This window comes from Archocentrus centrarchus, chromosome 3, assembly GCF_007364275.1.
Source record: "Archocentrus centrarchus isolate MPI-CPG fArcCen1 chromosome 3, fArcCen1, whole genome shotgun sequence".
NCBI lineage: Eukaryota > Metazoa > Chordata > Actinopteri > Cichliformes > Cichlidae > Archocentrus > Archocentrus centrarchus.
The window spans coordinates 30,573,425-30,645,513 of NC_044348.1; the positions used below are offsets into that span (position 1 = coordinate 30,573,425).

General features: G+C 40.1%; 2 protein-coding genes across 2 annotated transcripts; both read right to left on the reverse strand.

The window, feature by feature from the left end:
* Positions 1 to 15,182: 15,182 nt before the first annotated feature.
* Positions 15,183 to 27,298, reverse strand: LOC115778056 (synaptotagmin-5). The gene is made up of 5 exons (XM_030726076.1): positions 27,177 to 27,298; positions 24,560 to 25,563; positions 19,738 to 19,909; positions 17,514 to 17,680; positions 15,183 to 17,430 (listed from the first exon to the last, which is right to left on the reverse strand). The coding sequence occupies exons 1-5, from the start codon at positions 27,196 to 27,198 to the stop codon at positions 17,281 to 17,283; spliced, it is 1,515 nt and encodes a 504-aa protein (XP_030581936.1). The 5' UTR covers positions 27,199 to 27,298; the 3' UTR covers positions 15,183 to 17,280.
* Positions 27,299 to 63,338: 36,040 nt separating this feature from the next.
* Positions 63,339 to 67,398, reverse strand: LOC115775069 (putative gonadotropin-releasing hormone II receptor). The gene is made up of 4 exons (XM_030722520.1): positions 67,335 to 67,398; positions 66,195 to 66,797; positions 64,781 to 64,985; positions 63,339 to 63,787 (listed from the first exon to the last, which is right to left on the reverse strand). Exons 2-4 carry the CDS (start codon positions 66,741 to 66,743, stop codon positions 63,339 to 63,341), a joined length of 1,203 nt encoding a protein of 400 aa, XP_030578380.1. The 5' UTR covers positions 66,744 to 66,797; positions 67,335 to 67,398.
* Between the last annotated feature and the right edge of the window lie 4,691 nt (positions 67,399 to 72,089).

Genomic DNA, 72,089 nt, shown 5'->3' on the forward strand with positions numbered 1-72,089 from the left:
AGCTTTAGAGGTGATAGGGTGCAGAAGCAGGTAGTTGTTTGTCCTTCAACAGCAAACTTTAGCATTGATAAAGCCCCATTCTTTAATAAAATCAGGTTTTTATATTTATTCCAATCTGCTGTTACACCTGCTGGCAATATGCAACAATGACAACCTTTATTTCAGAGGCCAGACAGCAACTGTGCAGCATTTTCTGATATTCTATTTTAACTGAACTGTTTGAGGCTATTTCAAAACATCAAAACCAGCCATCTGAGGTTATCTCACCTATTAAAGTCACTATTTGTCCCCAGAATAAACCTTTCTTTCATTGTTGTGCAGGCTACTTTATCCATCATCTGGAACGCCAAGTCAGACGCATAACAGTTGACAGTTTGAGTGCATCGCCGCTGTGCTGCACGGGGTGACATGTTGCGGTTTGAGTTATGTCAAAGCCAGATTTTGCTTGTAAGAGTGTGTTTTCAGCTGCTGACTGCTGGGTGCACCTGTGAGAGCAAAAGAAAGTCTCCAGCTTTCTACAAAACTATAAATCATGGCAGAACTCAAAGGGGCAAAATGCTAGTATATGAATTCACAACCGTGAACAATTGTTTTAGCTGGACCCCGACTTTTGATGACGGCAATTTATTTTGAAAGACGAGATGATTGCGTAAAGGTTAGGGCAACAGCCGAGCGCTCTTGTATAATTTCTCCACCATTACTGTTATAAATGAACAGTTCCTTGTTTGGCCAGGGTTGTATTACACACTGAAAGAAAAAATACAGGAATATTATTTTGTATGTTTTACAGAGAGGTTTCCTCTTTGCATGAGAGGAGGAAAAGCTTGTCTATCAACAATTCATTAGTTGCATTTAGAAATTCAACAACTCACTGGAAAACCACCAAATATTTTAAGAGCTCATTTTTTATGCAGCATTTCCAAAGTTTTTTCATTTTCACTCGCAGACTGTCATGGACTTTGTGATTTTGTTTTGAAAGCTAATTTTCATATATTTCTGTGTTGTTGCTTCCTTCCTTTGTCCCTTATTCTGCCCTCTTAATAATCTTAAGTTCACCTGTACCTTATTATCCCTCTTCCTGGTTGAGTGTATTCCTCCTCAGCCTTCAGCTGTGTTTGCATTGCCCACTTTTTCACTCACTCTCACACTGTTAAAGAGTATTTTCTATGTGGCAGACTAACTGGTGAACAATTGCAGACAGCTGTTGTTACATTACATGGGTGTACCATTCTTACATAATCATGAACCTCATATTCATAATTATCTTTGATGCCAAAACAAGGGCAAAACATCTGCACCACATTTGAGGCCTTGGATGTATCAACTTTGGTTTTTTTTTTTTTAATAAATGCATATTGTAAGTCACATATCTCTGCACAGCATTTAAATAAAGATGTAGGCCACAAATCTGTGCACACATAATTTTTTTACAACATAAATTAGCTGAACTGTGTCCACTTACAATACTACGACAAAACTGCATCTGTGGTTTAATGTCAGACGATTTAAAACTACATTTTCCTTTTAAAATAACAGCATCCTCACACACTCATGGGACTATTTTAAAAGAGAGCTACTTAACAACATATTACTAACATATTTATAGTTTAGAGTGAGGAACTAAAGTCTATCAAATGTGGTTCTGTTTTCTTTTGTTTTAAAATCATTCTGCTCAGGCACAGGAAGACATGAGCCACTGCATAATGAAGAGACTCAAAAAAGGTGCTCCAGTGCAAAATGGTCAATGGATGTAGTATCCTCTTTGTTATATTAGGTCATGCTTTTGTAGTAACGGCCTTAAGAGTAGATTTTGAATGACATTAGGAAATGACTTCCCCACAAGATAGTGTGCTTTATAGGGAATTAATGCATAATTCAAAAACATTTTTTCTATGTATGTGTTTTGTTCTTCAGTTAGTTGCTGGATGTTTTATTTTCTGTACATTTAGCCTTTAAGTGCCTTTTCATTTAAATACCTGCCCATCTTTCATTTTATATTGTATGCATTTGGGTCAGCTTCATATGCTTATTGCAAATGTGACAACAGACTGAATGCTGATGGACATTTGTCCACATTAGCTTGTTGATTTGATTCAATTCTATTGACAAGAAGACGCTACTGGCAATAAAGTTAACCAAGTGTAAAGTAAACAAGGTTAGTTTGACAGATGCTGAAAAATGATCAATGCCAAGCAGTAATCAATTACTCATTACACATTAATCACTGGAAAAACACACGAGATCGTATTAATTACTCATCAGCAAAAGAAACATATTACATTATTCAAACCATCACATCTGATCTCATGTTAAACATGTGAAAATAGAAAGCAGAACATTTTGGTTTATTAAGGAGTCTCACAGTTCGGACCTGCAGCAACTGATTCTCTTGTAGCTTCCTTGTAATGACTTCACCGCTATTAAGCACATTTAATAATTTTAATAATTTTCAGTTGTCACAATCTAGAAAACTCCAAGTCGGTTTACTCCAGGCCATAATAAATGAAAGTGATCACAGAGCTCTAAACTCTTCAACCAGCAACCACAGACATGGAGGAATAGTTTGAGCAGTATTAAAGTTCAAGACATTTATATCCACCATTCTGACCAGACAAATAGATGCTAATAAAAACAGCTCTGCACTCAGAGTTAATCTTCTGAACTTTCTGCCTTTGCTGAACAGCTGATTGTTTTATTGTTTCTTCACAAAGTAATCTTTTCAGTGTTTCATTTTCTAATTTGCATCACCAGAGGAGTTTCGAATAAACTCAATTCATACAAATAATTTTTATGCTTTTTTTTTTTTTTTAATCATTTGAGCTGAGGAGACACTAAAATGATTTGGTCATTGTAATAAAAAACAAACAAACAAACAACAAATTTAACTGCTGGACACAAACTCCAGAATCAATACTGGCACTGTGAGCTTCACCCGCTGCAAGATTTTACAGCATTATAACAACATAATAACTTTGCTTCTGAGAAAGAACAATTATGCTCATGCAAAATCACGAGTTGGAAAAAAATTAAAGTGCAAATGAAAGTAAGAGTTATTAGTTTTTCTGCCTACACATCAATTTATCAGTTAACTCTAATCACAACAGGGTGGTGGATCAAAATAAGCATTTACTATCCACACTAAAACCAAGGTTTCCCACTCACCACAAGACTCGACATGTTGTTTATAAAGCAGCATTAGCTTTGTTCACGAGGCATTAATATTATGACTGGAACATGTCTTTGGCCAATCAGACTCTCTGGTTAAAGTTGCCTGTTGTTTTATAGTTTCCTTTTGCTTGCTTTGCAAACAGAATACATGCTGGAAAAAAAAGAGAGAGACCTGCAGTGTTCCCGTGGTCACTGACCCAAATAAAAGCCCCCTCCCATGATTTCATTTATGAGCATGAATATGCACACACCCCTGCAGACCCACAGGTCAAACCTTATAGAGCCAATGTAGATATATGAGATGCAATGTAAATAAATACCAAACAAACTGGACTCCGGTTTTTTTACAAGCTGGGCATTGTTCTACAAAGCAGGCAGTCTGGAAATGGGTCTGAAGTGGTAATGTTAAAACTTTAAAGGTACCAGTAAGCAGGAGCAGATGGGGACAGCGGGCGAGTCTTTTGTGGTGCAGCCCTCAAATTGCTCTGTGCAAATGTTTGGTTTTATTATTTGGCTGTCTTTACTGTTCCCTGTAAAATTTGGATTTTGTGAACATCGTCATCACGATAAAATGCAGAACCAAGAAAGTTGTGTCATTAAGAGCTGATGATTTGCAGATAAATTAAAACCATTTTGTTTAGCTAACCATACAATAATGAACAAGAGTTTGGTCTTGTTAGTCCCCTTTATAGAAAAAGCATGCTGAAGAGATCAGCTGCCGAACGCTGACAGCAGACATCTGTACCTCAGTGCAACTGTCATCTGAACTCTGAAATCTGTGAAAGAAAAGGATGAAAAGAAAACACAAACGCTTCCCTGAGAGCTTACACATCAACAAGTTATATTTCATAAATTCCCCAACTGATATTTGTTGTACTTCCACTATACCCACCTGTCTTTTATAGTGCACAGAACAACAGCCCACAGTGCAGCGAACAGATGGGCAAACCTTTTTTTTTTTACACGCCTGTGAAGCATTTCCATTGAAGAAAGCTGAGAAGAAAAACATCCTTGCAGCTGGAACGCATTCTGGTTATGACCACTGAACTAGCAGGGCTTGTTATTCATCAGTTAATTAGTGCCGAATGCACCACATGAAGGTTGCATCACTATTTGCTTGAGCGATCAATATGCTTTCACTGATTTTTGGTGAATTTTTCATTTGAGGAGGGATAGTGGAAATATCAGACCTGTCAGGCAGGAGGAGAAGAAGAAGAAGACAGAGGAGATTCATAGATGTAGTGACGGAGGACATGCAGAGGGTTGGTGTGACAGAGGAGAATGCTGGGGACAGGGTGAGATGGAGGCAGATGATCCACTGTGGTGACCTCCTAAAGGAAGCACCCAAAAGAAGAAAATGATAATGCAAACTACTTTGTGTGTTTACGAATATTCTATATATGGAGCATGGTGTTAATTGAGACAGAGCACAAACTCAAGCTGATCTCAGTGCCAACCCACATCTCTGGATGGCAAAGTTATTTTCCTTCTACTCATCCAAGTCTCAAATCTGTTTAAGTTGCTTCACAATTGCAAGTCGTTTTGTAACCCACCTCCACCGCTGCACCTCGTTATTCATGTTACCCGTGCTGTGTCTACTCCAGTGGTTCTGAATGAAGTGTATTTGTTTGCCTGTATGCATATGCATGACTTTTTCAGGCACAAAAACTGAGAAGCGAGACTGTTCCATGAGGTCATTTTTTTTTTTTTTAATTAAGACACTACACAAAGGCCTATGAAGTAAATTTCATTGTTTTGAAATTTGTTTTTGGTCTGGGAACCAGGCGCTGTACATGACTTCCTCTCTAATCATCAGGCTGTTGCCAGTTTCTTATTTTGTTTGCAGCGTAGCATTTAAACAAGAAGGTTCTTTGTGTCAGACAGCAGAGATTTCTAGCTCTGTTAAATGAAGGTATTCTCATGTGTAGGTTGGTTAATTAGATAAACATCACAGAGGGTTGTTTTTGAGAGTTAAGCACCTCTTGTGAAATGCAAGCTCGCGCGCGTGTTTGTGTGTGTGTGCACGCAGCTTATGTCTTGGTGTGTGTGGTGCAGGACTGTGACTGAATAGGCACATCTGTGCGGTCTGTATTCAGATTTTCACCTCCTGCTGGATTACAGGGCAAAGGCACAGAAGAAAGTGACAGGGAACAAAAGTGCCTGCAGGGTTAGGGGCAAACTCAGTCATGACAACAGATAGAAAGGTGGTCACATTTGGTTTTGCGAAAAAAAAAAAATCGACTTCCTTATTTATTTATTTAATTTTAGCTTTGCCTATTAGTCTCTCTGTGATTCCCATTACTGCCAAACACAGGAACATTTGTCTCGTCCTCGTTGATCTTGGCGCCATCAGCCCGACACTCCCAGTTAAGAACTGACTGGCTGAAATATCATGAGCTATGATTTGAATTCAGAATAACATACAGTGATGATAGTCAGCAATAAAAAATAAAGCACTTACAACATGTAACTGTACAGTAAAATACAGTAAAATGTAACTCTTGGTTTCTTTTTCTTTTTTCAAATCACTACAGTAGAAAACACGTTTGAAACTTTCAGCTGACCTCCTGCACATCACATGTTGAGCCCAAAACATTTCCCGTAACATCATTGTCACATAATCATCTGACTCGCATTATTGGTTTACTCTTATTTATTTATTTTCCCTGGCAGGCGAACAGAGCAGAGGTGACGCAGAGTCGACACAGTCTGCTGCCTGGAAGTGCTGTGTGAGTATGTGGAGCCTTCGGACAGCAGCTCACAAATTAAACCAAGGCTCATAATGACTGAATTAAAAATACGTACAGCACACATCCATCAATATGTGGAAGAAAGATGTGTGATTCTTTGTAGCCTTGTTTGTCTTTTATCCATGTTTTATTTGTGCAACATTCTTGATACCTGATAACTATGGATGTGAGAATAGGAAATGATATCCCTTTATAGTGATTTGGTTCTTATTTCTCACAATGTTGTGTAATTGTCCCATTAAACAGAAGAACTTTTTTAATATATTAATAATGTAATTTGTATTGAACTCTTTTAATGTGTATTTACAAAAAGGGACAAAAATTGTGGAGGTTTCACAATATATCAAATGACAACGTGTATAAACCTGCTAGGATTATCCAAGGAAAATCATAGAATTTTGACATTAATCTAGTTTGAATGTGGTAAATTCTATTGTTTTCAGTTGTATTTCTCCCACAACAAAGTATTTAGAAAATAAGGCTCATGAGAGATGCTGAATTGGATTGACATTCTTCAGAATTAAAACCACAAATGGCATCCTTTAACGGCATTCCTAGACTGCCTCAACGTTTTGTGGAGTTCAAAAAATTTCATTTCGTGCAGATAGGCCTGACAGCAAACACAACAATGTAGATAGTCTAAGTAGAAACAAATCTCATCTGTTTTTACTTAAACTGGCCCATTGTTTACACAGAGAAGAGAGAGGCACACTGAGTCCAGCTGCTCTGGAATATTTGAGCTTCGGCGTCTTCAACACATCTTCATTGTAGTGCTCACCAGCCCTCCGTGCAGCTGCAGCCGTGCACCATGCTGTTCCACTGAATGCACAGCAAACACTCGTTAGGGTAGAGTAGATCTGTGTTAAGATGCAATGTATTTTCAGATGCTGACACTCTGATTTCTTTCATTTGCTGTCATCGCCTTCAGTCCAAGCGTGTTGGAAAATAGTGGCAAGTGAATCCTATTTGTCAGTGTTTAGTTCAAGAAAAAACAGAAATAAATGATGCAATTTGTGAGGATACATTTTAAAAAGAAGAAAAGTCATAAAGGGACTGAAAGAAAATTATGACATGCGGGACACAGGGTGAGACGATCAAATTAAATTATTTACACAGCACGATAAATAACAAAATAAGAAGTAAGACAGAGACTCGGGATATAAATTTAAGAACAAGATGAAAATTATAAGATTATTCTGCAAATAAAATAATTGTGTTAAAAATCAAGCCAGAGCAAGACAAAAAAATAATAAAATCAACATGCAAATAAAGCAAAAACATGATACCCAGCTGCAATAAATAACAGGATCAACGTGCAAATAAATGATGATGAAATGTAAACAAAAAACATGCAAAAACTGTCAAAACATGTGTATCCTGAGATTCCTGAGAGTGAGTAGATGCCTGCTGTTTGATTGTGACAGAACTGCCATTCCAGAGCTTTGCAGCTGCCCCCTGCAAGAGCACGAGTACTTTTACCTTCTAACTGTGAAAATGCATCAGTGCTATAAAAACAGAAGCAGTACTTTATGTTTATCATTACTTGAGGCAAAAGTAGTTATTCTGAGGCACATCAGTCCATCATAAATACAGTCCAGTTGTTCTTCGTAAATGGTTAAACAATGTGAGCCAAATGAGTAACGGTTTGCTGTGGGTGTTGGTGCTGATTAGCTGGTTTGAGCCCCCAGCCAAAGTTTTTAGACAGTTCCTTGTGTTCTCAAATGGTTCCTCAAGACCTCTAAGCATGCCAATATGTTTACATGTTTTTTTCCGCCACACCCTCAGGAACGTGAATGGTGTTCGTGTCGAATTCAATCCACCGGGCATTTGATCCAGTGCAGTTGGACTTGAGACCTCTGACCGTGCTGTGATTTCAGGGTCCAGAACAACCTTAGCCAGAGGGGTTAAAGTTCTGAGCTGGCACAAAAGGGCGTGAAGGCTGGTCTAATCGTGACATGCTGTTCATTAATCATGGTCACAGACACTTCTAATAAAGAAAGGGAGGCGGATCTGATCCTAGCTCTGGTTCTCTGATCCTCTACCAGGTTCGCAGTGGGCTCCAGATGTGAGGGTGGACTGTGAAGTCACTCACACACCCATCTACAAGCACGCAACAATGCCTTGTGCATAACATGATGTGCAACGAGGCATGTGTTTGCGCTGAAACAATGTAGGCCAAATGTGGCTCTCTTGTGTTATCAAGATGGAGGCAAAAGTTATCACCTGGAAACACTGGTGCTGCTGCTGACTTCATGATCACCTTTACAGAGTTTTTTCTTCTGTCTGATGAATCAATTTAGTGTTCATTGCATGAATACAAGGGCACACACCCAAACTCTGCAGCTGAGCTTGATTCATGTTGATGGGACCTCGCTGACAAACGCCCTGTTTCACAGGTTTTCAGTTTTAGTTTCAGCCTGCACATGTTTTGCCTCAGATTTCCACTAGATGGCGATATTCACACAGTTGTATTAATGTTCATGATAAGTGGAAGAGAATGGATGGATGGGGGTTGTTCGTGGTTTTCTCTCTCAGACGAAAACTGATTTCAAAACATCTCCATCTCCTTCCTCTATATAAACTCCTTTGGGGAATATATGCATCAACTGTAATGCACATACTGTATGTGTGTGTTTCATTATTTGCATATTATTGTAAAATCTGTTTTAATATGCACTAAAGACACTAATGGGCCTTTTTTTAACAGAATACTTTACTTACCTTCAGCAAAGCACATGTGACATTGACAACGATGAAGCAGCTAAATGGGCCGTCTGTAATTTTGTTTATACCTGTGTTTTTCTCCCCAGCGTGATGTCAAATCTTTGCAGTGATCCTGAATTTCCTGGCAATCATGCTTGTGTGATTCTAATTAGTGTCAACAAACAAATAACAAAGTTTAATTTGTGTAGTGAAAACATCTATCGGAAACTGAAATTGTTGTTGCAACTATTGTTCACCAGTAATTGCTTCACAATTACGTTGTTATTAGAGGCACGTGTTTTCTTCATCACATTAGAAAATGTGAAACTTTTTTACTTGATCCAGCTGGTGCGTGCAGGGCTGAGTCACTGCTGGAGGCGCTGCAGCTGCACTGCGCATACATCTTTCACAGCAAGCATCTTGACTTGTCACAGTGGGGAAAGCACAGGTGTAATAGTAATGATGGCTGCTTCTGTGCATGCTTGTTTACTGCAATGGTTTAATGGAAGTGAACCACCTTTATTACATGTTTGCCTCCCATAATTCAGCCAGTCAAAATTCCTGCCTCATCTGCTCCTGTCTGCCATATATGACAAGTGTTTTCTGTTTCTACATTTCACTTTGTTGCCAGGTCTGTTTTTTCTGTTTTGAGATACAATAAGAAAAGAACTATGGTCAATGCAGCTGTACGTTTTACACAGCCTAATATTCATACATCCAAATGTGTCATTAACTACATTACCCCACCCCCGTCATGTATCTTCAGGTCATGTTGTTTTCCTAATTTTATCTTGTCTAGAATAAGTAGAATTAATCTGGCCTATGTTTTAACACAACGAGTCAATTATTTGTTTTTTCTATTTTCATAGCTTTATCATATGCTTGCATGTGAAAAAAAAATCACTTTATGTGTCAACCAAAAGCCTTGTGATCAGGTCATTACTCAGTGTCTCCAGTAAATTAAAGTTCTTGTGCAAAACATAAATTTTTCAGTAGCAGGAAAAATCAGAAGTTAGCCAAACTTTTCACGAGTTCCTCGTGCATTTTGTTCATTTTATATTCATATATTTTATGGTTTGCTCAGTGGCTGTCTTCCATGTCTGTTCCTGTGCAGAGTTGGGCTCACCTCTGCACTGTTTCAAGAGAAAGAAGAACAATATGTTATATGATATTTTGACTTTACTGATGGATAAACCTGAAACTCTGGGCTTACTTGCGCATTTGATGAACCAAAGATGTTCTAATATTATTCTCCACCTGTATTTAGTACCTGTTGTGAAATGGCCAAGTCTATCTGACAGAAGACCTGCTGTGTTACCTGCTGTGCCTTATTTTGCCTTTACTAGGAGGCAAAGAAAGGAGATGGAAACCATAAAGTTGGAATTTTAACGTCATTGTGGGAGCTTGTCGTTAAAGACTGCTGATAAAATCTGCAATAAACCTCTGAAAGACAACTGCTTCCTTGGAACAACATTAATTTACTGCCCTCCGCATGCATCATTAAAAAGTTTTGGTCAGAATTTTATCATTAGAGCTCAGGGACCAAAGAAACTCAGCAGTCAGTACATGTGGAGAGACAGTGTGTGGGAAGCTGTTTTGTTCACCCCCGATGGACTTTTCCTTTGTTCCTGACACAAACTTTTTAATCTTGCTTGTCATGAAGGTGCAGCAAAACAGTTGGTTTCAGAATGTAGGCGGCACGCCTCAACGTTCAATTTAGTCTAATAAAAAAGATGAAGGGGGACACGTCACCTCCATCCCAAATCTAAAAGGCCCCGCTGTCTCTTCAGGTGAAGGCAGGTGCTCGGTGACAGGCAGTAAATGTCAGAACGTGGGTCTAGTGAAGGCAACCAAGCGAAGCAGTGAGTCATGGATGTGTCCTGCAGTGCTGTGATGTTCAAACTCCGTGAGGCTAGGGATCATTACTGTCTAAATCACTGAGGGGCTATATTTTATCTATGTAAAACCACACAGACCATCAATGAGGCTTTTACCATCACATAAATAAATAAATCTTTGCAGTACGTTCTGTTTCAGAGGGGAATTATTAATAATATCTACCCAGAGATCATTCAGAGAGATGAACAGAAAGGTAGACACGTGGACACACTGTGGATCAATACAGTATATTAGACCAATGGAAGGTTGTTCAGGGACTTTGAGTTTGGGAAAGTGGCTCACTGGTCTCTGCAGTGGTTTGAGAACACAAAGTCCAGGTCAGTCAGAGTGCAGGTAGCTTATTTTAGACAACTAAGTTCTCACAGTAGAGAAGCTACAACATTTCTCTTGTGGTTCATTGTGTAGCACTGCACCACAATATAAGACAATGACAGACAAACCAAAATTTCAAACCAGTTTCACATAAGAAACTCTTCATTGTTTATTGGTTCTAACTGGTGTTTAATAATTTACTGTTTCCATCAGATCATTTATTAAAGGCAACTTTTGTTCTACCAAGATAGGGGAACTAGCTGAGTTTATTAATAGTTAAATCATTACACAAAATTCCAATTAGTATTTCATGAAAAGAAAAACCCAGCCATGGGGGACCACAAGCCAGTGTCTTAAACAACACCTGCAAACCAGTCACCCAGATCTCCATGCAAAGGTAAGTATTTTAATGTCATGCAGGGTAAAGAGTTTTTCCCAGTTTAGAGTTTGTGTTTAGAGAAAATCTCCACACCGCGGTGGATTAGCCTTTCCTAATCTTAGTCCTGAACACTGAAGAAAAAGCATTTACATTTTACACCCTTTATATTTTAGTCGACTAAATCGACTGTAGATTTAGTCGACTATATTCTTACGCTATTTCGTCGACTAAAACTAAACTAAATCTATTCAATGACGAAATTATGACTAAAACTAAATTACATTTTCGTCAAAAGACTATGACTAAAACTAAATCAAAATTTGCTGTCAAAATTAACACTGCATGTGATATGAAATATTAAAATATTTAATGCTTCTAAATTTATAGAAGAAAAAAGGCTCATTTGTGTGATTTAAACATGTTTTGTTTCTGTCTTTGATTCTCATGCATCATGGTTAGTTTTACATTTGCTCCTTGTTCTGTTTTGTCACCAGTTTTGTGCACCACCTGTAACAAATTATCCAGTCAGCCATTTGTGTATATATACTCCCCTTCTTCTTTTTCTGTAACATTTTACATTATCATTAAGTTTAGTTGCAGTGTATTTTTGGGTTTTATTTTTTGTACTTGTATTCAACCATTTTGAGGTTCTTTGTCTTTTTGCCTACCCGTTATTTACATTGCTTGTCAACCGTCTCACTAACATTAAAGACTGCATTTTGGAGTTTTGATGTTGTGTGTTTTGGTCATTTCCCCAGGTGACGATTACACAAGTTCAAAAGAAAAAAAAAAGAAAAAAAAGAATGACTATTAGTGGTCCAGAAATGGATTCTTCTAGTTTGTTTAAAGTGTCACTAAAAATGAACGCTTTCCATTTTAAATATGCTGTTTCTAACATCTTCATAGGGAGCCAGGCTTTAACAGGCTCATGCGCTGGATATGTCTCCCCAGACCATCACTGACCCATCACCAAACAGGTCATGCTGAACAATGTTACAGGCAGCATAACATTCTCCACAGCTTCTCCAGACCCTTTCATGTCTGTCACATGTGCTCAGGGTGAACCTGCTCTTATCTGTGAAAAGCACAATGGTGGACCTGCCAGTTCTGATATTATGTGGCAAATGCCAATCGGGCTCCACGGTGCCGGGCAATGAGCACAGGGCCCACTAGAGGACGTCAGACCCTCAGGCCACCTTCATGCAGCTGTTTCTGATTGTTTGGTCAGAAACATTCACACCAGTAGCCTGCTGGAGGTCATTTTGTAGCTCTGCCAGTGCTCATCCTGTTCCTCTTTGCACAAAGGAACAGATAACACTCCTGCTGATGGGTTAAGGATCTTCTACCCTGTCCAGCTCTCCTAGAGTAACTGTCTGTCTCCTGGAATCTCCTCCATGCTCTTGAGACTGTGCTGGGAGACACAGCAAACCATCTTTCAGTGGCACATATTGATGTGCCATCTTGGAGGAGTTGGACTACCTGTGCAACTTCTGTAGGTTCTAGATATCACCTCATGCTACCAGTAGTGACACTGACCCTAGCCAAATGCAAAATTAGTGAAATAACAGTCAGAAAAGATGAGGGGAAAATGTCAGCGGCCTCCACCTGTTAAACCATTCCTGTTTTGGAGGTTAGATCTCATTGTTGTCCCTCCAGTGCACCTGCTGCTAATTTCATTAACACCAAAGCAGCTGAAGCTGATTAACAACCCCCTCTGCTACTTAAATTACCAGATCAGTATCCCAGAAGTTTAATTGACTTGATCCTATACGCTGATTAAAAAGTGTTCCTCTATTTATTGATTTATTTAGACCAGTGTATTAATGAAAAAAAAATTTTTTATCTGATCAGAATGAGTGTCTGATTATATCAGAATAATCCAGTCACATTTGCTTATTATCAAGTTTGCAGTTGAAAATATGAACATAATGCATTTTATGATTGTCATTTGGTCTTATCGTTTACACTCACCAAAATTAATAGTTTAAGTAAAAGTGATAAATGTCTCTCAGCAACAGATTCAGGGAACCTGAGTTGCAGAGTTGCTGCAGGCCCACACAGAGAGAAAACTGCAAACAGATCAGCAAAATCTCATTTGCTTACTGCAGCCTCCCTCGGGAGAGTGGGCAGATCAGAGGAATGAAGAAAGAGAAGCATGTCTGCATCGAATGCGTTACAGCCTCACACGGACAGGTTTTATTTCATGTCCTTTTCACTAAACAGGTTTTTGCACTTTCATGTTCAGCTGATTTATTTCCATTACAGCACCACAGAAGCACTTTTGGGGGGAAAAAAATTGTCCAAAGTCAAATGAATAAGTGCATACTGAGACACACAGGGTACAAATAGTCTACTAGAAGACTTACTTTATTTACCAGTTGCATTTAGCCATCTTATATATATTTTTTTTATATCACAGATACAAAAAGGCTCTAGTGTTGTGCTTACCTAAAAAGAAATGCACTGAATAAAAATAGCAAATAAAGGTTTAACAGGGGACCACCTCTATAAAATTGGCATTCGAAGCAATTCTGGAGCTTTTTTGGGCCCTCCTTTATGGACAGAAGCGATGGCTCAAGCGAGCAGATGGTGCAAAATACAGAGTGAGGAAAGAAATTTGTTTTGAAAGATGAGGAAAAACTGCATAATAGGAAGCCCAACACGATGTAAGTGTAATTAGTAGTTTTCCATCCAGCTGGGCTCATAGTTCCACATTTTACATATTGTGATTGTTTTACAAGTCACAAGCACTTAAGACATGACTCTTTGTGTGGGTGTGTAGTAGTAGTCACATTCAGCTGGTGAGCTGATATGACATAAGATCACCCCAGGAGCTAGATTACACCACCTTTTGATTGCACATCCTTTGGATATTTATAACTCTTTGGAAGGGCATCACACACTGGCAACAGGAAGCAGTGACTGAAAGATTTTGTCATGAAGAATGCATTTACCACAACGTCTCTGTCAACAGTAAATAATTTGAATGCAGGCAGGTTTAGTCCAGAGGGCAGGTTTCAATGGCTATCATTTAAAAACTGTCTGTGTGGCGTCTCAGTTAGAAAAATTACATCTAAGTGAATTTTATTGACTTCTGTTATTGAGCGCAGAGCCTTCAGCTGTGAAGTGAAAAAAATGTTCCTATAAATTCACAATAATGGCTGCAGACATCAGTCAGTTATTCATTGTATCTGGAGCTGCTCCAGAATTTATCTTAGGGACGTCATTCACCACAGTCAGCTTCACATTAAATCAATCCATCCATCCATTTTCTTCCGCTTATCCGATTCAAGGTTGCGAGGTTGGGGAGAGGGCTATCCCAGCTGTCATTGGGTAAAATTATCCATCCATCAACTTGTGTATTTCATATCGTCCAGTTAAATGTAAATAGTGAATACCTTTTTAATAAATGCTGACCAGTTTTGAAAGACTTCTTTAAGGTACATATCTCAGCTACCAATGCATGGATTTTCATGAAATTTTGAACAAGCATTCATGTTTCGCAGGTGATTAAGCCACAGTATCTGGACTGGCATCAATATGAGGCAACAAAGGGGTGTGACATCATCTGTGATTTGACAAATTAACCTGAGAACCTACAATGCTATCTGAACTGTGATATCATCTCTTCATGTCATGCATTTGCCTTTGTCGATGATGCCTACAATATATTCATTTCTAATCTTGTCCATCCTGGTCACTTTATTTTTGACTTTTATCAAACACGTCCCAACACAACAATACATGCACATAATGGTAAACATAATAGAAAATAACAAATAAGTAAATAGGTAAATAAATACTACAAAAAAGAAAAAAAAATCATCCTGACACCACATTCAAGAATGCAGCTTGGTCGAAGCACAAAAATGTTGTTAATTTAGCAAAATCAAGTCAAGTTTGGTCAAGTTTAATGAATAGTGAGGAGTCCATGAGATGTTTGAAAAGACTTCCACCTTGTTTTACAGAATATATGTGTTGCTCCAATCAAAGTGTATTATTCAGAATCTGTTTACACAGAGTGAAGGTTTTGGGTTTGCTGGTTCCAGTTAAGCAGGATGCATTTCTTTGTTGCATGCTAATCCTTTTCATTGAACTAGGGTCCAGTGTCTTTTCTAGTTCTGTACCAAAAAGGTATCTTACTGGTCACATGTCCATCAAGCATTCCAAGACTGTAACAGTCAAGTCACACACCTCTTTCCAGAAGTGTTTTAATTTTCTACATTCCCAAAAATATGAATGATTGATCCAGTGTAGGTTTTGCACCTGTGGCATTTAGAGGATGGGTTAGGGTATATCCTACTCAACCTCAGTTCTCTGGATTAGTCAAATATAAAATAATGTCGTCGGCATGTAACAAGATTCTGTTGCTAGTTTTTGCTTTATCAATTCAATAAAACTCCTTACTCCTTCTGACTGAGAGGTTCAGTGGCCAAACTGAAAAAAAGGGAGAGAGTGGGCAGCCTTTTCGGCTTCTTCTGTATAGGCCGAATTTACTTGTAAGCTGTTTATACATATTTGGCCTTGCAGGATACTTGTCACCCCCTGGTGTCCATTAAAAAGATTGCAGGTTAAAGATTTGTAGAATTCCAACAGTAAAAACATCTTCACTAAAAAGTAAACATTACAATTCAAAGCTAACATGAAAAATATTTTTTTCCACAACAAATACCATAAAATTGTTAAAGTGGGAAAATCATTACGAACATTAATGATGAGCTAGTATTCATGAGACACCAGACATTATCACAACTGATAATGACTTGATGATGACTTTATTATTTAGACCGCTGCTTTCTGTTGTCTTTGTGTCCCTGAACACACCATCAGGAAATGGTTTCACTGACTGATAAGTTTTTAATAGAATCAGTTTATACTTGGAAAAAAAAAATATCCTTTATTGATGTTTTTAAATCTTCTAAAAACATCTACAGTTCAGACAACACAGACCACCGCAGGCATCCACATGATCGGTATACTACACACACAAGCACACAATTCCTTGCTAAAATTAGATCATCATTATTATGTATGTGAATGCTCACAAATGATGTTGATAAGTGTTCACACATTTACAGCAGCTGTAAAAATTTTCAAATATCTTTTAATATGAAATTCTTATTAAAAACATAACTGGTTTCCTTAGTTTTGGTGCCATGGTTTTAATCCTTCATATTTACTTTTCTTTCAATTGTAGGCAATCACAGTGTTTTTTTAAAACTGCTGCACAATAACAGTAAGTCATGCTGCCACAGTCAGACAAAATGGAAAAAAGGGGTCTGATAAGGGGGGTTTTCCATAAATTTGCTCTGCATTAGCGTTAAATATACATAGTTGAAAGCATGATATATTTTTTAAGTCATGCATTTGCTAATATAAAACTACAATGTATAACTAAATCAAAATGTCCCCTCATTTTTATTTCCAGTAGCTGTGGAGAAGACAAAATATTTTTCCCTCTTGAGGCATTTCGAGTTGGAGTAGTAGAACATGGACAAATACTGGCACATTTATATACAGCTGCATACAATGAGCAGTGGCAGGCACACTGTAAATGCTTTGTAACAGAAATCATTGTACTAGTCAACATTACCATTCATAGCCTCTGGTCACAATACAAATAGCACTACAACATCCATAATAACAGTTTTATAGACTACAGTTTTAAGAAGTCACAGTTGAAAGAACTGCAAAAACAAATGCGTGGATTCAAACTATTATTGATATGGAGAAAACAGCTTCACAGCCCCCCTGTGTCATACTTTGGATGCAGATTAGATTTTTTTTTTTTCCTTCTACAAGCCTCTAGATGTACATGGACTATCTAAGTTGTCTCTTCCTTATATAGTTTTAGTACTTATTTAACTCGGGATTATTTACTGGTAATTGGAAACTATTATCATTGCTATCGAAAATTTAAAAAAAAAAAAAAAAAAGACCAAAACAAATACTTTGGATGAACATGAGCTGTCTGCCTCCCCTTCACATGTTTTTCCCCCACTAACTCCACATCAAAGACACTCACTAGGCAGCAAAGGGACAGTTCCACAGTGTGCCAATCAGTCACTTTTACAGTGCATCTGACTGGATAGTATGCCAGCGAGTACTTTCTATTTGTCCCCGACTGCACATTTCCTTCCAGTGTCCCTGTCCCTCCTCGGAAACATCGCTGCCAATCAGCACGCGGCCAAGAATACTGCTCTTAGTGTAGAGGCGGCCCTGTAGAAAATAAAGATGTGACAGACTTCCTAATATTTCAGTATAATATAATAAGTTTTAATGACTTATGCAGAACTTCCTACCTGCATGACAATGAATTCAAGCACCAGTGGTAACTGACTGATGTCACCGGGCGGCAGGTCAAATAGGAATGGAGCGTTCCAGATGGGGTTTGGACCACTGGCCCCTTTAGTCTCCTTAGTACCAATTACCTTCCCATCCTGACGCAAGTTAATGACAACATAGTGGTCTGTTGGGATAAAATTACATCCTTAGTTATGATTATAATCAGATTGGATCAGTTTATTGAATTACATTTCTTTTCTAGAAAGGTCAACAAATAAAAAGGAGCAGCAACATCAGTTACAAGGACATTTTCGGTTGGTGTTAACAAACCGAAGCAACCTCACTGCGGGGTGGTGTTGTTCCACTCACATAAAATAATGTGCACATGTTTATTTATATCCCCAAAATCCCCTCTGCTCTTTTCTCTGGCTGTTGCAAATCTGCACGATCAATTGAAAAATATAATCTCTCAATAATCCACTCTAGCATGCTAATTGGATTTACTAAAACTAAAAAGCAACGTGTAAGATAAGAATCATGCATCTGCAAAGAGCATTTATATTTATAGATTTCACATGTATGATTTATCTTAAAGCTCGTAGGAAACATATAACTGACTGTATGCCTCAAAGTGTCAGTTTAGGTTGTTGTTTTTACTTTGACACAATTTCCTGCTTCCTCCTCTGCTCACCAGCAGGGCCTTAAATCAGATGGCACAGACAGAGGGGAAATGACACCAGGCTGATTGGTTCCTAATCTGATTATATAGCAAACCAATCAGAGATCCAGTCTGTCCGACCACAGACGGGCCCACAGGATACACAGAATGGATCTGTATATTTACAATGTGATAATTGAAAATTCAGCCCTTCTCCTTTACTTGGAGGAGATGACGGTTTGCTTGATATTTAATATGCCATTGAGAGATCAGGCAATACATTTCATTAGCATTTCTGGCCTATTGTATAAAATGTCCAAGTAATGATTATTATAATTATATCACGTTTTCTTTTTTTGTCTGGGAATTCGGACTGTCCCAGGTTGTATCATGTGGGGAATGAGGTGAACAAGAGAACCACAGATTAAGGAGTCTAAAGTCTAAACTATGTGCAAGTCAAAGGGTGCCACGAAATCCCAATGCACAATAAAAATTAGGGCTGGCCCTGCCAGCTGAGGTGGGATCCTTGGTCCCCACAGTGCATCACCAGCCCATTTAACCCCCTCTGTTGTGGAGGTGGAGTTTGAGTGTGTGTGATAAGACCTGTAAGATGGTGAATTTTGCCTGGGCAGGGGTGAAGCCACAGGAAACTCTGGTTAAGGTCCTATGACTAGCATATAGGGACAAAAGACTAATTAAACTGTAACCAGCTGGGTAGCAGCATGTGCATGACTTTTATATCATTTAAAAACATTTGCACATGCTGACTTGTTTTTTTTTTTTTAACTTTTCCATGATAGTAAAACTTTGTGCAAATGTCTGAAAAGACAAAATGTATGTGTTAACATACACGGTTGTATTTAACACACAATAACATACTCATAACACACTCTTTTTTGAGTGCAGCCAGCATTCACCTACCCCTCTAACATGTTACGTTTCAACTGGTGACTGTTTTATTCATTTTATATGTGTATTATTAACATCCATATCTTAATAGCTTGTCCAGCACTAACTGGACAAAACCACTATCTCAACTCAGAGATGAAAACCTACTGACTTGTCAAATAATGTACTTTAGTGTTGCCCTTGTGTGTTGTTTGACGTAGCTGATAATAGCAACTGATCCCAATCAATTGTGAGCTTAGCTATTACCAGCAATAGTCAGTATTGGTTTCTTTTAATGATGACTTTGATTAAATGGTAAATGGACTAGTTCTTATATAGCGCTTTTCTACTCAGTATGAGCACTCAAAGCGCTTATACAACGTGTTTTACATTCACCCATGCACTCCCATTCATACAAGCACTTCCATGTTTACTAAGCTAAGTGCTTTTAATTGGCTAACATTCACACGCATTCATACTCCAACGGGACGGTCGGAGAGCAACTTGGGGTTAAGTATCTTGCCCAAGGATACATTGGCATGTAGCCTGGAGTAGCCAGGAATCGAACCGCTGACCTTCCGATCAGTAGGTGACATGCTCTACCTACAGAGCTACAGCCACCTTAAGATTGGACTTAAGGAAAGCAACAGCAAAAACAGTCTATTTTACTATTTAGGTGGGAGGATGGTCTTCACCTGGAGTTCCTGGGATCCGTGTGAGCTTGGCCAGATTCTCAGCCTTTCGAACCATCACCTTGATGCGCTGGGCCAGTGTCTGGTACTGCAGCAGGATGAACAGTTGCCCCAAAGCCCGAGGCATGCACACAGAGCTCTTCCTGCGTCCCAGCGTTTCCTGAGAGCTCAGACTCTAAGGGTAGAAAGGAGGAAAAGCCCAAGGGATAAAGACTAAATGTGAGACTAAGCAAGAAGGGAAAAAGTTTTCTTTCACTCAGCAGATGTTCATTTAATCTGTTGGGAAACTGGGGATAAAATAAGACCAAGAGAAAAGAGCTGATTCAAGCAGTAAAAGCAGAAATCGAACGCTCATGAATATGCTTCTATAGTACTGTCAGCGAGCGGGTCGGTCAAAGCAGTAAGACTGAGATCTGTGAGAATCAGTGTTTCAGTTCTCACCAAAGGGAGTCACTGTGAATCACTGTCAATATAAAGAAAAAGGTTAAAAATTTAAATCTGAATCAGTTACTGCAAAACATCATTAGGCATCTTGGGTTCACCTGCCAGAGGAACTCAGCGGGGCTAAATCTGTGTCACTTTTTCAGTCACTAAAAGCAAATCAGTGATATTAGAGGTTGGCTTTTATATGCAGCTGTCATGCTTGAGGACTCCATTTGACCACCCACCATAAACAATAAAGACATTCATGTGTTGTGGATAGAAGTAATGGCTCATCTTAAAGTCTGATGCTTTCCATCTGAGTTCGTGTCAGGTTTCATTAGCTTGTATTGGTTGGAGATTGGTGAGTCACGGTCTGCTGTCAGGCTGCTGAGCGTTAGCCCATCAGTGACTTGCTGATGCCGGGTAGCAGAGTGTGCAAGCAATTTCATTCAACAAGTGAGTTTCGGTTCACTGCCTCTGACTTTTACTAGAGCTTCACCTCAGAGACTGTCACATACTAACACCGCCTTGTGGGAATAAGAGGCTTATTGTATCTTTTCTAATTTTCTGTCATACACGTACAGTTAGGTAAGTTAAGTTTTTGACAGTGACACTTTTTTGTAGTTTTGAATCTCAGCGGATTTTGAATCAAACAATTAGCTATTACTGTTTAGGAATTACAGACATTTTTATACATAGTCCCCCATTTTCAGAGTTTAATGGCCAGGTGAGGCATGTCTCCACATTTATTCCATGACAAAATAAGCAGACAAAAGATCTGGAGCTGATTCCAGGTGTTGAACTTGCATTTAGTAGCTATTCACTGAAACTCTCAATATGAGGTTTAAAGAAATGTCAGTGCAAGTGAAGACCATCATTAGGCTGAAAACCCCAAATAAACCTATCAGAGAGATAATTAAAACTTTAGGCGTGGCCGAATCAACAACACCAAAAGGCCTGAAAAGACCACAGAAGTCAACTAAAATGAATGATCATAATTATTTTTCTCTTGGTTAAGAAAAGCCCCTTTACAACATCTATCCCAGTGAAGAACATTCTCAGAGAGGTAGATGTATCATTATCAAAGCCTACACCGCCATGAATGAAAATACAGAGGGTTTACAACAAGGTGCAAACCACTGGTTACACTGAAGAACAAGCAGGCCAGATTAGGCTTTGCCAGAAAACATCTAAAAGATACAAAAAATTCTTTGCACAGATGAAACTAATATTTGTTTCTCCAATTACTTTTGAGCTTCAGAAAATGGGGTCCTATATTTTAAAAAGACTATAATACCTAAATGCATTAATGCAATACTTTCATTAAACTCCTTCAATTAAAGCTGAAAGTCTGCACTTCAATCCCATCTTGACTGTTTGATATAAAATCAATTGTGGTAGTGAACAGAAGCAAAACTACAGAAAGTGTTTCATCCTCCAAATACTTAGAGAACTAACTGTATGCATGTACATTTACAACCAGAGATGTCCAAATAAAACATGGGCAGTGTCAGTTAAGCTTGCGTTCAAGTAATCCATGTGAGCCAAAAGCTCAGGATTCATACAGCTTTAAATGTTTCATTCATCATGTTCATCATTAATATGGTCATTACTGGTACACAGCTCTAGCTGTGAGCACAGGAGCTCCACCTCACTGCTGTTGGCTTGGGAAGAGGTTGGCCTTAAGGGGAGATAGTTTAAAATCAGATATAAGATGCACTGAGGGGCTGCACCAAGGCCGAGTATGAGATAGACAAGGGTTATTTTGAACTGTGAATTATGCAAAGCTCCTGTAGCAGAGTCCAAGATTTTTCTCTTCAGGAAGTACTGTTCATTTCATAGTCTGTTTAAAGACAGATTCTTAACTGCAAATGTAAATATGCAACATTAGTTTTTGCCTTGTAGAGAAGAAGAAGAGAAGAGAAGAGAGTAGTTTCCATACTCAGGCTTTGTAACCATATCATTAAAAAAATGTCTTATTTTCTATGTAATAACTGTACTAAAAAAAATCCCAAGACAAATTGATATATTTTACATGAAAACATTGTCTTATGTAATTTCCTGGCTGTTATTTTTGCAAATAGGAAGTCTCTTCTTAATTGGTAAATCATCTCGAATTACATAACCAACAGATTCTATGAATCATCCAATAATCTCTAAATAACAGATGCCTAAAAAGACTCAGAAACTTATTTTCCTCCTACTTAACTCCTGTATATAAGTAGGAACAATCAACTGCATGTTAATATTCTGTAAGCAGAAACTTCAGTAATTTATACTAGCTTCTCAATACACCGGTTCAGTTCCATTCAGGTTTTTTAATACCACAGGTTTATTAAAATCACAACAACAGTTGCCTTAAGGCACTTATATTTTAAGGTAAGGTGCTCTTTCAACAACAGGTGTAGTTCTTACTCAGCCTGCCCTCCAAGCTTAGTCACAGACTTGGGAACATCAGGCAGTGGCTTTAAGCAAGGAAGAAGTGTTTGCTTTACGGCGGTTCAACACATTAACCTTCAACCTATCAGTAAGAAGGCCACTTTCCTTTTGCTTGAGTTTGTATTTTTAACCTTCTTTGAATCACGTTTGAAGCTTAGACAACCAAAACATTTCCTTTTTTTTTTTCTTTTCAGAAATACAATCATAATGTTGGTTATTTTTCCATTCCTACACCCACTAGCTGGAGTTAGTGGAAATTTGCCAGGGATGCTATATGACTGCAATTAAAAATGAAAACAAAGAGTGCATTTGCAGGAAAAATAAAATTAAAAATTGCTGGTCAACCTTATCGCTCCACTTTTGCTTGAACTCCTGCCAAGCTATGCCCCCCATTCCCATAAAATGTCAAAATAAGTAATGTAATGCAGATGAATGATCACCAAAAGCTCAGCTGGTCCATTACACTGATTACAAAAACTGGCTCTTTCTTATGAATACAGAAAATGCCCATATTACAAGACAGTCACCAGTGCACGACCTATATGCAAACATGGAATGTGCTCCGCATGCACATCACACCAGGTAGCTGCTGAGAAAGAGGAAGGTGAAGGTGAAGGTGAAGACGTGTTTATGTGAAGTGTTTAAATCAGACATAAAGATGAGAGACTGAGGTGGGTACTCCTGGCTGACTTTCACATTACTGCAAAAAGGAAGATGGGACACCCCAACGAGAACCCAGCACGTCTCAGAGTGACCTAAAACATTTGGACCACCTCCCTTCAAAAACTTGTTATTAATGCTTCCTGGCAGAGTATCAGCAGAGCCGCAGAGGCCACAGCGTGGGCGCACCGCCAATTTGCTGCACTCCACTTGTTTGCTCTGCAGTGGCAAACAACAATGTCGCCATGACTAACAACAGTGGAAAAACTGGCTACTGGGAGAGCTGATTAGATGCTACATTCCTTCATGGACAGAATCTGATACGTGTTATTTATGACTGAAGTGCAGTTTTTTTGTCTGTTAAATCAAATGCAAATGAACACTTGCAAAGGATTTTGAAATCTTACCATCAGTTCACTCAAACCAGGACAACAAAATTATGGTCAGTGACCCAAAAAGCAGTTACAGTCCCACAGACACACACACACACACACACACACACACACACACACACACACACACACACACACACACACACACACACAAATGCACACAGCTTATAACCCAACTTGCATTATTGTGGACTTGCGATTCTTGAGAGGACACAGTCGCCTGATAAGCTCAGGTACCGGACGCAGCTCATTGCAGGTCTCATATACACATGTTCTTGTTCATTATATTTTTTTTTTGTGGGTCTGACTGAAACTGTCCTGGATCGAAGGTCCCAACAAAATTTTGATTGGATATGATAAAACAAAAAGAGTACATTTACTTTATCCATGTACGCACGTGTAACCAGCCAATTATTCTACTGACTTTGATGTGTGTTGCTGCTTTTCATTGAAGCAATAGTTCAACAAAGGCTGTCACAATATCTGATTTTCAACACACAGCCATGCGAGCCATGCCTTAAACCTTTCCCTGCTTGACTGAAGTACTACTGATCTATATCCTGAGTTAATTTTGTACATTTTGTGCTCTTTATGTCCAATAAAGCTCTGGAATTAGGAGACACTGTAACAGTTTGTTTTTCTGATTTGTTTTGTTGACAGATAAGACATTATCATATACTCATGTATTTCATTATGCACTGCAGATACATTTATTAAGTTTTTAGGTCCCATTTAGTCTTAAGTCCAAGTGTTTTGAAGTCACTTTCTACATCACTAAGGGTCAGACAACTTATTATGGGCAAACTGTTGTGTTTTGGAATCTATATTGCCCTTTTATGGATTCTTAATCCCTTATAAGCAGAACTGTAATGTATAAACCAAACAAATTAAATGATCAAATCACCATATACCTTTTTCAGCTTGCTCTTAGTTGGGCTGAGCTGCCTGGTGTAGGTAGTGGCGATGTCAGGCTCCCAATCCAACTGCTCACAGGGCAACTCCACCACACCCAGCGCGGCCTCTCTTAGACCAGTGAAGTCCCTACTGTAGACAGCCAGTTTCAAGGTACAGGTCCGCAGCTCCTCCACAGAGCCCACCTGCAGTACAAAGCTCTGGTTGTGGAGCTCTGGGCTGAGGCTGCGCCGCCGTGAAGCTATCTGCTGAGGGGAGGGGCAGAGCGGTGGAAGGCTGGCCCTAACAAAAACCCCACTGCGCCTTCGACTGACCCCCGAGAGACCCAGGATGTTGACCACCAGGGTGCCGCAGGCAGGGGAGAAGAGCACGGAGAAGTGAAGGAGTGGAGCTGGCTTGGAAGGGATGGCAAGAGAGTTAGAGCCATACTGGGATGGGCAAGGCCCTCCCTGCTCGACGGGAGGTCTGGCAACACCTGCAGTCAGACAGCTGCTCTCATTGTAAATAAAACTTTCACCGCTCACAGTGCTGCGCCGGCCAATCGCTCGACGGGATTTGGACACAAAACTCAACCTAGTAAGAGAAGGCAAAGAGGCTCGGCCGTGTCTTGGTGGTTTGTTAGGTGAGCAGGGAACTGCAGGAGTGCTGAGGCGCCGCAATGGGAAAGACGATTTAGGAGATTGTGCCAGCTCATCTGACCTGGTAGGGCTGGAGTCAAAGGGCAGAGCAGTGAGGTCATCATCAGAGGGAGAAGAGCTGCTTTTAGAGGAAGGAAATTCTAACACATCCCCATCCAACTCTTCATATTGCTGCTTCACAAGCTGTGTACAGGGAGAAGGAGTCAGCGTCACAGTCACTCTCTCCACAGGATGTGGAGACAAGAAAACTGCCTCTTTGTCCTCCAATGAAACTTTCTTTCTTCTGCGGCAGCAAAGGATGCAGCCAAGAACGAGACAATAGCAGAATACAGCTAGACCCACAGCCAGCAGGATCTGCACGTGAACTAGAAAAAAGGTATACATATCAAACATTAATGTTGGGTATATATAGATACATATAGATACACAAATTTAAAAAAAAAAAAGTGAGCTCATCATAGATTAACCAAACAAACAAGCCTTTGTTTGATTGAAGGCTCAGAAAAGGCACATCCATTACAAACAAAGTTATTCTAAACAATTATCTTGTGTCTGCACTCTGCACTCCTTGATTAAATTAAAGAGGAACTGTTATTATCATAATTGTATCATTAATATTGTTGCAGTTGCTGTTTTGATCCAAGGGAGTGCTGCACATGTACTGCATTGCTGTCAATTTTTCTGGCAACTAAATTATTTCTGTTTTTATTTATCTTTGAAGCCTCCATGCTAAGAATCAGATTACAATAGCTTAAATTCTGTTAATAAGTTTAATTAAAAATAAATAAATAAAGCACGTTATTACCTACTACAATATCATCTGCCTTTAGCATCAATTTATTCAGATTATCATAAAACAGCACACTGAAACGTATTTAAATATGAAAGCATATCAAGATAAACACACACTGAAGCTGTTAAAACAGATCCCCGATGCTGATTTAATGTCAGATAATGAGGATGTATTGGGATGACTCATGCATCAAGCACAGGGCAGTAAACACTAACCTGTGACTGTTGTCACGTAAACAACAAATAATGAGAATACTTGTGTTTACATGTGTTTTTGAAAATATTAGGTTTAGGTCCCCCACATTTTTTCATTTATTTATTTGCTCTTAATAGGTTTGTTCATCTTCAACTAAACAGGGATGTTTCCAATGCATCAACAAATTTTATTACCACAGGAGAGAGTAAAAGTACCCTTAACTCCACAATTATCCATTAAGATGAGATCACAGTCAAAGCAAGTGAGTGCTAACTGTGCAGATCAATTTCAGCCCTGTCAAAGTCCAGGAGCAGGGAGCTCCCCACACTGTCTCAGTCATGACAGTACAGAGGGGGTGGATGCAGCAGTGATGTTGGAAATTCAAGGCTGATGGGATTGCTCTAAAATATGACTCAGCGTGACTAACCAGTGGACATTATTATGGACCAAATGATGTAATGGTGAAACCCGAGTAAGGACAAATCAGTGTTTAATGCAGATTTTTTTTTTTTTTTTTAGTTCTGAAGGATGTGTGTGCATTTTGATATGGTGTGCATCAGACTTAATCATGCACTAAGTAATTGGAAATGGCACGCAAATAAGTGATTTAAGCTTACTGTAATCCATAGACTTTTTTTTTTAATCTCGGCCCTAAAGCATAAAAAAATCATATCAAACAAATTGTATTCGGGATACTTTCCTACTCTCTCTTTGCAGTCCAGGTCCCACTTGTCGGCATGCAAAGATAAACTTATTTTTTTTAAGCTGTCTCTATCTTCCTGTCTGCTATTTTTCGTGTTTGAAGACTATTTAACAGTAATAACAAGCGGCGATGTGTATTTAAAAAAAAAAAAAAAAAGACTATATTTTGCTGTGATATTTTTTTCCTGTTTGAAAAATGTGCCGACAGCACTAATCTGCAAATAAAACCAAACACAGACTGAACATTAATCAAATGAGTAAAATCTAGAAAGACAGAACATTTCCTACCTGCCAGCGTGTACTGCGACATGTTCCCACACAGGTTGGTTTGTGGATGTAGTCACTGCGAGCACCGTTTATGAGTGGTTCATCGGCAGTGCGCAGGAACCTGAAACCTTCCAGCCAATAGCTTCATTGGGTAACTGAGCTTTTATTTCAGTTGCACCGACCGCGCGTTGGAGGCAGAAAAGGTGCTGCCTTCTTACAACAGTTCAGCCAACCAGCGCTACTGTTCACTTTATAGTTTTTAGTCACAGCAGTTGGGCTTCTGCAGGATGTCCTGCACGATACAGGCGATCAAAGTAAATGTAAAACGTGCTCAGGCAGCACATTATGAGTCAGATTCTATTGATTACATCCATCTCTCGGTAACGATCTTCCGTGACAACAGTAAGGGACTGCGTGAAATTTACTCGAAGTCGATTTAAAGAGAATGTGTTGTGCTATTTAATCGTAATTATATGAATTTGATTTACTGAATCTCGAACTTTGATCGTACGCTTTTCTTGCAAGATTTAAAAAATACTGAAGGCTCAGTTTTTTAAAAATAATTTATCTTCTTGGGGTTTTTTTTTTTTTTTTATGGATTAGAGCAATCAACATCTCTCTAAAATACCTCTTTTTTTTCCAAAATTGAACATCGAATGAATACATTCGTGTCAATTACTGGTAACGTGGTTTAATAGAAAGGTTTTGCATTAATGATTTTGTTACATTCTGCTAAGAAATACTGAGTCCTGCCATTCCTATGAACAATTATGTACTTACCACAAACGACCACCCACGCAAATAATGTTACAGACTTTGGGGTGCAGGTCACCTACTAATCGGAAGGTTGGTGGTTCAATGCCTGGCTCCTGTTTGCATTCCAAAGTGTCCTTGCCCTCTGATGCAACCATCAGAGTATGAATGTGTGTGAATGTTAGATAGAATGCACTTAGCTGTAGAAAAAAAGTGCCTATATGAATGTGAAAGGGTGAATGAGGCATGTTGTATAAAGTGCTTTGAGTGCTCAAAGTAGAGTAGAAAAGAGCTCTATAAGAACCAGTCCATTTAATATTTACACCCCATGGCACTCTGATGGGAGCTGTCTCCACCTGCAGAACAATGAGCCCTCCACACTGTTCAGGAACACAATAAAAAGCCTAAGGCGCACGCTACTCCAAACTCCATATACAATCAAGTGTCATCAGGATACACAAGAACATCCCACAGGAACCAAAGAATCTGCTGCAAACTTCACAGGACACACCCAGAGGACCTGTGTCCATGTCCAATAAGTCAGAACATTAACTGTATGCAATATTAGATAAGTGGTTTTAATGCTGTGGCTAATCAGTGTGGATATGAGAGTTGGACCTTCTGCTTTTTTTGTGAAAAATAGTAGAAATAGCTGCACCAATCCAACTTTATTTTTTAAACACTGAATTAAATGACCACATTGAATCTAAATGCTGGTCATAAATCCACAGAGATAAATTATTTGACTCTGCAGTTCCTCCAAAACCTTGAGCATCTTTAAGGTGGCTTTCTTTTGGTGGAAAATGCTGTATTAAACTCACTGCACAGAACTTACAGGCACTAAGATGGAGACAGATTCAAGCTACACACCCCATCATCACCACCTCCACAAAAAAATAAAATAAAAAATTACAACCGGAAGTTCAAATAAGACCAAGACTTTTGTTTTTTATCCATCTCCACACCCTGTCACACCCTTTAACCTTCAAGCCAGAAAAAAAACAGTGTGTCCTTAATGTCTCCGGTCTTGGAGAGAAGCTGCATGCCTGAAAGCAACAGTGCCCAGCCATGAACCTTGGGTATTATTGTACTATAAATACATTTGTCTTAAGGCAAAAATGGGCCTTGACAAAAGCTTTGTGCTGTTCCAGATTAAAATATTACATATCCCAGGGGGTCACGTTTTCTGACCTTTTGCAGGGGTGAATCAAATATTTTCTCTCTACAAATTAAGCTAACATTTTTGGACATGCACATTTTAGGGCAACTGTGGGCATTCATTCTGAAACTAATTATTAGTCATGAAGAAGACTGATATTTGAAATCAATGCATTTGCAAAACAAATGAAAATCTGGGAGCCAAAATAAAAATAACATTTCAAAACTGATCTTAAAAAAAAAGAAAGAATTCTAAGCCCACTGGGAATGTGGGCACACCTAGGAAAAGATCATAAGGTTTTGGTCTTTTTTGAACTTTTTAATATTTGATACTTAACCTTAAAATGTAGCTCCAGCGGTTTATTGGATTGGTGCTGAAAGGTCAAAAAAAAAAAAAATCCCTTAGTTATGCTGCTATATGCTCAGACTGTTGCAGGACTTCATGTGATACACTGTGATGCTCTGATCATTACTTCCACTCACCGTATATACCGCTGCACCATACCAGTGATATATGTGGTATATATAACCCCAACCTGTTGCAGCCAATGGCTGCCCCTCCCTGAACTTGATTCTTCCTGCTACAGTTTCTTCCTGTTCAAAGGGCATTTTTCCTTCCCACCATTGCAAAGTGCTTGCTCATAAGGGGTAGCTTGATTGTTGAGGTTTTTCTCCAATACCCTGACATCTTTACCTTAGTATAAAGCGCCTTGAGGTGACTTGTGAATTAAATTCAATATAATTTTATTTATATAGCGCCAAATCACAACAAACAGTTGCCTCAAGGTGTTTAAATTGAATTGAATTGAGCTGATTAATATCTGTTGGAAGATGGTGGTCAGTTTTAATAGCAAGATAATCAGATTGTAATGTTAATGAGATTTTGCCTTGAGGCAATTACTGGTGCAAGATAATAAAATTAATTGTTCTGGTGAAAAATCAAATTGCATTTTACTACATGTTTTGGCTTTTTTAAACAACTGTTTCAACTGGTGTGCTCTTGAAAGATGGGACTAATGTGAAAAGTTTCTAGCACCTCCTGCAGGACTTTATTTTCATCTGCCAAATAAAAGCATGTTACATCTCATTTTGGGAATTTTTTAAGTAATCAGTTGTGTTGCACACACAGGACATGAAAAAGAAGGCACCTTCTCCTGTTCAGAGCAGCTGATCTACAGGTGTGCAGTCACAGGAAAACTTTTGCAGACAAAACAGTCGACTCATCTGTTGACCATTTTCACTCGTTCTCGGTCAGCATCTACTGGCTGTCGGTCTGCTGGATGATGAAAATATGACTAAAAATAACAATCTTATTAGGAATGCTCCTTTTGTTCCTTTACACTGTGTCATTGTTCACTGAGTGCTGTGAGTTGACTCAGTTTAGCCACCTGCTCTGATCAGTAACTGCAGTAAGTCTTCAGCATGTGCTGCAGCAGCGTTTACAGTGAGACTGGACACCTTCCAGTCAGAACTGCAGTCTAGTTCTTGGCTCAAGACACACACACACACACACACACACACACACACACACACACACACACACACACACACACACACACACACACACACACACACACCCTGCATAGCTTTAGATTTTGTGCTTTGGGTGCAATTAAAAAGATCACTTCTAATGGTTTTATCTCACCGCAGTTACAGTTCAAGTGTTTCAGCCAGTTTTATACAAGTTTGTCTCTGTGAGAAAATACATTGTGTGACCTTAATGTAATTACTGTTTCTAAAATAACAAGTTATGGACTTCAACATAACTTATGAGTAATGAACAATCTTAAAACTCCCCTAATTAAACATAACTGAACTGTCACGTGTTATTGTTTTATCTCGTCATCTAAAGACTAGGAGGTGTTTAATTTGAAGTCATTTCATGATTTAAAACACTGTGGATGAAGAATCATATGAACATTTGCTGCCATCTGCTGGAGATTTAAGCTGTTTACACCACAGATGGTGTATTATAATAATAATAATGTATTATATTTGTATACAATATGGTCTATAACATGTCTCAGAAATTTAGTGGGGAAAAAACATTTGAATATTCAAAGCCACACAGAAAACAATACATACATCAAATAATTTTAGTTAGTGTTTGTAGCTTTCAGAGGATGGTGGTTTATACTGGTAGCCCACAACCCTGTAATTGGATAAATGGAAGAAAATGGATAGATGGATGGCTGTTAATAGTTTAATGTTTCTTAAAGCTAGCTATGTTAGGAAGGCTTAGCCTGCTATAATGACTATAACAAAGGAGCTGAAATTAAAGATAAATGCTCTGTCTTGTTTTGATTTGCCTGCTGGATCACAGTATGAAATGTGTTCTGTTTTTTGCAGGCCAAATTCAGTTCACTGACCAACCATCCAAACTCTAGGTCTGCGTTGTTTCACAAACACTTTCTTCTTGGCTTTGTGGAGTCCTTAGGGAGCGTAGATTTTCAGTATATGATGGCTCATTGTTTTGCAAAGTTTTCTCATAGCAACAGGGTCCTGGGTTGAAACCCTGACAAGTTTGCTCATTTCTTCAACAAGCCACAGAGACCTATGAACACATCCCTGCTTTATTTATTTCAGTTACAAATGTTGAAAGCCTTGTTTCTTATATTGAGGAAGGACCTTAAAAACAGCTGCTGTCAGTTCTCCACCACCTTTTAGACGACCTCTAGTCAGTACTCAGAAAACCCAAGCAGGGCTCTTCTGGGTGGACATGCTATACGCCTGTGTTGGTAGCCAAAATGATTTGTTATCTCATTTCAGCACAATGCCACCACCGACGAAAAGGCTGAAACAGCAGCAGGACTTCAGTGACTTCAGTAATGTCAGTGTGAGTAACAGTCACACAACACAAGGGCAACACCTGATCATAATTTATCAACTTGTATGACAGCATATTAAATATGTGTAAGAATATCTTATCAGGAGAATGGTAGTACATAGAGTAATGACTCAGCTGAAGCAATGAAAGCTGGAGAGGCTGAAGAAGCTCAAACGAGGTCTTAAATGAGTTTAGTGAAATATGTATTAGCCTGTTACTTTTTAAATATAAAACAAAATTTTATCATGAGAAGAACTGATTCTGCCCACATCTTACGATTATAAGACATATACATATGTAAATTATGCATGCAATAATATAGGTGTACACAACACTATTTTTCCAAGAAACATTTGAAAAAGAAGAAAGTAAAAGATCAAATAGCATTTTGTTTATGCTTTGCTCAGAATATTTACGGATCTGTCAGGTTTTCGATACCCCCCCCCAATAGTAAACTCATCCTACGCCCTTGCAAACCAGATTGGTTACTGTGGTCTTCAGGGAAGATATTACTGAGGTTAAGAATTTGAGTTAGGATCCTAAAAAGTGTGGTGACTGAATATTTATCACAATGTCTTATTAAAGATCGGCTTATTTGTATGGCGCAACAAAATGCATAAACTACCTAAATCACCCACTGTGACCACTGTTGCAGTGCAGAATGAACAACAGTGATGAGGCCGTGAGGGTTTGTTGTTAAATTGCTGCTCTTGCAGAATCAGTGACTGGCTGCTTAAAAATGAAGAGCTGACACAGAATTTTGGAATTCTGTCTTTGACATCATGAAGGAACATCAGTTAAAGTGCAGGACGGAATTCTGCTCTCATCCACCTTTGGAGAGGTAAGGCCGTCTGTGTTTTTACTTTCTTTTCTTGTTTAGTCTTCCTGTATTTCTGAGCATTTTTTTTTTCACTTTATCTTTTTGTTTAGTTCCATTTCAAATAACAGGTACCAACAGGTATGCTTTTGCTGTAATCACATTCTTTTGCACAACATAATTTTCATTTGTAAACTTTATGATACTTGGTACAAGTTAAATATTAAATCATGTTAAAGAACAAGTTAAATATGTGCTTAATGCCCTGAAAGTGTTTCTTTTATGGCACAAAATTACATTTTGATTGAAGATTTGAGGTTTGATTTGGATACATTTGCACTTAAGTGAAAACAAATGTCTTTTTTTTCCTCACTCCATTTTGTTAATGTCATGGTCATGTGTACAGTGAAAGAGTTACAAACTTATAATATATATGGCAGGTTTGGTACTGTGGCAGGCAAGGCAGAGGACCTCAAAGCAGGACTCACGAGGCACACTGAGTGAAACTTAACATTTATTTCTGGACTCAGGTGGTACAGAATATTGGATGGGAACCAACACAAACCAAACTAGAAACACTACACTCACAGGCACATGTCAGGGGAACAAACGATGACACGAGAAGGACCAAGGAGAACTGCAGACAATAACTACACAAAGGGATAATGAGGGGAGTGGAAAGAGATGAGGAGCACAGCTGAACACTGACGAGACAAGGGGAAGCAAAATTAAACACAAACACACAGGACAAAGGACTATCAAAATAAAACAGGAAGTAACCAAAGCAGGTACACACAGACTTGACACAGAGGGAACGTACAGTAAACCTGACCAAAACAGAAACCTAAATACAACACTGAGGGAACACCAGGACATCAAACTAAACACAAGACATGAGACAAGAGACAAAGACAAGAGAAGAACACATACCTAGAAACAATGACAGAACAGGAGGACATGGGAAATAAAACATAACCCAGACTTGACACCGGAGGGATAACACAAACACCTGAACACAGACCATGGGAACGACAACATGTGGGAAACAGAACTTACCACAAATAACTAAACAGAAAACTATGATAACTAAAATCCTAATACATAACAACACAACTCAAAGCACATAACTCACTCTGGGCCAGTGGCCCAGGACCATGACAATATGACATATAACTAACATTTAAAATGCACTTAAAATTTTTGTTTGTTTGTCAAAATTGTAGCAAAATGGCATTCAGAGAGTGCTTCCTCCACCACTGAATACATCCCTTTTTGCCAGTTTTAAATGACAGTGATTCACACCAATTTACATTTGCGCTCAGATTACACACACTCATCCTGGGCAGGAATGTCATGGAAATTTTAGTCTTTTAGGGATATCTTTGAACAGGGTGGAACGATTGTGCAACATACATCTTTCATGACTTTCAAAAACAAGAACTGGGTGCAAAAGTTAGATTTTCTTTTGGATTTGAAAAGTATATTCAAATATATACATCCACTGAAATCTTTTAATAAGTGGTACTGAAGGTTTTACAAACAGATACACATGAAGGGGGTGTGACAAGAAATCTCGCTTTGCAACTTCAGGTAGCACAACAGAAGCAGGTAGAAGCAGTCAGGCAGCCGGTGGGATGACAGAACAAATGATGGTGCAGGATGAGAGGAAGGAAGGCAGTGAAATGATGGTACAGAGGTACAGACGTAACAATGTGTCATGGTCCCTGGTAGTCCTGGGGTGGTTCTGTGGGGGATCTTTCTCTCTGCCTCTTTTGTCTCTCTGTCCCTCTCTGTCTCTCTCGTTGCTGACTGGGCTCTCGCTCTCTCTCGTTGCTGACTGGGCTTGGCCAGCCTGAGTCTCCTCCCACCAAACCAGCTGCTGCAGGAGGCTGTCGCACACCTGTTCCTGATGTGGCCATCAGGACCCCTTCTTAAGTCGTTGGATGGCATCTAGTCTTCGCTGGATCGTTGACTGAACAAGCGTTAGTTTGGCTGTCTCAGATTCTCGCCTGCAAAACGTCTCACGTACTGGCTATGCGCTAACCTGTTTTTTCTTGTCTTGTGCCTCAGAAACTGTGAGCAGAGGGAGAGACCCGTGTCAAGGAGATCAGACCCGAGGAAGACATTCGGACCCCCACTGGAAGCCCCGCAGCCCCTAGCCCCAGATTCCTTGCATTATTCCGGTGTTACTATTGTTGCCAATAAACCACCTTTTACCTTCCTCCGGAGTCTGCGTTGTTGAGTCCACCCACCTCGTCCTCATGACACTATGTATCAATTCAGAGAAACCAAGGGCAGCCAAGACTGTAAGTATAGAGAAAAATAACAGCAGCTAATGAACTATCTTTGAAAACACTTGTGCCTTTCTAAATGCTGATTTGTTAGAAACATGTTTTTACCAGAGCTGAAATTTACTGTGCCCTCTGTGTGTCCTTCGCTAGCTCCCTCATTCCCTCCCTCCCTGTCTTCCTTCTTCTATATATCCTATGTCCTTTCCTTCAGTTTACATCTCTTCCTATCTTATTTCCTTCTTTCTCCAGCCATCCTATGTCATTATCTTTAATCCCTATCTCCTTCCTTCCTGTCTCCTTCCTCCTTTCCTTCCCATCTCCATTCCTTCTTGCCTCCTCCATTCCCATTGTGTCTCTATTGTTTTCTCCACCCCATTTCTTTCTTATTTACCATCCTTCCTCCCTCCTTCCCTTCTTTATATATATATATATATATATATATATATATATATATATATATATATATATATATATATATATATATATATAATTATTCTGTGTTTCATATGGTATTTACTTCCCACTCTTTCTCTGTCAGATCAGCTTCTGCCAGCTGAAGACTGCTCTGAATGACTTAAAGCCAGAGGTGGGAAGTAACGAAGTACAAATACTTCGTTACTGTACTTACGTAGATTTTTCAGGTATCTGTACTTTACTTAAGTATCTATTTTTCTGACTACTTTTTACTTTTACTCCCTACATTTTTACACAAGTATCTGTACTTTCTACTTCTTACATTTTCAAACAGACTCGTTACTTTTTAACACGTCAGAGAGAAGTTTGCATTTCCGGTCAGTGCGCCGTCAAACATCAAACGATCTGAGCCTAAACGGAGGAATAATAACACACAAGAGACAATCGTACTGCGTATCCTTCATCATCGGGGCTTATCTCGTACAAAGGGATTAAATACGCAAACCCATATAATTAATGTATCATTTATAGCGCTATAATCGGGCCGGACCGAGTCCGTAAGTTGCGCTGCGGCACATAAACAGCTTAGCTAGCGCTACAGTACTATAGAGGAGCGAGCATGAAGGGAGTAACGTGTGGCAGGTAAATGCAACGTTTCTAAATGCTCAACAAATATCAGCAAACACACAAAGTGTGTGCAGTTTGTCACACAGTGTGTCTGCTAGCTAAAAGAAGAGCTGCTGTATTTCAGGGAGAGCAAAGAGAGAGAAGTTCACTCAGAGATGGAGAAAGAGGACAGGAGAGGAAGAAGAGAGGTTAGAATTAAAGGTAAGGACTGGAAAATAAACTGAAGTATGCTGACTTTGTGTAATTCAAAGATTGTATGAAAATACTGCAGTTTAGTGTGTAATAAATAGGTTAGCTTGTTGTACTGTATTTACAGTAAAGCTCTGTGTTGGACTGGAGCACAGTGTTTGTGTTCATGGTCAGAGTTACAGGTTACATCAGTGCAGCAGAGATGAGTTTGAATCAAAGCTGCTGATGCTGAGATTCATTCACTGAATCCAACATTTCTACAGCCTGTATGCTGTCAGTGTAGGGGATGGAGATCAGCAGATAGCTGTGAAATACTGGGTTACATCTTTGTGAGTTCAGTTCATCCACACAGAGCAGTAAACCTCAGAGCAGCAGCAGCAGGTCAGCTGATCACAGCCTGCACACCAACATCATTTACTGCAGCTCACAATAGAAAGTTGTGATTCTTCTCCCCATGCAGAGCCGCTACAGCTGATCTTAGGGTTCCTCCAGCTTCTGAATCCCACTGTAACCCCTGAGTATCCTCATGTTTGTGTTTAGGTGGAGGCACAGTCACCCTCTACTATGGAGGACATGGAGAATAGAGCTGTGTTTAAATTCCCTTTAACAGTTTGTGTCCTACATAACAGATTCAAGCTGAGTACATTCATTAGGATTAAAATTTAGATTGGAATAACATTTGTATGCTCATGTAATATTATTTTTAGATAAAATGAATAGAAAGACTCTGCCTGTCTCCAACTCCACCTCAAGATGGAGGGCCCGTGTAGACGTAGAGAACCGACTTAAACAAATGAGGGATGACGCTACAAATTTAATTGACTTTCAGAAGACAACAGAGAGGAACCTTGACCATGGACACATCAGTGAAGAGCATTTTCATGAAAGTCAAACTGGCACTGATAATCCACACTGTCTAGACCATCGTTGGGCAATTCCAGGCTTCGAGGTCCGGTGTCCTGCAGGTTTTAGACGAGTCTCTGCTTCAACACACCTGAGTCAAATATAGAAGTCATTAGCAGGACTCTGGAGAAATTGACTGCATACTGAGGAGGTAATTCAGCCATTTGACTCAGGTGTGTTGGATCAGGGACACATCTAAAACCTGCAGGACACCGGCCCTCGAGGCCTGGAGTTGCCCACCCCTGGTCTAGACACTGAAACCAGTGCTGGTTTTAGTGAGCAAGATGGCATGGATATAGATCTAGGCCTGTCTGAGGATTTTGAGGTTGCTGCTTGTGATGTTCAGACTCAGACATCTAAGTCTGATCATTGCGATGATGAACTCCAAGACTTGGTTTCACTCTCTGACAGTTTATTCAACTGGGCCATACAATTTCATATTTACTTGGTCGCTTTGACAGCATTATTGGCCATACTTCGCATTTACCGTTCTGATATTCCGAAGGATGCTAGGACACTCCTCAGAACTGAGACAGAATACTCAGTTCTTGAAAGGGCTGGAGGACAGTACCACTATTTTGGCATTCTGGCTTCTCTTAGAAATACATTGTCAAAGTTCAAACACACGTTAGCAGACAGTTTCACTTTGAAGTTACAAATCAACATAGATGGACTTCCTTTGTTCAAGAGTGCTTGTCTGCAGTTGTGGCCCATCCTTGGTCTACTATTAAGTGTTCCCATGAAGGAACCTGTAGTTATAGGTCTGTTCTGTGGACCAAAGAAACCAAATTCAGCAAAAGACTTCCTTGAAGACTTTGTTACAGAGTTGCAACAGCTTGAAAATGGTTTTGATTTAGAAGGTAAACAGTTAAAACTCAAGCTGCATACAGTCATCTGTGACACACCAGCCAGGTCCTTTTGTTAAAAACACAAAGAACCACAATGCCTACCATGGATGTGACAAATGTGTGCAGCCTGGAAACTATATTAACAGATGCATGACATACCCATGTGCAGACTATGCCCTACAGACAGATGAATCATTCACAAACATGGCTGATGAGAGTCGTCATCACGAGGGACCACATCGATTTATTGGCAGTAGTGTGGGTGTGGTTTCACGGTTCCCTCTAGATTACATGCATTTAGTTTGTTTAGGAGTTGTTAGAAGAACGCTACACATCTGGCTCAGGGGTCCTCTGAATTTTCGACTACCTGTGAACATAGTGGAGAGAATGTCAGCAAAACTGTTAGAAATGCGTTCCTTTATTCCTGTAGAGTTTGCACGGAAGCCCAGATCTCTGAGGGAATTGATCGTTGGAAGGCCACAGAATTTAGACAGTTTCTCCTGTACACAGGAGAAGAGGATGGGCACATTTCTGGATCAAAATATGTACTGTAATTTCATGCAACTCTTATCTGGTGTTGCTATTTTAGTAAGTTCCAGACTGTCCTGCCACACACAGTATGCCCGTACTTTGCTGAAATGTTTTGTTAGTCACTTTGGTAAAATATATGGAAAAGATCAAATTGCTCATAATGTACATGGTTTGGTCCATCTAGCAGATGATGTACAATGACATGGTTGTCTGGACTCATTTCCTTATGAAAATTATCTGCATAAGCTCAAAAGGCTCATCAGGAAACCAGAGTTCCCCCTTGCCCAAATAATCCGTCGATTGTCTGAAACTAGAATTATGGAAGCTCCTCTTTTAAAAAGCCACATTATGCTGGAGGTTGTGTACATAACATTGTAGAGTGCAGTGATGGAGTCTATGTGGTATACAAGGAATTCTCAGATAAATCTTTGTTCTTTGATTATCCATTTAACTCTGACTATCTGAATATTTATAACATTTCACAAACATCAGATTTACTCAAGTGTGTTAAAGTGTCAGAGCTTGTTGTAATTTGTGCTGTTTTGCCTCATAGAGATGGTTTTGTGGCCATACTGACGTTCCATGCCTTTTAGGGACACATCAGATTTTTCTCTGTACCTGTCTGTTGTCCTTGCTGGCAGTATGACTTCATAGTTATTAAGGCTGTTTTTTCTAACAGGCATTTAAAATGTCAAGGATGATGCCACTTTGTTATATTATTTTCTAAGCAAAGCAATAGTGGTAGTGTTGCTGGTTGCAGCGCTTTTTTTTTGTTTTTTGTTGTTTGATTTCTTTTTCCACTTCAAGATGTTCCATTTGGTCGAGTTCCAGAGCAACAAAGCGGTAGCAGTAGTACCAGAAAACTGGCGCTGCGATGGTGTTACCTACTGGTCCAACTATAGAAGTGATGAAAGAGCGGATAAGGCAGTAAAACATGTAGAGGAGCCAGGACCAGACTGGAAGACATACGATATCAGAATGATCAAATCATGTGGTATGCAATTTCTCATACACCTCTGCCTATTTTAAGTAAATACTGAAATATATTTGCTATTATATTTTATGTGTTTAAAGACAGCTGTGTTATCTATTGTAAACTCAAATTTGTAATTTGTAGATCAGTACTTTGAGGCACGACAGCTTCTGAAGAAATCTCTCACGTGCAGCACATCAGCCCTTCAGTCAGAAGAGGAAGAGGAGGAAATACGACCAAAAAGGAAGACAAAGGCAACGTTAGTATACACATTTTTTTTTCTTTCTAGATTTGCTTTTTTGGCCATCATTACTCAAAACACAGGCAGCACAGTAGTGTGGTGGTTAGCACTAACATAACATAGAATAACATCTGGACGGCCTGGGTTCGATTCCACCTTGGCCTGGGCCCCTCTCTCTCTGTGTGGAGTTTGCATGTTCTCTCTGTGTCTGCGTGGGTTTCCTCCCACAGTCCAAAGACATGAACTTACTGGGGTTAGGTTAGTCACTCTAAATTGCCCATAGGTGTGAATGGCTGTCTGTCTGTCTGTGTTGGTCCTATGACAGGCTGGTGACAGCTGGGATAGGCTCCAGCCCCCCATGACCCTGAACAGGATAAGCAGAAGAGAATGGATGATATTCAAATCACAGAATTCGAAAGCAATTAGGGTAGTGTACAGCTTGAGTAAAGTAAAAATTATATGTTTTAATAATGACAAACTAAGTATTAAGTATTTTTATTTTTCTATTCTGCTTGACAGTCATTTCTTTGGGGACTCTGACAGTGACACAGAAGAAGAAGTTCACCTGAAAAGGAAAGCCAGAGCTGCAGTAAGAAGCTCACTACAACCACCTGCTCCAGTTATCCAACCACCACCTTTCACTGGAGCTAGCATCCACACAATTCCTTCTTCTGCAAAAACTCCATCACCACCACTGCTTGCCCAGATGGAACACAGACCAAGAGATGAGCCAGCTCCTTCTTCAAGACATGCCTACAGGCCTACTTGGAAAGGGGGACGGTATGGCTCAGACACAGTTACCTGCTCTGGTAAGCAATCTCTTAAACAGCTAATATTCACCTTTCGGTGACTGATAATTACATCACAAATGCAGTTATTCTCAGTGCAACATCCAAGTGAAAGTAAACTAATCGAATGTAACAATGCATTTCTTCCTGAATGTACATTGATTTTTTTTTCCAAAAGTGTATACAGTAAATCCTGAATAATCGGCATATTGTATTCTTTGTAAATATGAATACTACACTATAGCCATTTGCCATGTAATCCAGTTATTGGAAAAGATTACAGCAAATTTGTCTCATTTCTTCTTCCAGCAGCTGCAGAAGTTCAAATATTGAGCTTACTGGAGTACATTACTCGGACCACTGCCACCTACAGAAGTTCTCAGATGATACGGCCATCATTGGATGTGTATCAGATGGGAACGACCAGGAATACAGGGGTGTCATCAGTGACTTTGTCGGCTGGTGTGAGAACAACGCACTCCAAATCAACGCCAGCAAGACGAAGGAGATGATCATAGACTTCAGGAGGAAGCCACCCCCTACAGCACCGGTGAACATCCAGGGAAAGCATATTGAGACAGTGGTCTCCTGTCTTAAGTTGTTGTCTTAAATTGCCTGCAACATATTTTTTGTGAAATGTGTTTTAAACTTTTCCCATTATTTCCTCTCCAGTTTTAGATTTCTTCACTGGCAGCCACCGGGGGGGGGGGGGGGCATGATGCAAGAAGTATCACATGGAACATTCTTTCCTGCATGTTCCACAGTGACATTAGACAAGATAAATTGGACAGGGACCAATGCAAAGGGAAGTTTCTCCCAGATGGCATCAAAAACAGTACTCTTGAGTAAGTAATTGTAATAGATTTTGCAAATGATTTGATTGTCATGGTTTAATGAAGCACAAATCTTTTAACTCTGAGAGTTGTGTTGTATCGTATCGTTTCATTGATACAATACAACTCTCAATACAATTTTTGATCTCTCTGGAGCAGTGGGCGGGAATCAGGGGCACAGCCCTGAGTTGGTTTCAGTCTTACTTGTCAAGTCGGAGTTTTGTGTTGGACTTGGTGAATTTGTGTCCTCCACGGCTCCACTTGTGTGTGGGGGGTACCACAGGGCTCGGTGCTAGGCCCACTCCTTTTCTCTCTTTATCTATTACCGCTGGGCCACATACAGTACAGTACTGTACTTAGAAAATATGGTATCTCTTTCCACTGCTATGTGGACGACAGCCAGATATATGTGCCACTTAAAAGGAAAGACTCCTACTCAGTGGCACAATTACTTAAATGCCTAGGTGACATTAAGGCATGGCTGGCTCTAAATTTCCTAAGTTTTAATGAGAAAAAAACAGAGGTGATGGTTTTTGGTAATAACTCAGTGACCCCTATGGTAGATCTGGGTCCTCTGGCCCAGTTTCTCAAGCCAACAATAACAAACTTAGGAGTTAAAATAGATCCAGACATGAAGCTTGATAGCCACATAAATGCTGTGGTCAAGTCGAGCTTTTTCCACCTGAGGAAACTGGCCAAAATAAAGCCAATTCTCCAAAGGCGAGACTTTGAAACAGTAATCCACACCTTTGTCACCACTCGGCTGGATTACTGTAATGCGTGTTATATGGGGCTTAGAGGGTCCGCTATTGCTCGCTTCAACTGGTGCAGAATGCTGCTGGGCGGCTTTTAACTGGTGCCTGCAAACATGAGCACATTTCACCTGTTTTAGCGTCACTTCACTGGCTGCCTGTTCGTTTTAGGATCCATTTTAAAATTCTTTTATTTACTTTTAAATCTCTAAATGGTCTTCCCCCACCCTATCGCTCTGAGCTTCTACACACTTACATTCCCCACCCGGTCACTCAGGTCGGCAGACCAGCTGCTTCTGACTGTGCCTAAAACCAGGTTTAAGCTCAGAGGGGACCGGGCCTTTGCAGTGGCAGCACCGAATCTCTGGAAGGATGTGCCACTGCATATTAGACAGGCCTCATCACTCGCACACTTTAAATCACTTTTAAAAACTCACCTTTTTCCTTTGGCTTTTAACACTAACACTAATTAAACATCGACACTGTGAGCTGTGTACTTTTTTTAATGTAATTTTCAAGTATTTTAATGCATTTTATTGAGCTGTTTTATGTATATTATTGTTATATTGTACAGCACTTTGGACCCTTGGGTGATTTTAAAGCGCTTTATAAATAAAATTGGATTTGATTGATAATGTGTTGACAGCCAGTTATAAAGGTGTACCTTTATTCCACTCACTGATCACAGCATTCTTTCAAATGAAACACTCCTCTGTGAGATCTGTAATGTTCCTCTGTGGTACATAGTTGGATACCCGGACATGACTCCATTGATTGGTAATCACTGATGCTGTTAACATTTAAAGATGAGTTGTACATTTTTTCCCCACTATGTTCAAAGCTTACAATCAACATGTTATACGCTTGCTAGCCACTTTATTAGGTACACAATGCCAGTACCAGGTTGAGCCCCCTTTTGCCTTCTGAACTGCCTTAATTCTTCATGGCATAGATTTAACAAGCTGCTGGAAAGATTTCAAAGCTTTCATATAACATATACCTTTGTGTGTATCGATGCAGTCAGAAAGACCCACGTGTCCCGTGCTGCCACAGAAGAGGAGATTCGGAAACATGCCATATGATGGTTCAATCTGGCAGCACCGAGGAAGAAGGCGGCGTCCTCCTGTTACCATCCCGAATCAACTCTGAGGACTTAAGTTTATCTGTACTGTTGTTGTTCCAAAAATGGTTATCTTTCAGTTATTTGTCTGTTGATGTTTTAATGATGTACAGTAATGAATCAATGCATCACCTGCTTAATGAATTTTAATGGGCTGTGAGAGTATTTCCTTTCTTTGACATTTACTTGTGCAAGTGGACTCTGATACGGACCGGTTTTGCGGGTCTGTTATGGGGTCAGTGGCACATCGGGGGCGGAGTCATTTTGCCATCTGGGTATGGATTTACTGAGCTGGCTGAAATCCTGCTGACTGAAGGATGGAAGTTTTGTTCATTCAGTCTGTTTACATGTTTGTTCTCTTACACAGGAGGAAGCACTTTGCTGAAGTCTGCTTCACTGCAGACTGGCTTTTTAAAGAATCAGTCAGCCTTTTGCTTTTTTTGCTCTGGATCTTTTCTGTTTACATTTTAATAGCACAGCTGTGAGTCTTTTGTTACGGAGGGAAAAAAAGCATTAATTATTTGAGGAGCGTTATTATTTAAATGTGCCAGTGGATTATTTTTGAGCAATTTCTCCTGTACATCTACAGCTGAATGTTAATAAAAGTGTCTGTGTGACATCTGGGACATGTAGCTTTGACTCTGAAGTGCCTTTTGTTTATACCTTTGGGAAGAAAAAATATCAAGATATAAGTCGTATATCTCCATTTAGCTAAAAAATATTGAGATATTATTTTGGTCATATTCCCCAGCCCTAGTAGTTGTAACATATTTAGGGTGTTTTTCTTCACTTTTGTCTCTCCAAAGATGTTATTCCTCTCTCCTTTCATGCTTTTTTCCCACCCTTCCAGAGTTTCTCATGGGGTGGTATTGGATGGAATCTTGGCGGCTAGAGTGAAAGCTCCAACTGTCACAGTGGGGGAATTCAAATTTTCATCTTAAAATTTTCTCTCTCAGCTGCCGCTGTGTCCAGTGTTCGCTCTACAGACATCATTTTACCCTCAAAATGACCTTTTTGACCTGCTGCCCTCTGGCAGGAGCTACAGGAGCACCAAAGCCAGAACAAACAGACTCAGGAACAGTTTCTTCACCAGAGCAATCACCACCCTGAACTCACACACTCACCACTCTGTGCAATATTATATTATTCATACTGAACAATATCTATCACTCCAATATTCATCCATGGGTGCAATATTCATTCACCAAGTGCTGAGAATGAATTTGTAAGTCATATAAAAGTGCAACACTGTTTGTAAAAAATTTCTTTGTTGTAGGTGGGTGAATAAGCTCGGTCTCGCCTCGATTCGGTATGAGCCAGCAGAAGGGAACGCTCCAGCCGGTGAGCACCCGTTCCAATCACACATTTCTGTTCCTGTCTCTGTTGTTAAATGAAGACTTGGTGTTTCCAAGATGTCACTGTTTAATAAATTAGTTCATCAATCCCTGCCACAGACTGGAGACCTGTGGGGGTGTATCTTTCCCCCTCACCTTATGGCAGCTGGGATGGGCTTCCCTGCAGCTCTGAAGTGGATAAGCAGAGGAAAATCTTTTTTTCATTGTTTTAGAGCTCTTGAGTGCTTTTCTATCAAACATCCCCACTTGGGACCCAAGTGACGGTGTCTCCGATAGCCCGACTGGTCCTGCTGCAGACATTCGTAATCTACATGTTTGATTTCTTGGCCCACAGTGTACCCACAGTATGCCCGCTGCGAGTGTGAGCTGTCCTGCTGGGATCCTCCCACACTGGGTGGCTGTGGCTCAGGAGTTAGAGCGGGTCATCTACAAACTGGAAGCTTAGCGGTTCGATCCCTGGGTGCTCCAGTCTGCACACCAAGATACTGAAACCGGAGTTGCTCCTGATGCCGTCAGAGTGTGAATGGGTGAATGAGACATGTTCTGTAAAGCTCTTTGAGCTCTATAGGCTCTATAAGATCCACTCTGATTACCATTTACACTGCAGTCACACCAGTACCGTGTATACAGTGGGCTGCCCTAACAGGCCCCACACTACAAAGCCCACATGGTGCAATACTGCCACCAGTTGGTATAGAGTGGAGACCACTGCTTCAGTCAACACATCAACACATTTGTCAGATTGTTACAACCAGATGCCTTTCCTGCCCCCCCACATTGTGAGTTCTTTTGCAGTATATCAATAAGATCCCACTGAACTTCCTGACGTTTTGAATCAGTCGCCTTCTCTCAGCCTCATATTTCTGACAGTGTAATAAAACGTGTCCTATGGTTGCATCTTCTCTCCACGATACCACATTTCCCTGTGTGGAAATATGACCCACGCCCCTTCACACCTGGGCACATGTGTTTCACGCACATGATCAATAGAGGGTCATAACCACCATCCAGGGGACTACGCCACAGGGGTTTAAATACCTGGGTCTCTCCACCATTTGGTTGAGAACTGAAGAAGCCTTTCGGATGAGAGGTGAAACGTCTTCAAGAAACAAAAAGAAGTCCAGTCGCCTTTTCAAGCTCCAGAGACTGCTATGACCTGGATGACTGAGAATCTACACAGACATACCTGTGTGGTGTTTAAATTATAAATAAGGTGCCAGCAAACACATCCATGATGGGCACACAGTGGTTAAGTGGGGGACTGTGTGGGCAGGGCAAACGCACACTTCTCTTACATGGGCCTCAAGTAGGTGTGTCAACACAGAACCCACAGCAATTTGCCCTGTGGAGTGCCTGTGTGGGTTTGGCCAGCACCCACTGAGAGTTCCCACACAAATTCCCTCCTGGGGGCCCCACGAGAGCAAAACTGCTGTGGGGTCTGTGTGAGCTCTTGGGGCCCTCATAGGAAGAAATGTGGGTTTGCCCCACTCACACAGCCTCCAGTTCACCCCCAGCTACCCACTGTGGGCGAGCGCGGGCATGTTTGCTGATGTTAAGCGTGTTTTCAGGTTATGAATTTTTGCTTCTTGTGTGGTCTCCCTTGCACAAACTGAATGTTCAGAGTGTTACAGTGAAGCCAGTGATCACGAAGAAGCTGAAACCACAGACATAATACCACCCCCACCATACTCCGAACAGACCCTGCAGGACCCTGTGGATGCCTCCGGCCCACCTGGTAGCACACATGAGGTCAGTAAGGTTTCTGGCTGGATGCACATCCACTCTAAGAGTGAACATTTATTCATTTATTTAAATGTAAGTTAACAGTGACCACAGGCACAGTCTGTCCTTAATACACTGCGTGGGTCAAGAGCATTTTACGTTTCCAGTGAGCACAGTTTGTCATTATTACATATGAGTGCAAGCTAAAACTCCACCATGCAGAGAAGAAAAACGTTCCACAGCCAGCATCCAGGACGTGTAGCACGCACATCTGTGAATGCATCAGGAAGCCTGGACAGGTTTTCGAGCAACACGTGCTGCTCTTTCAGGACAGGCCTTGCTCGTTTCAGCAAGAAGATGGCCCGCCTACCCTTAGCACATTAGCATGACTATGTAAAAAGTGAAATCATGGTGCTAACTGGCCTGAATGCAGTCCAGGACTTAGACACGCTCAAAACTTGCTGCTAAACACGAGTAGTAAAGAATTTTTGCTTTTCCAGCTAAAACATTTGGTTCCCGCGAGCTCCGGGTGTTGGTTAAATAATGCTGATGCATTATTTAGTAGAGGAAACAAGCTTCCATGGCAAACCGATGGATCCATCAGGTTCTAAACTACAGCGATCAGAAATAAAATAGTCCTGCAGTTTTACTTGATGCAAGAGAAATACTGAATCTCTGCTGTGAGGCTTCAGTTTCAGTCCACAGCACCCACTTTGTACTTAATCCCACATTGTTTGAGCAGTTTGTCTCGATTAATATATTAACCATGAATGTCATGCAGACTTTATAAAATTACATTAATATCTAAAACTTAGTTATAGTTTAGCACAAATTTAATAGGTAAACATTAAAAAATTACCACAGATAAACATATAAAACCTGGTATTAATGAAGACATCATGTGTTCTCATAAGTAACAAATTTTGCACATTTACAGCACAAAGCATTCATTTTGGATTATTTTAGTCAGCTGCATTGAAGCTATTGAGAGTCACCTCCCTGCTTTTTTCTCATGTGTTCAGTTTTCAGAGTTCAGGTTTATGCAGCTCATGGGCACGGCCTCTTAATGAATCACTTTGCAACCATAACAAGCACAAACTGTACAGCCTGATTCTTGAGTTGACATATTTGTAATAAGAAAAAAGCTCAAAAGAAAACAGAACCCTGTAATTATATCAAGCCAAAAACTTGCTGCTTAAATGTGTTGAGAACTGAAAAGTCTAAATGAAGTCTGAGGAGAGTCTTTTACCTTCGGTGCTGCATGTCTTCAGGAGACGACTGTGTTTTTTACAGTTGCTCTCAGAGTGTGTGGTACTGCCAGCTGGGCCCAGCTGTTAAAGACCGCTGTCAGATTATGAGCTCAGGCAGGCACACATCTGTGCACATGCACGTACAAAATATGCACACCAACACGGAAGTGACCTCAGTAACCTTTTTTTTTTTTTTTTTTAGATGATTTAAATCCTAATAAACGTCTAAATATTTTCAGTATTATTAAAATTTATGAACTGTCACATATTGTTGGTATTTTATTAAGATTATATCTTTTTTTCATCAAGACTTAAACAGAGAATTTAATGTGAGGAGAACAAAGTTTCCAATAAGTAATAATGTAACTAGTACAAGATTCCCATTACACACTATTACTTGCCCAGGAGGGGAAACAGAAACCACACTCACAAACATTTAACACACGTCAGGGCCCAGGCTCAGTAATTATCTCTACCCCACAACCCCCTAGACCAGGGGTGGGCAATCAGTCTTTCCAAAGGGCCACATAAGAAACTGGGACAGTTGTGGAGGGCCACACCAATAAGCTTATAAAGAGATCAAATATATACAGTCACATGAAGAAGAGCATTTTCACAGGACTCCATGCTGTCCTCTCAAAAACTGAGCACACCTCACGACTCGGTACTTTGGAGAACCCCCTTTAGCAGCAGTAACTTAAAGTAATCGTTTTCTGTGTGCCTTTATCAGTCTCTCACATCACTGTGGAAGAATTTTGGCCCACTCTTCATTTCATTGACAGTTTGCAGGTATTAGTTTATCCACAGCTCTCTTAAGGTCCCAACAGAGTGTTTCTGGACTTTGACTGGGCCATTCCAGCACCTTGATTCTTTTCTTTTTCAGCATTCTGATGTAAACTTGCTGCTTTGCTGAGGGTCACCCAGTTTCAACCAGGTTTTACCTACTGGACTGATGTCCTCACATTTGACTCCAGAATACTTTGGTATACAGAGGATACCAGTGACTGTCAACTCAATGACTGCAAGGCGCCCAGGTCCCTGTGGCTGTAAAACAAGCCAAAATCATCATCGCTCGACCACCGTGCTTGACAGCTAGGAATGCGGTGCTGTGCGTTAAGGCCAAACGTCTCCACTTTGTTCTTGTCTGTCCAAAAAACCTTGTTGTTGTGTTTTATTCTGATGCAACTTTGCCAACCTAAGCCATGCTGCCAAGTTCTCTTTAGAGAGAAGAGGCTTTCTCCTGGAACACCTGCCAAACAAGTCATACTTGTTCAGTCTTTCTCTAATTGTGCTTCCATGAACCAGAGTATCAGATATAGCTCTTGGGCTTTTTGCAGTCTCTCTGAGCATTGCATGGGTTGACCTTGGAGTATTTATGTGCTTAAAAAAAATCTGAGGTAGTTGCAGTGAACTTGGGTATTTCTGTTTTATGCTCATCCCAAGAGGAAAATGTCATTTTACTCCACTCTACATTTAATAACTTTAGCTTTCAGTTAGTTTGCAGATACAAATTGGTAACACAAAATCAAATTAACAAATGAATATTTGTTATTATAGGTTAAGAAAAGACATTTCATGCTACTGAGCTGCATATAAAGCAGTTAAAATTCAAGAGTATTAGAACAATGAGTACTTTCACTTTTACCGCCTTAAGTCTATAGGCCACAGGCTTATTAAAATGCACTTCTTTTTAAACTGATACTTCAATAATAATAAAAAGTACCAGAGTTCTTCTGAGATATTTCTGTCCTTCATAATCTTCTTGTGTATTTCTGCTCTGACCAGCAGGAAGAAGATGGTGTGTGCAAAGGAAAAATGGCTGCAGGAGATAAATACAAATCAGCAGATAAAGTCCCAGCCGTGGCGCCAGCTCCGAGTCCTGCTGCTCGGACTCTGGTGTGCAGAAGTGACACAGGATGTTGTACGACAGTTTCCTGAGAAACAACACTGAAGCAGCGAGGCCAGACTGACGAGAAACAGGAGTTTATTTGTCACAACTTTGAAAACGGGACACAGACTGAGCTCACCACCTTCAGGTAAAAATGTGTACAGCTCATCAGCATCAGAGACTACACACACAGACACACTCTCTCAGTCTCTCTCTCTCTCTCTCTCTCTCTCATATAGGGGACGCACAACTTTGGTGGGATAATTCACTTCCAAGGAGACATATTTAAAACAGAAGCGCACAGCATTTGCTCCTCATTACTGATCCTGCAGTGGTAACAAAGCGTCCTGACGCGTTAAATTCAACAGCAGGGCATCGGCTACAAAAATAGGCCCACAGCATTTAGAGGACATAAGTAATGACAACATGCTTGCACGTGCATCCTGTACTGCACAAAAACTGCCACTGAATAAAGGTGCATTTTCAGCTCAGCCAGCACAGAGGAGCAGAAGACTATCACGAGCTGTACGCAAAAAAAACGCCAACCAAAGGTATTTTTGAGCAAATGAATAAGAGCTAAAATTAGATTTTAGTAAAAGAAAAGTCACTGTAATACCTTTTTAAGGAGTTTTATGGAAGGTTACCTGGTGATATTAAAGGAAATTTCATGATCATTCACACACCAAAACACGCTACCGCATAATAGAAAACAATACCTAGGTTCAAAATCTAAACATCACCAAGAACTTACATTTCATTACAAAACATCTCTCAGCAAACACCCTGACATCAAATCCAAAATGTTTAGCACTGCATTTATAAATTAGATACACTGAGTTATTAAATTATGTGTTTATATCTTATGTAAGACCAAAATGGGAAAATGGATAGTTTCAGAGCGAGGGGAAAAAAAAAAAAACACCCTCCAGGCAAACAAACTATACAAAGCACCAAACTGAAGATAAATGTACAGCCAGAGTTGCCGCTAACGCTTGATATACATATTCAAAGTCTGCAGGTCTCACTGTCGTTAGGGAGAGAAACAGCAGGTGGCGCTGCAGCACAGCGCAGCTCTAATCTGGGAGCCATCACTGCTCTTTGTCGTGCATCTGTTGCTGCATCTTGTTCAGCATCTCCTGCATCCTCTTCAGCTGGAGACAGAGAGGAAAGCAGATTAAAAACTGTCACGTGGTTCACAGAAATTTTAATCCAAGATGGAAGCATTCAGACCATATGATACTAAAAATAACCTTTTAATTAAATGCAGATTAAAACAGCTGTGGATTTAAATGTTTTGCAGGAATCCCAAAAGGCTGGTATTAAATACATAATTACATATATTATGGATTAAAAGTAGGATTTCAATCCTAAATTAAGTGTAGTTGTAAAGGGACTGACAGAGGCAGTGGCATTTAAACAATGCTCATATGGTTCTAAGGGGCCCTAAGTATATACAGAAAACATCCTCCACACTCTTACAACACCAGCAGCAGCTTGACTGTTGACACAGGGCAAGATGGACCCATGCTTTCATGCTGTTTACATCAAATTGTGACCCTACCATCTGAGTGTCGCAGCGGAAATCGAGATTCATCAGATCAGGCAACATTTTTCCAAACTTCCAGACCAACTTTGGTGAGTCGTTGTGAACTGCAGCCTCAGTTTCCTGTTCTTAGCTGACAAGAGTGGTACATGCTGTGGTCTTCTGCTGCTGTAGCCCATCTGCTTCAAGGTTTGACATGCTGTGCATAGAGCTGAGGTGCCTTGGTTGTAATGAGCGGCTATTTGAGTTGCTCGTTACCCAGATTAATTTGATCTAATATGAAGTGTATTTTACACATTTGAGCATTGTCTCTAAATAAGTATTAGCAGTCATAAATCATTGCTGCTGTTTTGTACTTTTGTTTTTGTTGTATTGTTCCTTTATCAAATTTACCGGCGACAGCTGCTCACTGTGATCACAGCGCCACCTGCTGGCGGAAGAGAAAAAGCAGCAGTTTTGATCGACTGAATCATTCATATATATGTATGTATGTATGTATGTATATCTGTGGTGTGTGTATGTATGTATGTATATGTGTGTGTGTGTATGTATGTATGTATAGGGGTTGTGTGTATGTATGTATGTATATGTGTGGTGTATATATATATGGTATATGTGTGTGTATGTATGTATGTATATGTGTGTATATATATATGTATATGTGTGTGTATATATATATAATGTATGTATATGTGTGTGTATATATATATATATGTATAGGTTGTGTATATATATCTGTTGAGTATAATGTATATATGTGTATATATATGTATATACACATAGTACATATATATGTGTATATATATGTATATATGTATGGATATATTATGGATTACTTGCCCATTAGTAGAGTATATAAAATAAGGAAAATATATTTGATTCCATCCATCCATTCTCTTCCGCTTATCCGGGGCCGGGTCGTGGGGCAGGACACTAAGCAGAGAAGCCCAGGCTTCCCTCTCCCCAGCCACCTCCTCCAGCTCATGCGCAGGGACCCCAAGGCGATATTTGATCCCAGGAGATATTTGATCCCCTTTAAAGAATTTTGTGATTTGTGAAACCTTTATTTGATTTGTGAAACTTCAATAAATAAAAAAAATTAAAAATAATTTTTTTTTTGCATCTGTTTTTTTTTGGCTCTTTATAAAGATCAAACTAAAGTGTTCCTAAAAAGGACCTTGTTAATATAATTTGACTACACAGAAAGATGTAAGTCATGGACATCTGCATCAACACCAACACTTCTTAGTACAATTTTCTATTCGTTGCTGTTTATTTATATAGTGCAAATTTACAACACGTCATGTCAAGGCACGTTGCAAAAAAAAAAAAAAGGTCAATTAAACCTAATAATACATACATTTCAATTGATAGTAGTAATCAAACAAGCAGTAAAGTTCAAATTATTATTCACATTAATTCCAAGCAGTTTCTATATCTGAGGAAACCCAGCAGATAGCATCCAGTCATGGACCTGCAACATTCACTCTTTGTTCAGCATGGAGCCACAGTGGACAATGATTTGCATTTGTCTTTAACTTTGTGGCAAACCCTTATAGCAAGCAAGCATATAGCGACAATGGAGAGCAAACACTTCTTTTAACCTGGAAGAAACTTCCCATCATCAGTGTGAACAGCCATCTTCCATGACCAACTGGGGTTTTAAGCAGATACACGACACTGAAAAAGAAGCACTTATGGAGGAGCACTTTATGTGTTAAAGAAGAGCAAAAAGTTAATACCAGAAGAAAGAGATCATGAAGTTGTTGGAAGCGTTATCCCAGCTGATGCCTCCATTCAGAAAGATATCAGAGATAAAAAAGAACACAAGACCAAATCTTGCTACACTGAAGATGAAAAAAATTGGAACAGAAAATTAAAAGTGGAAATAGAAAAAAAAAAAAAAAAAAAGCAAATTTCAGAGGAGTTCAGCAAAAGTTTTCACAAGAATTGCAACTTGAGACATCAAATGAGACTTCCGTTGGCTCTTGGATCATTTCTTAAGATATTTAAACCCACAGTGGGGGCTGTTGGCAGGAAAAGCACAAAGAGATTTTCTTAGACCAAAATATGGGCAAGCATTTTCATTTTCTCATGTTGTGCAAATGCAGCAAGTTGGCTGAACAAAGAAGTATGCATATCCAGAAAGCTTTGAGAATATATACTGTTTAAAAAGGGGGCACGGTCAGCACACCTTATCCTCCCTCTGTGTTTTACTGATAACAGCAAATAAATAAATAAACCCCATAGCTGTGTAACAACACTTTCTCCCTATATATGATGCAAGATTTGCAAATACCACTTGTGCCTGAAGATCTTATTGATCAAAATGTTGAAGTTATCAATAAAACACTACAGTGTGCCAATCCTGCTTTTTTCTTAATCCAGGCAGTTTTAACATCCTGATTTACTTGATGCATATAAAATCCTCTTAGCTACTGCATATAGATCACTGTCAGTATTTTGTGTGGTCTGCATGTTTTACGTATTATTGCTTTATGACAGTGTTCCAGTGACTAAATCTTATTTTACAATCAGTTCTTTCCTCCCCATTAGACCCACGATCTCAGTTAGGCGTTACACAGAAATGACGACACCAAATGCTTCTGTATTTGGTAAGCACATGCAAGAGTCTAGCACCAGCTGTCAATAATATTTATTAAATAGATAATAATGTGAATACTTAAAACTGATGTGCAGACAAAAAAAGTAAAACTTCTGTGCTAAATTATAGAAAATGGCATTCAGACAATACAGCTAAGTGTGGCCTGCAGGTAGGTCAGTTTATATCAGTGAGCCTTCTTTCAAACAGGATTCCTGAACAAATTAAACAAATATATATAATTGGTTTAAGATCATGCAACCTTATCTAAATATACTAAATGCAAAACAAATGATAATCTCATTTTAAGGATTATTTTTAATCTTTAAGCCATCTTTAACATTGTATTGAGTGTAAACAGAAGGTCTCTTCATGGTTGATCTTCCTCCTATCTTTTCAACCTTCTTTGATGCCTCCAGGATTCTGAATCACTCAGACTTTCATGAACCTGGCAGTATTTCTCCTTCCTCATTCCTTGTGTTCCTCCCTCCCCTGTGCTTGTGTGTGAATACACACCTAGGCCAGGGACTCTCTTCTCACTCCCAGTGCCAATCAACCTGTCACCTGTTGTCCATTTGCTTTTCAAACCTTGCTGTATATCTTCCCTGGCGCCCTGTTGCACTCCTCATCAGTTGTCTCTGATCAAAGTGTTCTCCCTCATGTCTTTAAGAACCCAGCTCAGCCAGCACGCCTCAGCCCAGCTTAGCACCAGCCTGTCCTGTTTGCCCTGCTCTCTACTGCTGTCCAGCTACTCCCACCAAGCCAGCCAGCCAGCCATGCTCCATGGGTCCTTCATCTCAGACAAGAGTCCAAAATTGACCACTGTGTCCCTGTCTTTTTCCATATTTCCCTAATTCATGCGTTGGTGTGACTACTAGATAAGCAGATTTCTATGAAATTAAATCTTCATTCTGATAGTCCTCTAATGGGTCACCACAGCAGATCATCTGCCTCCATCTCACCCTATACCTAATGTCCTCTATGTCACACCAACCCTTTGAAGGTCCTCCTTCACTCCATCCATGAATCTTCTCTATGGTCTTCCTCTCTTCCTCCTGCCTGGCAGCTCCAACAATCCTTTGTCCAATATCTCCACTTTCCTTCCTCCTGCTCTACACATATCCAAACCAGTCTCAGCCTTGCGTCTCTAACTTTGTCTCCAAAACTCTCAGCCTGAGCTGGCCGTCTGTAAAACCTTCTTTCTGTCACAAATCACCTGTGACACTCGTATCCACCCACTCCACTCTTTTCTTCACCTCTCTTGTGTCCTGTCTGCTGCTTTGGATGGTTGACCCCAGAAGACAGAAAACATGTGTGTGAATGCCTCCCTCTCATTCACACACATGTATTCTAACTTCTATTGATGTTCCTTCCTCTTCTCTCCAGTGCATACCTCCACCTCTCCAGACTCTTCCTCCTGCTCGCTACTCTCACTACAGATCACAGTGCTGTGACCATAGTTCACAGAGACTTCAGCCTGACCTCATCTGTCAACCTGTCCGTCATCACAGCAAACAAGAAGGGGTTCAGAGCCGATCCCTGCTGTAATCCCACCCCCACCTTGAATCCATCTGTCACTCCTGCAGCACTCTTCACTACTGTCCTCTCTGCACTACCCTCACAGGAATGACTTCTCTGCCACTTCTGACTTCCTCATGCAATACCAGAGTTCATCCCCTTGAGGTGACTGTTTGTTGTCATTTGGCGCTATACAAATAAAATTTGAACTGAATTGAATCTCGACATCCCATCATCTCCAGATTTCTTTCCATTTAATCCTTGACTCTGCCCTTACTTGCGTCCTATTGTTGATTTACAAAGTAATCATACATACCTTGTGATGCTGCCTGGTTACGTTCCCTTGACACCACCTTGCAGTCTCCTTTCTCTTTCAGATTGCCCCATTTGCATAAGATGTAGTCCACCTGCCATCATTGAGTCCATCCTCACCTCCTCCATCACTGTGTGGTACGCTGGAGCCACCACTAGGGACAAACAGAGACTACAGCGCGTTGTGCACTCTGCTGAGAAGGTGATTGGCTGTAACCTCCCATCTCTCCAGGACCTGTACACCTCCAGGACACTGGGGCGTGCAGGTCGGATCACAGCCGACCACTCTCACCCTGGGCACAGACTTTTTGACCCTCTCCCCTCAGGCAGGAGGCTACGGTCCATACGGACCAGAACCTCCCGCCATAAGAACAGTTTCTTCCCCTCTGCTGTTGGACTCATGAACAATTACCCTAAGACTGTTACCACCACCCTCCACAAACGCTGATGACCCTATGTCTATGCACCTGTCTGATTGCACTGATGTACATATTAGTGGAATATAGTCTACATTCTTTTATCTTTTAATTAGTCTCTGCACTGTATATTTGTAATTTTGTAATATTGTGCTATAGTTATAGCTCTAATATCTCTGTATATTTGCAATTTGTATACTTGTATATTGTCTTATAGTTTTTATACTTATTTGTTTTTTTTCTGTAACCACGAAGTACCGCAGCAATTTCCTAATGCTGTGAACCTGTTCACCCATATGGCAATAAAAACCTTCTGATTCTGATTCTGATTCTGACCTGTGTGCACCTTCCTCCACTCTTACAGGTATATATATATATATATGATTTGATTTCCATCTTCAAACTCATGATCCTGTCTGATGCTGTCTTAACCTTAACAATGTTAACAGATTATCCCTACTCGATTTCTCTTCCTACCTACGCCATGGTGAAACAGCTCCAATGCTGCTGACTTTGTTTCCCTTCCACCTGGTCTCCTGTACACAATATTTCTAACTTCCTTCTCTCCATTTCAGCCAGCTCTCTCCCTTTAACAGTTACAGTTCATACATTTAAAGTTCGTACTCTCACCTCCATATTCCTGCCTTTCCTTCTTTCAAAAATGCCTTCCCCCTCTAGTCTTCTTTTATCTTTAACCAAAAGTAGTACAGTTTCCGCCAGCACCTTGTTGGCCAACAGCACCGGAGGTGCGGTATGGATTCTAGATGATCCGCGTGTTTGATTTGAAATTTGATATTTACACAAATACACTGAGAGCTCCAAAATTGCAATACAACTTTGTTTTCCTTCTTACAACCAAAACTCTGAGGTTACAGCCTTCATTTCATTGAATACAGCTGCTCAAATGTGCCCTTTCCACTCACAAATTTACAAAGTGCTCTCTCCCTGTTGTCCACTGTCAGCCATTCAAAACCCCCAAACACACCAAGTCACATAAGTTTCTCTCCTTTAATACATTAATACTGTGATAAATGGGCAAATAAATGCAGACGCTAGAAATCCCTCATTCTTTATTAGGTGTATAAGCAACGAGAAGAGTGAATGAGTATTTTGGCTTTCAGTAACTGTGTCTATATTTTACCAGCAGCAGACAGGATTTGAATGAACATGAACAAACTCTTAAACCAGCCATAAATTCAGCATGAATGCTACTGTCCACAAAAGCATTGAGGTTTACAGCTGCTACAATAGGCCAGAGAAGCTACTAATGTTTCTATCTGATCCAGTAAAGTGACTGAACTGTGAGTTCACCAGAAGATAGACATGACCAGAGCAAGGACTTTAGGACTTTAAACAACATAATTGTAAATTAAATATACAATTGAAATCATTACATAAACAGAGGTGCTGTCTATAACAGGTCTCTCTTCACTTGGCTGCACATCTCTGTGGATGTTAGGATGAACAGCATTTTGAATTGCCTGTTTCAAATGTGCAAACATAAAATATGCAAGGACTGCAGCAGCTGTCTTTGAGCAAGCTGCAGGTGTGTGCATCTGATAGCTGAGTGGTACAACAGGGGCCTGTGTAGTGATGTGCTCATCATGTCACATGTATCACTAGAGGAGATCTAATAGGGGTGAAGGGGCCTGGGAAAGATCAGTGACCAGTGAATGAGTTTGCACTCTCCAGCCAGCAAGATGTGAGAGAATAACCCGGTCCAAGTCCAAAACAATGTAACAACTGGTTCTGTCACAACAAGAAAATGTCAGTAAACACACACTTTCTGCCATAACTGAAAACAGCAGAGGTTTGCGTAACAGTGATTTGGATCGTGGTAGGAGACCAACCAGATTAAAGTATTAGTACACTCCTGGGTCAGTAGAGCTGTGCGCAATGCTTTTTATTCTCCTTTCATTAAGCCAGTGGCAGTTCAGTCATTTAGTTTGTCCTTGACCAGACTTGCTGACTTGCATAGTAGCAGGGGCATGACTCCAGTGTTTTCGGAGACTTCAGTGAAACTGGTTGCTGCATCGCTGATAAAATATTGAGAAATCCCAATCCTGTTTAGAGACCCTGACAGAGACTTGGGTAACCCACTTCTTCCAGTTCAACACAGCAGACAGAGACAAACCCTATGCAGTGAAGTCAGCAAAAGCAAAGTTGGAAAAAGAGGGTGTCATAACGTATAACGTGCATCACAAATAGAGGTTATTACTGTACATATTTCTGTTGTAATGTACCATCCTAAATATGGAATTAGGATAAATGAATAGTTTCACCTTTTTGGGAGTGCATCGTATCAGTGCCTAAGCAAACAAACATTTCATAAACAGTCACTGATCATAAAAAACATTGATATCGAACATAATGAGTTCCTGTACTCCACAGCCACCAGATCTCAATCCAACAGAGCATCTCTGGGATGTGGTGGAATGGGAGATGCACATCTGCAGCTGCTGTGAAGCTGTCATGTCAACATGGCCCAAAATCTCCGAGGAATGTTTCCAGCACCTTATTGAATCTATGCCATGAACAATAAAGGCAGTTCTGTCTGATGAGTGCTCTTCATATGCTCTTTTATGTGACTCCTTGTTACATAAAATCTCCACCATGAAGGTGTAAAATTACCATATAGCCTGAATAGCCATATTACATGGCCGATTAAAACAAATGACTGGAGGTGCTGTTGGTGAAGCAAATCATTTCATTGCTCATGCCAGAGATTGAAGTTTGAATCATGCATGCCAGGTTAAAAGAAATTTAAGGGTGCTGTTTGGCTTGCAGATTGAGTAAGCTACCATATGCTGCAAGGCTAAGTGCAGTGGCACAGGTTTGACTTCGACCCAAGGCCTTTGCTGTGTGTCTTCCCCACTCTCTCTCCCTGCTTTCCTGTCTGCTTTTCAATCCACTAATAAAGACAAAAAACCCAGATTAAATTTAATCATACTTTAAAATGTAAACTATCCCCAGCTTATAAATTAATAACATTTGAAGTTAAGAAAAAAAAAAAAAGCTCTTATTAAACCATTTGGACAAAACCATTTCTTTAATTATTTTAAGATATCGGATACATACAGTAATCAGAATCAGTACCAGAACAGACCAATGAGAGCAACTCAGTCCAGCACTGGAAGATTTTGTGGGAGTAGTGAGCTACTCTACAGGCTACACTGTAGCAGAAATGACTTTTTTGACAAAGTGAATGTGAATCTCATGTAACAGTTATATACACTTACATTGTATCTATTCATCATGCTTTGCATATTCTAACCTCTCCCTTGCCAGCTGGAGCTGTAATCTTTGATGTGTCTACTTAGATCATCTTCACTGGTAGCCTTTGTGCAGTTCACTTCACAGGAAGGCATCCAGGTGGTCGTTTTCATCTGTGCCAGAACCAATAGGCTTTTTCTTTTCTTTTTTTGTTTTTTAAATTAACAAGCTCCCCATTAATCTCCCGTGACACATCATTTTGACTGTCTGAATCTGCCATCTCATTATTTTATTCACTGTCCCATACTCATTGCTACAAGCTACAAATAAGTGCAGGGGGGCAGGGGTAGAGATTGTGCTGCTAAATGCTTTGTGATTCAGTTGTTTTTCCAGTCCAATGGAATAATGTGCATATGACTATGGCTCATGCATACTACAATAATGTAGAGTTGATATATTAAATACATATATAATCAAGACATCAGCAACATTTGTCCAAGGGCTGGAATTTTTCTCGGCAGACACTGTGAGGGCCAGATGTTCTCGTAAAATAAAATAAAATTTATTATTGTATCCTAAGTAATATATTATCTTTTGATATATCAATTTTCCTTTCAAGTTTATACTATTTTTAATGATGTGATGTGCAAGTCTTGCACTTACATGTTTTTCTCTGTTATGTTGGCAGTTGTTCTGGAAACACCGCACTTGTGTGCAGTTGTCCTCATTATAGATTTGATGAGCACAGAAAAAAATAAAATGCACAGCCTACTTTTTTTTTTGTTGTAGATTTTTTTTAAAAGAATATGGAAACATGAAGAATTCAGACGCAAACCCCCCTAAATCTGCCTGGATACTTTTCTTTTAAAAGAGCTTTTTTTTTTATATCTGGATCTTATGGTAAATTTGAGTAATTTCATTTCACAGGCGATGGCGAGGTGCCTTTTTTCAAAAATGTAAATATAGTAATTTACATACTTTTTAATAAATAATATTTTGCTTTGAGGCAAAACCAGCAAAATCTTCAGTCCGTCCTCTGTCTGGTGTGGATGAAGGCAAAAGGTGCAAATATCAGATTATAGATTCACACAGTACAACTGCAATGGTACAAAATGGCAGCACATTTATTTTAACAATAACACAATAGTAGATACTAGGCCACAGGGGTCGTGACAACCGAGGGATGGACGCATGGGGGGGCTGTGATTGTATACAGGTACACGTCGTGCCACCTACCTGCCCACATAACCTAATGTTAAATTATTATTTTTCTATCCAAATCCCAGTGAGCTATAAAAACCAAATTGAAAGGATTACACTGATTTCATTAAAGTTTGGTCAGCTCGCTCTCTCAGCTGCTGACATTCAGCTTGATCAGAGACCAGTGAGTTCCAGAAGGGAGGCGAAGTACCAAAGCATCCATCCGCTGTGTTCCCTGTTCTCCTAAAGACATAAAAAGGAGCAGCAATAAAAAAAAAATAAAAACAAAACACTATCTTTTCTTAAGTGCAACCAGGAGATTTACCGAGAGCCTAGCTCAGATTTATTGTCTTGCCTTAATGTAACTGTTAGCCAGTCTTACAGTATCACACTTTGTGGAGGTTGTGTCATATTCCATTTTTTGAAACACTCATTTTGCTGTGCAGCGGGAGAACAACATGCTTTGATTTGTGGCCCTGTCTGTTGCATGGTCACAGCACTCTGTCTCTAGTGTGTTTAGTATTCAGGACTTACCAGAATTTTATGGCACAGGGTTTGAGGTGTTGAAGCCACCTAATGCTAGATGGAGTAATCACAGGGTTTATTTCAACTCCAGTGAGTGAGATGGAGACAACTTTTATCAGAATGCATACTGTTGTGAGTTGCTATTAGCTAAATTATTTCTTACACAATCCTGAATATCCTATCTAGTGTCAATAAAATATCCTTATTAGGTAATTAGTAGAAAAAAAAATCTGTGTGCTACACATTAGAACCATTGACTTCTAATTATTGCCTGTATGAAATGGAAAGTTGTTAAAAATTAAAGTCAAATAAATGCACCGCTCAAAAAATTAAAGAAAAACTTTGAAAACACATCAAATATCAATATCTATACTGATATGCACCGGGTAAAGTTTTAGGAATGAAAGGATGCCACATCATTTGATGTAAATGAAAATTATCAACCTACAGAGGGTTGAATTCGAAGACACCCTGAAAATCAAAGTGAAAAAATAATGTGGCAGGCTAGTCCATTTGGCTGTCTACCAATGTCAGGGCATGCTCCTAATGAGACGATGGATGATGTGGGGGATCTCCTCCCAGAGCTGGACCAGGGCATCACTGAGCTCCTGGACAGTCTGAGGTGCAACCTGGTGGCGTCGGACAGAAACATAATGTCCCCGAAGTGTTCTATTGGATTTAGGTCAGGGACAATTGCTGGTATCAATTCCTTCATCCTCCAGGAACTGCCTGCATCTCGCCACATGAGGCCGGGCATTGCTGTGCACCAGCAGGAATCCAGGACCCACTGCACCAGCATAGGGTCTGACAGTGGGTCCTAGGATATGCCTCCTCAGATCATCACTGACACACCACCAAATTGGTCATGCTGAATGATGTTACAGGCCACATAATCTTCTCCATGGCTTCTCCAGACCCTTTCATGTCTGTCTCATGGGCTCAGGGTGAACCTGCTCTCTATGGCATTCTATAGCAAATGCCGCTTGGGCTCCACAGTGCCAGGCTATGAGCACGGGGCCCACTAGAGGATGTCAGGCCCTCAGGCCACCCTCATGAAGTCTGTTTCTGTTTGGTCAGACATTCACACTAATGCTCATCCTGTTCCTCTTTGCACAAAGCAGCAGATACCAGTCCTGATGTTGGTTTAAGGACATTCTACAGCCCTGTCCTAGAGTAACTGCCTGTCTCCTGGAATCTCCTCCATGAGACTGTGCTGGGAGATACAGCAAACTTTCTGACAATGGCACCTATTGATGTGCCATCCTGGAGGAGCTGGACTACCTTTGCAACCTCTGTGGGGTCCAGCAGTGACACTGACCCTAGCCAAATGCAAAACTAGTGAAAAAACAGTCAGAAAAGATGAGGAGGAAAAACTGTCAGTGGCCTCCACCTGTGAAACCATTCCTGTTTTGGGTGTTGTCTCAGTGTTGCCCTCTAGTGCACCTGTTATGAATTTAATTTACATTAAAGTAGCTGAAACTGATTAACAACTCCCTCTGCTACTTAACTGACCACATCGCTATTCCAGAAGTTTAACTAACTTAATACTAAACTGGTGAAAAAGTGCTCCTTTAATTTTTTTGAGCATTGTATAAAGTTTTGGTCTAATGAAACAAAAAGAGCTGGTTATTGGAGGGGGTTGGGGGTCATATATTTTGGAACTCATTTCTTAGACCCACAGACAAGCAAAACTTTTTTTCTGCTGATTTCTGACATGTTCTTGCATAACATGGTTTTGTTGTAGTAATTTTTTGTTTCTTTAGCATCTCCAGTATCACTTTAGTTTTCTGCTTGTCTTTTGAGGCTGCTCAGCCTTATGTTTATTACATAACGAGGTCAGCATATTTCAGACCACAGGACTGACATCATTTTTTTGCATCTGCACATGAAACTAATCTGAACAGTCCTTTAAGCTCCAACAAACTTGTAGGAATGAGACACCAGACAATCACCATTTTCTATTATCCATTCAACACAGCAGCCTTTTGCACTTCTTGGTGAATATATATTTTATACAGCAGACTCAAAACTACTGTGTAACTACTGTGTTTTACTGTGTTAGAGATTTATGTAGGATAATATGGACAACCCACATCTGCGTGGGTTTCCTCCGGATACTCCGGTTTCCTCCCACAGTCCAAAGACAGTTACTGGGGTTAGGTTAATTGGTCACTAAATTGCCCATAGGTGTGAATGTGAGTGTGGATGTTGTCTGTCTCTCTGTGTTGGCCCTGCCACAGGCTGGCAACCTGTACAGGGTGTATCCCGCCTCTTGCACTATGTCAGCTGGGATTGGCTCCAGCCCCACGCGACCCTGAAAAGGATAAACGGAAGAGGATGGATGGATGGAATATGGACAACCATGAGCATCATGTGAGCTACACAAATAGATCTGGAGATAAAATCATTTGTCTGTGAGGGAAGAATAGATCATGTCTTTTGACTTATTCTGCATGCACATGCACACACACACACACACACACACACAATTGTAAAACAAGAAGGTTCAGTAAAAAACAAACAGTCTTAGTGGTGAAATGGCAGTGTTTCCCTCCTCCCTGTGACTAAACACAGTCAGACACTGTTGTCAGTGGAGTTTGGCTCAGCATGTTTAGAGTTTCTGTCCTTTTCACCACTAGTCGTGCCTCTTTTAGAGGGTAAGACAGATCCAGTACATTTCAAGGACTCCGTTATTACTGTATTTGTCTCCAAGCTGGACATCACTGTGGCTTTGCGGTAGCAGTTTCTCAGCCCCCTCTGGAAGCGTATGGTGAACAGGCCGTAGATGATGGGATCCAGGCAGGCATTAAAAAGTCCAAAGATGAACAGGATGTGGGTCAGAGAGTGAGAGACCTTTCCCTCCAGGTCATCTGGGAAGAACCAGTACCACAAACCCAACAGGTAGTATGGAGTCCAGCAGATGATGAAGCAGATCACAATAACGATGCTCATTTTCAGAGTTCGCATTCTTGCTTTGGGAATGTTGTTCTTTGAGCAGCGAAGATGTGGCTCATTGGAGGGCACTGAAAGAAAGAAACAATCAGATATTTGACCATCTTCTTTTTGTAAATAAATGCATCAATGCATTTTGTGCATCATTCCGTGATTCAGCCGTATAGCGTTCCCTATACAAACCTTTAAGAAAAAGTAAAGGTATTGTTTCTTCATATGCAGCAATGGGCTGCATCTTTAAAGCCATATTCTACTTTATTGGAGTGTTAAATACTGGGTCAAACATTAGCCTCAGCCCCACAAAATACAGTAAAAAGTTATTAAAATACTTGCAGGATAAGTCTCAGGTGTGCAGCCATGCTAGCTGTTCTCTGATGTTGGGTATTATCAAGTGTAAGATTTATCCTCTGGGCACCATGAATGTTATATTTCAGAGGAGTTATCCAATAGCCATGAAGACATTTAGAGGAATACTACTTGCAACGCGTTATAGAAGCAGCAAGGGTACTGAAGACTAAGGAACATTGTTTCTTTCACAGGACATCTGAAACTCAGGCAGGTAAAAGTGAAAAGGTCCGGTACGTTTAGGCAGGGCTGTCAACAGCATTGGCCTATTAGCTACACTGTCCAGCACAACCGACATCACCCAGACTTTGTATTAGGGAGACCGGCTAAAGTCTGATCCAACTACATCCGACATTTGCAATCTCATATCCACTTGTGTCTGCTGATGCCTAGAAAATGTCAGTGTTTTCACACGTCTGCAGCAGCACAAAGATGATCTTTGCAAACTGAAAGAGGGCTGGTGAGGTAATGAGGGAATCTGCAGAAGGATGGGCAGGGAACGATGTGATGCTGGTGGTGGAAACATTAAGGTAACTGCATGGTGACAAGACAATGACAAGAATAAGATGAAACAATGAAAACAGAACCTGGACAGAAGTAGGCTGGTTGTTAAGATGCTGAGGGTAAAAGCTGAATCCAACACAGCCTGTAACATTATTTTTTAAAGCTTTGTAATTTTGACTATGTTTGAAGCAACCAACATTTATTTGGACACTTACTGTTCTTTTTTGTCATCTGCTTGGAGATCTGAATAAAGATCCTGGTGTAGCAAATGATCATAATGACCAGTGGCAGCAGGAAGAGGCAGCAGAAGGTAAACATGTTGTAGGTGGTTTCTTGCCAGTGAGTGACAAAGCTTCCCCTGGTGGTGCACTGAGTGAAGTTTGTCGGATAGGTAATGGTCACATTATGGAAAATAAACATCTGTTGGATTAAAAAAAAATTAAAAATTAAAATTTTGCAGGCAATAGCTGTCATACAGTATTTTTTTTTCCCTGATCCTTGGCCATTGGTTTCAAGATTAAAGTATTTTCCCAGTGATTTGACCAGTATGCCTCAGTCAGTGTAAAAGAGAGAGATTAAGATAGTGTTTATTTGTCACATGCACAGTTATACACAGTACAATGCACAGTGAAATGTATTTTGTACCTGCAACCATATATATACACACACACAAATGATAGTCTTTTATGCAACATGGCTGCAAACAAATATATTTAGGTTGGGAGGGACTGGAATGTGAATCAGTTTAAAAGTTTAGAAAACTGCCAAACATACAGGTCTCATCCTAAAAGCATTATCTCTAAACACAGACAACTGATGCATTCTTATAGTATTATATGAGTCATCAAGAGCACATTTAAGTGCCTCTGCAGCAGTGTTTTAAAATGGGTCAGCTTGGAGCGCAAAGTCAGTCGAGTTATTTTATCCACCAGCTTGTAAAGTCTGATAGCAGCAGTTTTCATTTCTGCTGGCAAAATAAACAGGTGCTTGCTATAAATGGGAAGCCTGCTTTTGTCTACCTCAGTCACTGCTTCAAAAATTACTTGATATTTCTGAGTGTTGAATTTACCCTCCCCCACATTTCAATCATAATTATTGCACCTGAAGTTTTAAAGATAATTAGTCATTTTGTCCAGAAACTATCAAGTAAAATTTTGAAAAATCCTTATTAGGTTTTTCAAGACATCATAATTTTATAGATTACTTTAAGGTCAATAGCCAAAATGTTCCACTTGTTCTCAGAAGAGCCTGTATCTGAAGGACAGCGCTATTAAGGTTAAGTACACAGCAGAGGTTCATGTATCAGTGTCTAGAAAATGCAGCATGTGATGTAAATGCACCATGGTACACAGAATGATTAATCATGTATTGATATTTTTTTATTGTAAAAATAACTTAATTTTCTCTCTACAGTTTAATAGCTTTATAAGACTGAGGTAAGATATGCAAATCCATCTGAATCCAGTTATAAATCTGGTCTATAGCCAGCTCTCTGTGACAGTTTATCGATCACTGAAGCACAAGAAAAAGCCAGCAGTAAAGTTCTTTAGCTATCCTCCAACTTTTTTCTGAATTACTTTAAAAATGGTCCATCAAACTATAATCGCCTGTCTTGCCTTCTGGGCTTACCTGTGGGATTGAGAACAAGACGCTCATGGTCCATGCCACCATTAGCATGACCATGTTCCTTTTACGGGCCATGGTGATGGCCAGGGGGTTGAGGACAGCTGACTGTCTGTCCAGACTAATCACTACTGTGACAAAGGCGCAGGAGTACATGGCCTGTAGCTTGAGGAACATGAGGAATCTGCAGGCCAGGTCACCGGCCAGCCACTGAACTGTGATGTTCCACACGGCGTCTACAGGCATCACGATGAAGGTAACCAAGAGATCAGCTGCAGTCAAGTTGATTATCAGCACTCGGACATGGGATTTACGCTTGTGCCCATTGGCAGCCCGGAGCACAGCCAAATTGCAAAAAGTGGAAATGCCACACAGGATGAAGGTAATGATCACTCTGATTTTGGCCGCTGTGGAAAAAGTGGGTAGCTGCAGAGCACCGTCCACTGATGTCCAGTTACAGCCAGGAGCTGGCCAGTCACAGCTGGCATTGAGGTCAACTCCTGATCTCTGCTGGTACATGATGGCTGCAGGATCACAGCAGGAGGAGCCGTTCATTTTCTGACCCTCACCGAGGACCCAGCATTTTGTTCAGCTGCAATATGGAGGCTGCTGTTGCCAAAGTGAGATAAACCAAAAAATATAATATACATGAAGTTGGTGCACAAGATTTATCTGCATGGATTTGCATAATAGGACTAAAAATATTAGTTCTCTGATTAATACAGTCACTGACAGAGAGGGAGCAGTATGCTGCGTAGGGAACATCTCTCTGACGCTCACTGGAGTGGAAAGATAGAAGCAGCACCACCAACAACAATCAATCAAGATAATTACGCCCCAATGGCATCAATCATATAAGTCAAAAATATTTAAAAATAATCTATTTTCCGTAGGGAATCTAAGGTTAATAAATTCATAAGACAAACTTAAGAGTTTAACATCTGTGACTAAAGAAAATTGTAATAACTAAGAACTGAGTTGACTTTTATTCGGCTAAATATTTTCTGCCATTTAAAATGTTAATCAACAGCTAGGAGTCGCAGCCAGCGTCAAATACAATATTCTTCCCATTATTGTGCGTAATTGGACAGAATAAAAATGCATTTATAATTATTTGAATACAATAAATAGCGCTAACAAACTCACGTTTATCTCTGTGGTGTTGCAGACCAGTGAATTTGCCAGATAGTGGAAGCAAAGTCATTTTATGGAAATCCGAGATCCAGCTTCCTGCTGCTGCTGCTGCGCATGAAGAGCACAGTGCTGAGTTTCTGGATGAAGAATCTGAAGGAGCTCCAGTCTTTCCTCGCAATTTTATCTCCGTGCCCCTTCTGAGGAGCTCATCTCCGTTTTCTGACACCCTGCTGTGAGCGTGTCAGCCGCTCTGTGGGCGCGGCTACACGAGCGTCCACGCATCCGATCCAGGAGCGTCAGTGTCAATGAACGCCGAGCTCCGGCAAAGTTTCTAATTTTATCCCTGCTTGAGTACATTTAATGAGACACCGCAGACCCCATTAGCATCGCTGTTATCCACATCATCCCAAACCAGCTCTTGTTAACTGCGTTCCTTTTGTTTGGCTGTTGACACAAATGTATGGAAAAGATAAACTAAGCATGGTGTTTATTTGGTGAGCCGATGAAGCTTTGATGCTCTTTGATACAGAGGGCCTGCTGCAGCCCAGTTTAGACTATTAAAATACGCAGAAATCAGCCTTTTCCTGCGCTGGTGTAAAGCAGGAAAAGTTAAGCACAAAACACCCACTCAGCAATGTTTTTGTAGCCAAAAGGTTGCTTTCACATTTACTACTCAGAACACTGGGGGGTGGGGGGGTTCTCACCCATATGACTCAACAGCTAAATTAAAAAATTAAAAACTTTAAATATTTTACAATATGATTTCATCTCTTTCCACAAGTAATACTGACTCGTGATTGGGTTTAATTTCTCCAAATTTCTTAAGCTTGACCACGTTAAACACGTTAGTGCTACTACAATCAAACTCAGTGTACCTAATTTAGGCTACTTTTACTTTTTTTAATGTCAAGGTCTGCAACATTCAAACTGCTATTTTCAGTACTTTTACACTAACAGTGACCAACGTGATTCCTGACACGTGACATGTGTCTGTTACAGCGACAACCCCCAAGAAAATAACCAATCCAAGCATTTTAGCTTCTTTATGCTCATTGTTTTGGTAGAGACTATTTTCACTTGTTTAAAAATGCCACTGAGGGGCTGCAATAATTGTCTATTTTCAAAATGCAATTAATTTTCAAATGCTGAGGCAAAAAAAGAAAAATCCACAATAAGGTTTTAAATAAAACACAATCAAAGAAAATCAAAATACAAGAGTGCACTTAAATATCCAATATATCCACAGGATTCCAAATTGCAAGATGCACACTGCAACAACCTGTTTGCCTCCAATTATGACCACCTTAATTTACACATATTCAGAAGATAAATACACAAAGTAGCACCGCCCGGTGTTTAGAGGTTAAGACCACAATTTTACTTTTTAAATTGACTTTCATTGTTCTACCTGCCAGTGCAAAAGAAAAAAAAGGAAGGTTGACAAAGTAAGAGGCCAGCAATGAACAAAACAGAGAATTTAGGAGCTGAAGAATCTAACAAGATACATCCAGTTTGTTTAACCTGTTCAAAGAAAATGTTACGTTTACATATTTAGATTGCAGAAGGGTGTTTGACTATTTCTCAGCTGTGAGCAGTCTAAAAACCATAAAGTTGAGCGATGTTGTCCCCAGTATCAACAAGAATGTAAATACGCATATTTTCCAAAATGTCACATCACTTCTTTAAAAGAAATGTGTCCCTCTGTCAGTGTTGTGTTTCTAATGTGTTTTCACCACACCCAGATACTGTAAAAAATATCAGTGCTGATCATAGCAGCTTTTGTACAGTTTCGACCATCATGATGTCTCCAACCTGACCACGACTTCCACGACCTTGAAGGTGTCAAATCAACCGTTAAATTGACAGTACCCATGACACGGGCAATTACTGTACACAGCCACCAGCTAGAAGTCTTTTGTTTTTTTTTTTACCTCACACACAGCAAGCTTCACCCTCTCACAACAGCTTCTCAGCACATTAATGTGAGAACAAACACATCCCACAGGCTTGCATAATATCAAGTACCTATTACGGTATGTCTCTTCTTCTTCTCCTTCTTTAGCTGCTGTGAAGAAGGTCTTAATTTGTGCTCTTTTTATGAGGTAATAAAAGCACTAATGAATCCATTTAGTGTATATTCTTTATAAGCACTTAAAGATTTAACAGCAGAGATTTGTAAAAATGAAAAGCAACAATTTAATCAAAAGCGTTGCACTGACTGAAAGAATTAAAGGCGCAGTTAGAAACATTTTCTCCTTTGCATGGAGCAAAAAGTGATGGAAATGACAATGAGACAGGTTGAGGCTGTGGGAAAGGTTTGTGACCTCAATTTAAAACCAGTAAGCCATGAAGTAGACCGCTAAGCTTTCAACTCGCATCTTTTCCACTTCATGATGATTCTTTTACAAACATACTGTGTCTGGTTTTAACAGAGGGGAGAAAAGCATCTGTTCATCACCTTATGGCCACTGGAAGTTGCACCTGAGCAGAAAATGTGAGTTATAGTAGTGCTGATCCATGTAAGACCCACTCGGTTTACAGGGACCCGTAGAAGCAGATGTCATCTTATATATGAAGACATGAACTCTAAAATATTTGCTGCAGCTTTACTAAGCACCAGAAAGGTGTGCAATCTTCTGATAGAAAACTTTAGAAGTTTAGAAGTAGAAGAAACTGTTTGTGCGGAGAAATATTTGATGGAATCACTGAAAGGCTGGACGATACAGATGAATTCAGGTACATTTTAATTACTGGTGCTGTTTTGAAGAAAAAGGCATAGCAGAAGAAAGACGTAATGTTGTTATATCATTGGCTTTCCAGTAATCTGCGGTGGAGGGTTATCTGCTGATTGGTGCTGGCTGGTGGCTTATGCAGATATCACACCCTGGGCTACTGTCCAAACAGGCCACATGATTTCCAGCTCCACAGATAAACAGACTCATTATCACTTTAATCCACAGTAACATTTCTGCTTGTACTGAACTCAAGTATTAATAAACTATCAGTTAGTTTAAGTTCTTTTTGGAAAGAGGTCATTGAAAACTTGGCTGAATGGCTTAGAAAAGCTTTACTGCGACTGTGTGAAGTTTGTAATGGGAAGAATTTAATGGCTGGGTGAGGCTGATGGCAGATAATGTCTACTGGGTCTGGGATCATTTTGACGTATATAAAGAGATGAAAAAAGAAACGAGGATGACAAATGTTTAACTTTAGTTGGCAACATTCAAAATGGCAGATTTATGGGATACAGCAGTAAGAATCAAGCGACAGGGTTTTTTTTAAATCTTCATTTTATTTTATTTTTCCAGCATGACACGATGACCGCTGAAGCACATGATGAGTCATAAAATAAAAGAAGCTGTGGCAGGCTCCGTGCTGCATTTAAGGACCAACTCGAGCTCTAAACCAGTGGGTTTGAAAAGAGATCATTCACTGACTCATTGTGAATCCTCCCACTTCAACAATTAACAACATGTAACTGCACCTGCTGAGTTCACGACCCTGTGATGACTCTCCTTAAACAGGTGTGCACACTCCAAGTTCAGCACTTGGAAATCAAACTTTCTGCTAAACAAACTTTCAAGCATCACTGCGTCTATACCAAGTATCCTGAAAAAGTGTGTGCGTTCTAGGAAAACTGAAATATACCCAACTCGCGCTTTGTTAGGAACACCAGGGCCTGCCTTTGCTTTAAAAACTGGATTTCTTTGTGTTGGAAATGTTCCTCTGAGGTTCTGCTGTGGGTTGAATGGGACTGCATCACAGTTTCTGCTAACATTTATGCTGTCAATCACCAATTCTACTGCATCCCACACGTGTTTCATTGGATTCAGATCTCTCAGGAGGTCACTGAAGTTCACTAAACTCATTTTCATGTTTATGAAACTAGCTTGAGAAGACTCGCTTTGTGATGCAGTTCATTATCAGACTAAGATGCCATTGATGGTGAGAACTGTGGCCATAAAGGGATAAACACACAGCAACAATTTCCAAGGAGGCTATGGCTTTGAAGCCAAGGTGGCACAGTGGCTAGCACTTCACAGCAAAAAAAAGTCCTGGGTTCAAATCCACCATCTGGCTGAGGGCCTTTCTGTGTGGAGTTTCCCTGTTCTGCCCCTGTCTGGGTGGGTTTTCTCCGGGTAGCTCCAGCTTCCTCCCACAGTCCAAAGACATGCCGTTAGTGGGGTTAGGTTAATTGATGATTCTAAATTGCCCATAGGTGTGAATGTGAGTGCAAATGGTTGTGTGTCTGTCTGTGTTTCTGCAACATACTGCCAACCTGTCCAGGGTGTACCCTGCCTCTCGCCCCGTGGCAGCTGGGATAGGCTCCAGCCCCCCTGTGACCCTGAACTGAATAAGCAGAAGATGGATGACAATCTGCAGCATGTACTGTTAACACAATGCAGTTTGGATTCATACATTAAAGCCTACCACGTGCAGCCTCAGATTTCTGTTCTCAGCTGACAGGAGTGCAATGCGACATAGTTTTCTGCTGTTGCTGCCCATCCCCCCCCCAAGGTCAAACGTGTTGTGCTTTCGGATATACTGGGATTTTTTTTTTTACTGACCACAGCTGTGAAGACCAGTTACTGACTTATCATAGCCTCTCTGTCAGTGCAAACAAGGCCGGCTGTTCTCCTTTGACCTCTCCCATCAACAATTTCATTTTTTCTATCTACAGAGCTGCCACACATAGGATTGTTTTTATATACAAAGACTACATAAAATACTGAACAGGCAATAATCTGTTTGTATACACTCTCATAA

What these genes read in the sequence shown, in the direction of transcription:
- LOC115775069 (XM_030722520.1), bottom strand. Translation starts at nt 66,743, where the DNA reads ATGAACGGCTCCTCCTGCTGTGATCCTGCAGCCATCATGTACCAGCAG. An exon ending in TCTTGTTCTCAATCCCACAG is followed by an intron (nt 64,986 to 66,194) that starts GTAAGCCCAGAA and finishes TTAATCCAACAG; the next exon opens with ATGTTTATTTTCCATAATGT. An exon ending in GCAGATGACAAAAAAGAACA is followed by an intron (nt 63,788 to 64,780) that starts GTAAGTGTCCAA and finishes TCTTTCTTTCAG; the next exon opens with TGCCCTCCAATGAGCCACAT.
- LOC115778056 (XM_030726076.1), bottom strand. Translation starts at nt 27,198, where the DNA reads ATGTCGCAGTACACGCTGGCAG. An exon ending in GTCGCAGTACACGCTGGCAG is followed by an intron (nt 25,564 to 27,176) that starts GTAGGAAATGTT and finishes CCTTTTTTCTAG; the next exon opens with TTCACGTGCAGATCCTGCTG. An exon ending in ACGGATCCCAGGAACTCCAG is followed by an intron (nt 17,681 to 19,737) that starts GTGAAGACCATC and finishes TTATCCCAACAG; the next exon opens with ACCACTATGTTGTCATTAAC.